We start from the raw sequence: 60948 nt of genomic DNA, 5'->3' as shown, positions 1-60948 counted from the left end.
GCACCTCCTGATTCCAGCTTCCTGCTAAGGTGCAGGCTGAGAGGCAGCAGAGGGGCTCCGGTACTGATCCCTGCTTCCCACTGGGAGACCCAGATTGAGTTCAGGGCTCCTGGCCTATCAGGGCCCCGTCCCAGCTGTGGTGGGCATTTGGAGAGGGAACCAGCACCAGGACATCTCTGTCTCTCTGTGTGTGTCTCTGTCTCTGTTTCAAATGAATAAAAAAAAATTAACAAGGTGTCTGGTCCCACTTGCTTCCTCATCACTTGTGTGAGATCCTTGTCTGTGGGCACATCCTTACAGCTTCCTGCTGATGCGTGCCTGGATCGTGCTGATTCATTGGTAGAAACTCTTTACTGATCCATGGCCTTTCCCCATTCGGTGACTTCGTCACCTCCTCCCTGGCTGGTCCCCAGGTCAGGCTGTGCTTTTCCCATCCTGGGCACAGTCTCCTCCCTCCTGCATTCATGGCATCAATGCCATCTCTTTTAGAGAGCATGCTTTGTTTTGCTTTTTAAAAAAATGTTTTATATTAGACAATGATGTGAAAATGTTTTTTATTGTCTTTAAGATTTCTTATTTATCGGAAATGCTGAGTTCCAGACAGAAAGGGAAAACAGATCTTCCATCCTCTGATTCCCTCCACATGTGTGCATAACAGTCAGGGCTGGGCCAATCCAAACCAGGAGCCATCCAGGTCCTCCAGGAGGGTGCAGGGCCCAGGCGCTGGGGGATTCTACTACGTCCCCAACCCATTAGCAGGGAGCTGGATCCAGGTGAGGCAGCCAGGATGGACCTGTGTAGGGGATGCTGGCCATGCAGGCTGTGGGTGCACCCGAGCGCCACTACACCGCCCCCTAGAGGACGCTTCCTTTCTTCCCTTCTTGTGGCCTGGAGCATGAGCCTCCTAGCAGGGGAGCCTGGTCAGTCTGGTGCTCACAGCTCTACCTCCTGTGACCGAGGGCAGTCAGCAGAAAGGACGCTCTCCTCGCCCCCAGGGCTGTCACCTGCGCTGACTCCTAGTGCTCAGGGAGGGTGCTAGGTCCCAGGAGCCTCGGGAGCTGTGGGATGTCCTGGGCTGGGCCCAGGGACAGCACTGCTGGCTGGGAGATGGGGGAGAGTTTCTCATGCAGGACGTTGGTCAGGTCAGTGTTTGTAGGTCCGAGGCCTTGGCAAGGCTGGGTGCTGATGCCAAGGAGAGGCCACAGCAGCAGTGTGGGCGGGTAGCTCATGGGGAGCCCCCACCTGACACCTCTCTGCCCACAGGCCAGGACTCTGCCAGCCCCATCCGGAACACGCACACGGGGCAGGTGCGTGGGAGCCTGGTCCACGTGGGAGGCACCGATGCGGGCGTCCACACCTTCCTGGGAATTCCCTTTGCCAAGCCACCTGTGGGGCCGCTGCGCTTTGCACCTCCTGAACCTGCTGAAGCTTGGAGTGGAGTGAGGGACGGGACCTCCCACCCAGCCATGTAAGTCCTCCCAGGGCACAGGGGAGCTCCGGCCCTGGGGTGGGGTCGGGGGCCCTCTAGACCCTAGGCATGGCACAGTTGTCTGTTCACCCACATCCCAGTCTGTTTTCCTGCCGTGTTCAGCAGATTCCCATGAGCCTTTTTCCCATGAATCATCTATGGCTCCGGGGGGAGGTGCAGTGGCTTTGCCAGGCTCCTGGCTCTGGCTTGGCATTCAGAGGGCCTCGGCTCCAGGGTTGAAGAACGAGCAGAGACTCTTCAGTTGGGGCGCTGTCCCCAGGACGGGTTCAGGGGGCTCCGCGAGGCAGGCAGCAGCCCCTGACTCCAGCAGCAGATCCTGCAGGTCCCTGAGGAGGGCAGCGGTGGTGGCTGCCTGGGGACAATGTCCAGAGTCACTGAGCCAGGTGCCTGTGGCCAAGGGATTTGTTTTTTTTAAAGATTTATTTATTTATTTGAAAGGCAGAGTTACACACAGAGAGAAGGAGAGGCAGAGAGAGAGAGAAAGAGAGAGAGAGAGAGAGAGAGAGAGAGAGAGGTCTTCCAATCTTTGGTTCACTCCTCAATTAGCCGCAACTGCCAGAGCTGCACTGTTCCAAAGCCTGGAGCCAGGAGCTCTTCAGGGGTTCCCACATGGGCACAAGGGCCCTCATGCTTGGGCCATCTTCTACTGCTTTCCCAGGCCATAGCAGAGAGCTGGATTGGAGGGGGAGCAGCTGAGTCTCGAACCGGCGCCCATATAGGAAGCCAGCTCTGCAGGCGGCAGCTTTATCTGCTCATGCCACAGTGCTGGCCCCGGGATTGGTTTAGTCCTTAGGACTGGAGCCTGTGTTGGAGTGAGGAGGCTCCCGAGAGTGTGTGTGTAGGATGGGGAACGTCCCACTGCCCTTCCAGGAGCAGTTCCATGTTCCGTTCCTGCAGCCCCTGTGTGTGGGCTGTGCCCTGTTCCAGGCCTGAGTGGGGACTGGGATACAGCAGTGAATGTCATCACACGTCGTCAGCGGGTTTCCCCAGAGTCCCCTAAAATCAAGGCTTCCCAGCTCCGAGGCAGTGGGCTCCAGAGCCCTCGACAATACTGAGACCTCCCCGGAAACCCACAGCAGCTTCCCAGAGCCTGTGGACTACAACTTGATGGGAAGAGACACGGAGAAAGGTTGTGTGTGAACAGGGCATCGGGGAGGGAGGACCGAGGTTGCAGGGAGAAAGTCCAGACCCAGGTCCGGTTTGGCCCCGGCCGGCCCCTGGACTGACTTTCTCACGTGGGCGGTCACCAGGTGTCTGCAGGACATTGCTGCCATGAATACACAGGCTCTGAAACTGGTGAATCTGACCCTGCCGTCCATCCCCGTGTCCGAGGACTGCCTGTACCTCAACATCTACTCGCCTGCCCATGCCCGTGAGGGCTCTGACCTGCCTGTGAGTGTGGGGCAGGGTCGGCCGGGGTGGGGGGCATTGCCTTCTGCTACAAGATGAGAAAGCATAGGATGGGAGGGGCCACACGGCATGTGATCTGCTGAGGAGACTCTCAACATCAGCCAAGAAATGCTTCTTACCCAGGTGGGCACCTGACCCTGAGAGAACGAGTCTCAGAGCCTAGGGGCTCCCGGAAGTCAGAGGCTGTGGCCCTGGGACAGACCTAGGACCCACCCAGCCGGCTTGTGCCCAGGAAGACCACTCAGGGGCCCAAGGCCTGCACTTGGAGGTCATCAAAGACCCAGCCATGGACTATCTGAGGGTCAATGCTAATAGTAAAGTAATTGAATCCAAGTGCACTCATGGGACACTTTTGATTAATGTCATGTGGGACAACCAGGGGGACACCGTTTCCATGACACCTCACAAGGAGTTCTGGGAGTAATGGAACCAGGCTTTAATGCACAAAGTGGAGCAAAAAGTATGGAAGGCCAGTTCCTCCTGCTGAGACAGGGCCCAGGTCCTGCCCCCTGCTGGAGCTCTGTCTCCATGAGCAGGTGCACAGAGCCAAGTGCTTGGTAGTCCAGGTGGCAGCCCAGGTGAGGTTTAGGCTGGGTGGGAACCTTGTGGTATTGGCCTTGACTTTCCCCAGGTGATGGTGTGGATCCATGGGGGTTCACTGGTTATAGGCTTGGCTTCCATGTATGACGGTTCTGCGCTGGCGGCATTTGAGGACGTGGTGGTGGTCACCATCCAGTACCGCCTGGGAGTCCTGGGCTTCTTCAGGTGAGACCGGGGCTGGGGTGGGCCCTGCAGGAAGAGTGGCACCAGGACAGCCCTGTGACCCCCTGTCCCTGCCACTTCTCAGCACTGGAGACCAGCACGCAGCCAGCAACTGGGGCTACCTGGACCAAGTGGCCGCGCTGCGCTGGGTCCAGCAGAATATCGCCCACTTTGGAGGCAACCCTGGCCGGGTCACCATTTTTGGCGAGTCTGCACGTGGCCTGAGTGTTCCATGCATGTGCTGTCACCCATGTCCCAGGGTCTCTTCCACGGAGCCATCCTGCAGAGTGGGGTGGCCCCCCGCTTCATCACGAACTCGTCTGATGTGATCTCCACAGTGAGTCCCCTGCACTGCAGAAGCCCCAGCAGCTTCTCCAGGACCTGTGGCCTGTGACTTGATGGGAGAGACATGGGAGAAAGGTCTTGTGTGAGCAGGGCATCGGGGAGGGAGGACTGAGGTTGGCAGGGAGAACCTGGAGAACCGACCTGCTGCCTCGCCTCTTGTCTCTTAGCGCCTCTCTTACTCTGTCTAATCAGTGAGCCTAGCAAGGACCACTGGGAGCCTCAGAGCTGGTGCCTGCCCAGAATTGTGAAGGGTGGGGGGGGGTCAGCTCACACAGCTCTGCAACTGCGGTGATGGAGTTTGCTTGTGCCCTGCCACGCTGTCACCCTGGGGACCTCCAGGGTGGGCACAACCATCTAAGCAGCTGAGTTGGTCACCCTGACTGGTACCTGCGAATTTAGGGGAAGTTGGGGCAACATCAAAACTGCACAATCAGGGCCAGCGCTGGGGCTCAGTGGCTTAAAGCTGTATGCTGCAGCCTCAGCTCCAATACGGGTGCAAGTTGGAGTCCTGGCTGTTCCACTTGCTATCCAGCTCCCTGCTCATACGCCTGGAAAGCAGCAAGGGCCCAAGTCCTTGGGTCCCTGCATCCATGTAGGAGACCCAGAAGAAGCTCCTGGCCCAGTCCTGGCTATTAGAGCCGTTTGTGGAATAAACCAGCAGATGGACGATCTCTCTCTCTTTCTCTCGCATGTGTGTGTGTGTTGTGTGTGTCCTCTCTCTCTAACTCTGCCTTTCAAATAAATAAATAAATACTTATAAAACATTCATGGAATTATATGATATGTTTATTTTTAAAAAACTAGACAAAGAGCATACAATTTCCTGTGACATCTGGGGTGTACCTGTGCGTCCCCTCCAGGGCCTTGGGTAAATTCCACTCCCTCCCTGCAAAGTTGAGTGAGCCCCTGCTTGGTCCCTGTACAGATGGTGGCCAACCTGTCTGCCTGTAACCACGAGAACTCCAAGGCCTTCGTGGACTGCCTGCGGGGCAAGAGTGCAGAGGAGATGCTGGCCATCACCAAGGTCAGGCTGTGTTCACAGGGGATGGCGGGAAGGGGGCAGAGGGTCCGAGTGCCCATCATACTTCCTGGGCCAGGCACCTCATTTCCATGCCTCACTGTCCTCATGGTCCTGGGTGGGAAGTGGAGGTGAGGACATCCCGGCCTCTTGAGGGTGGGTGTGAGCGCACTGGGCTGAGCCAGGGAGGGGTGGAAGGCATCAGAGAAGGTCTGGGACCTGACCCTGTGCCCTGACTTGAGTGTCCCCTCAGGCCCTCAAGATCATCCCTGCTGTGGTGGACGGGGCCTTCCTGCCCAGGCACCCCCAGGAGCTGCTGTCCTCAGCCGACTTCCGACCTGTCCCCTGCATCATTGGTGTCAACAACGATGAGTATGGCTGGATCATCCCCTCGGTGAGGCCCGATTCCAGGCCACTGTGTGTCCAGCATGGATAGTGGACCACCAGCTCCAGAACCATCCAACCCAACCTGAGACTCTCCTCTCACTCCCAGAGCATGGGCATCTATGACCAACAGAATGGAATAGACAGAGGGACCATGCAAGCTGTTGTACAGAGATCTTCGAAACCGATGGTGGGGCTCCTGGCTTCCTGCTCCAAAGGAGAGGGCAGCTCCAAGATACTGCCCGTGCAACGACCCCATGAGCTAAGGCTGGGCTTGTGGGGGGTCACCGTGGCCCTTTCCCCCTTTTCTTTCCCATCCCACGACCTGACTCCTCCACCCTGAACCTGTCGCCCCTCTGCCCCAGAGTCTAACCCACATGTTCTCCATCACCTGCGCCAGATGCTGCCTCCTGAGTTTGGGGACCTGTTGATGGAGGAGTATCTGGGGAGCAGTGAGGACCCCCAGACCCTCAAGACCCGGTTCCTGGAGATGATGGGGGACTTGATCTTCGCGATGCCTGCCCTCCAAGTGGCACATTTTCAGCGTGAGTTCATCTGTGACCAAGGCCAATCTGGCAAGAAAGCAGCTCAGAACTATGGGTCCCTGGTGAGGTCTGTCCTGTCCTGGTCCCTGTCCACGTCTTTATTGTGCCCCCGAGTTCAGCTTCTTGATGCCCCTCCTCTCAGTTCCTCCTCATGGCTACTCCAGGAGGCAGAAAACCCCCATTTCACAGATGAGGAAGCTGAGGGGAGGTGAACAGGCTTCAGGGACGTTCCCGTGACCACAGAGCTAGGAAGTCCAAGGCCGTGAATCCACCTAGGCTGGTCCCACTGCTCCTGCTCCACTTTGTGCTGTTCCATCACTTAGTCCACCGGGAACAAGATAGCCCGTCATCAAGGGTGAGGCAGGAAAGCTTCAGGTAACTGGTCTGCAGACAGTGGTTTGTCCACCCTGCCACCCCGGTGCCCCAGGTTGCCACGCCCCTGTCTACTTCTATGAGTTCCAGCATCGGCCCAGCTTCTTCAAGGACACCAAGCCGCCACATGTGAAGGCTGACCATGGTGACGAGGTTCTGCTTCTCTTCAGATCCTTCTTCGGGGGCACTCAAGGTGAGTCTTCCTCCTTCCTCTGGAGATGGGGCACAAGCATGGCCTGGTCCCTACAGCAGCATTGCCTGTGCTATACAGATGGAGAAGAGAGGCTCTGACAGAGGGCGGGCTCAGGTGTACAACGTCTCACAACTCAGAAAGCTGACCAGGGTTGGAATCCCAGAGCCCTCCGTCGGCAACCTGGGCCCGACCTCCTCTGCCCACCCTCGGGGTCCAGCGGGGGAGCAGAGGCAGGTATTTTGAAAGCGTATTTGTCTCCTAAATGAGTTCCCTGAGTCAGAAGAAGAAAGGAATTTTCTGGACCAGGAATGAGCAGGTGTCCAGTGACCTAGAGGCTGAGCTGAGGAAGAGAGTGTTGGGCATTCCCAGGCCCCCAGGGAATGAAGGAAGGAGGCAGACAGCCAGTCCTGGGACACTCAGAGTCAAGTTCCACCTGGGCTGGGAGCGTGGTGCATGATGGGGCAGCAGGACTGGGGTGGCCGAGCTGACCCTGCCCCTCCCCCATGCAGTGCCCCTCACTGAGGAGGAGGAGCTGCTGAGCAGGAGGGTGATGAAGTACTGGGCCAACTTTGCTCGCAACGGGTGAGACGACCCCCCCCCCAATCCCCAGGGACCTGGGACCCTCTGCCCTCCCTCCTCTGTGGGGACCTCAAAGCATCCAGGGTCCTAAGTCATGTGAAATTGCCCTCGGCAGCTGCAGGACCCACTGGCACTCACAGGGGCCCTGGCCCCAGGCATACTCATGCCATCTCCCAGTGACCTGGGGTGGCCATGAGCTGCTCTGCCTAGAGACTCCCTGTGAGGGAGGGACAGGCCAGGTCAGGACACTGGGTCCACACGTGGGCCTGACACTAGGGGGAGGTGTTGCTCTCCTGCTTCTGGAAACCCATTCCCCACCCCTCCTGGCCTGAAAGTGGCCTGGCCAGACCCCAGATAGGTGCTCAGGGCTGGGCTGGGCAGGGCTCAGAGTGACCGTGGTGCACCCTTCCTGACATCTTGTCTGCAGGAACCCCAACGGCGAGGGCCTGCCGCACTGGCCCGTGTTCGACCAGGACGAGCGATACCTGCAGCTGAACGTGCAGCCTGCAGTGGGCCAGGCCCTGAAGGCCCACAGGCGCAAATTCTGGACCAAATATCTGCCCCAGAGGGTCCAGGAGCTGATGGGGCCTGAGCAGAAGCACAAAGAACTGTAGCCGCCTGTGTTAGGCAGGAGGAAGGGCTCAGGAGAAAGTGCCCGCACCACCCGCAGTGACTGCAGGCTGAATCCTCCATCCACGGCCATCCACTCAGCCGGCCCATTCAGCATTCATGCCGCAAACGTGCATGCAGCTACAAAGGTCAAATCAGATACTTAGCACTCTTTGCTTTAAGGATCCTTGAACTCTGTCTTCTAGTTCTGTTGACATACACGATAAGGAGTAAACTTCAGTCACCCTACCGTGACCTAGAGCTCTACACCCTCTTGCTTCCAGCTGTATTCTGGTAACTGTTACCCAACCTCTGCAGAGGCTTCTTCTCCTGCCTCTCCTACCCGCTGGTGACCACTGTTGTTCTCTCTACTGCTACGGGGTCAACTTGTTTAGCTTCTACAAGTGAGTGCAGGGGCCAGTGCTGTGGCACAACCAGTTATGCCACAACCTGGGATGCTGGCATCCCATATGGGTGCAGGTTTGAGTCCTGGCTGCTCCATTTCCAATCGAGCTCCCTGCTAATGGCCTGGGAAGCCAGTGGAGGATGGTCCAGTACCTGGGCCCCTGCACCTGCATAAAGACCTGGAGGAAGCTCCTGGCTCCTGGCTTTGGATCAGCTCAGCTCTGGCCGTTGCAGGCATTTCGGGAGTAAACCAGCGGATGGAAGACCTTTCTCTCTCTCGGGCACTACCTCTCTCTGTAACTCTTTCAAATAAATAAACATAAGTATTAAAAAAAAAAAGTGAGTGTAAGCATGGTGCTTGTCTCTCTGCGGCTGGCTTATTTCACTTAACACAGTGTCCTCCGTGCAAACACATTGCACAAGTGAGAGGATTTCACTCTCCTTTATGGGTGAGTCACACCGCATTGTGTATGTACCACAGCTTTACATCTTCATCTGCCCATCAACACGCAGTGCTTCCACAGCTCGGCTATTGCCCACAGTACCGCAGCGAACCCCGGAGTGCAGGTGTCTCCTTGACATGCTGCTTTCACTTCCTTCAGATATTGGCCCAGGATCAGGAATTCACCTGGTAGGTGTGTGTCTAGCTTTTTGAAGACCTCCCTAGATTCCAGCTAACCGTGTAGAGGAGTTCCCCCTCCTCCTCCTCGTCACCAGCATTTATCATTTTTGTCCTTTTGATGGTAGCCCTTCTAAGCAGGGTGAGCTGGTTTCTCGTTGTGGTTTTGACTTGTATTTCCTTGATAACCAGTGATGTTGGCTGCTTTCAGAGTTTTTAGATTTTGTGTAGCATCTTTAGGAAACTTACGCATTCAGACCATTTTCCTTTCTAAAAGGCAAATGTTTGAGTTCCTTATATATTCTGGACATCAATCCCTTCTCAGATAAATCATTTGAAACTATTTCCTCCCCTTCTGCTGGTGTTTCTTCACTCTGTTGATGGATTCCTGTGACTGCAGGGGCAGGGGCAGCACCCAGAAGCCATGGCTGGTTCTCAGCGGGTACCAAAGGCCACTCGAGGCTGGTCCCGACACTATTTCTCCCTCTGCTGAGGCTGGATCCTGTGCCACGCTGGTTTCCCTGTAGCCTGAAGGGACACAGACTTTGGAAGCTGCCACTCAAGTGCGTGCCTCTCCAGGGGCTCGGGAGTGCCTCGCTGGGTTCAGATCCACAGGTTCCTATGAAATGTGCAGAACACACCTCTCTGGGGGAGCTGGGGACATGGAAAGTCACAAGTGATCAGGGGGATAGACCTTAAGAAGTGCCACCGACAGAGTTATCCTTGGCCTAGCCGTTAAGGCACCATGTGGGACACCCACAATGATATATTGAAGCACCTGGGTTTGAGTCCCAGATCTGCCTCTTTTTTTTAAGCTTTATTATCTTATTTGGAAAGCAGAGTTAGAAAGAGTGAGAGAGAGCACTTATATCGACTGCCTCTCTTCCCAGATGGCTGCCATGGCCAGATCTGGGCCAATCTGAAGCCAGGAGCCTCTTCTGGGTATCCCATGTGAATTCAGAGGCCCAAGGACTTGAGCCATCTTCTTCTGCTTTCCCAGGTGCAATAGCAGGGAGCTGGATTGGAAGTGGAGCAGCCATGACTCGAACCAACGTCCATATGGGAAGCGGGTTCCACAAGGGATACCCCCCCCCCCGGATTTGTTCTTGATTCCAGCATCCCAGGCACACACACCAAGGCCGGCAGCAGGTGAGAGCTCACCTACTTGGATCCCTGACACCATGCAAGAGACCGGGACTGAGTTCCTGACTCCTGGATTTGGCCTGGCACAGGCCCAACCACCGCAGGCCTTTGGGGAATATCTCTCCCTCCAGACACTAAGTAAGTCAATGATTAAACAAAGGGAAAAAAAGGACCAGGGTCATGTGTGTCTTTCAAAATAGCTATGACTGAGTAGGGAGGGGCTTGTGGAGACAGCTGAACAGGTAAACTGAGTCCTGACCCGGGGAGGAGCTGGCAGCGCTGGGGGCAGTCACCAGGCAGTGCAGGCGCCAGACCAGTCCCGCGTCCCCGCAGGTCATCCCACTTCTCTCTAGGAGGGGTCCTGATCTTGCCCCAGAATCTCCTGGTGTTTGCAGTCACAGCCCATTGCTCCATGCTCTCCACCTCCTGGGCCACAGCTGCCAGAACAGTGAGCAAAGGAACCCCAGGACAGAGGGGAGGGTCCCGGCACACCACGCAGGGGCCTGATAGAGGGGAGGAGGCCATTCCTTATCTGTGTGTTGGCTTCTGCCTGCTCAGTCCCACTTTAGCCTGGCCACCAAGCCCCGCCCCCGGGCTCGCCCTGCCTGCTCCCCGCCCAGGCCAAACTCCCCTTTGGACAGGTTGGATGAGGCCCTGATCCACCCCTGGAGCGCCCAGCACAGCCTGGTGGCCACAGCAGTGCACTCGTGGACCTGCCTAGGACCATGGGGACGCACCGAAGGGACGTGCGGCTCAGTGCCCTGGTCTGCGGGCTCCTGCTGCTCCTCCTTGTCCCAGCCCATGGTGAGGCTCCCGTGGTGGGCGACAAGGACCCGGGTCAGATCTGCCCAATCCCACAGTTAGAGCCTGCGGCCCTGGGAGGACAACACCAGGGCTGATGGAGCAGGCAGAGGTGACAGCACGGGGACTCGCGCACCCAGGGTGGGCCCCTGAGGCTTAGAGAGGGTCAGGGCTGCCCGAGGCCCCAGACACCTAGGAGTGCGCCTAACAGGAGGGGATCTAAGAGGGCAGCTTGGGTTGAGGGGTCCGGGCGTTCCCTTCCTGTGTGTGTGGCACCGCCGCCCGCAGTCCTGAGAACAGTTAGCGACATCTTCCTGTTGCCAGGGACTCTCTGGGGTGCTCTTGGCCAGAGGCACCTGGTCCCCTCTGAAGGTTAATAGCAGGGAGCATGGGGGCCCGGGCTGATCTCAGAGGCCACAGGGCCCCTCAGCCTACGCGGCTGCCCTGGGGCCAGAGGCTTCCGTTTGAAGGCAAAGACCGGGGTCTCTGTGCCTGCCCGGGCCCTCCCTGACCTTCCCAGAGCTCACCCAGGTGAGATGGGGCCTGGGTGTCCGACCCTGGATGCTCTAGGTTGACAGGTCTTCTCCCCAACCGTGTCCCAATCTACCCTGCCCAGGGGCTCCACACTCACCCTCCCCTGTGCCCAGCCCAGCTGGAATTCCACCATTCCCCGCCCTTTGCCCAGACTCTCAAGGATGTCTGAGCCTGGCAGGAAGCTCAGCCTAGTCATGAAGTTGCCATTTTTATTCATTTATCGATTTTTAAATATTTACTTATTTGAAAATTGACAGAGAGAGGGAGACCAGAGAGCGAGTGCGCTTCCATCTGCCGGTTCACTCCCTAGATGGCTGCAACACTTGGGGATGGGCCCTGTGGACACCAGGAATCAGGCCCGAGGACCTGGCCAGCTTCCACTGCCTTCTCAGGCTCGTGAGCAGGGAGCTGGATCAGAAGCAGAACAGCTGGGATCCAACAGGCACTCTGATGCGGGATGCTGGTGTGACCGGCGGCAGGTTAAGCTGCGGGGCCGGAACTCCAGCCCCAGTGGCTCAAACAGTATTTCCTGTTGCTCTCATGCTCGGAAAGAATCCAGTTGTCTCTTGGTGTTGTCACAGAGTCTCCCAAAGATAAAAAAGGCCCAGTTTCTCCCTGGAGGAGCCCCATGTCCACTCCCCCGCCAATAACACAAAAATAAATCCCTTGGCCATATTCTAATGAGTAAGTTGTTTTTTATTCCTGCAAAAGTCTTATTCCTTAAAGAAAGAATCGAGGGGGCAGCGTGGAAGCCCAGAGGGTTAAGCTGCCACCTGTGAAGCTGGCATCCCACGTGAGCACAGGTTTGAGTCCTGACTGTTCCACTTCTGACCCTGCTCCCTGCTGACGCCCCTGGGAAAGCTGAGGGACATGGTCCAAGTGCTTGGGAGACCTGGATGGAGTTGCAGGCTCCTGGCTTTGGTCTGGCCCAGCCCCAGCCATTGTGGCCCTTTGGGGAGTAAACCTGTGGGTGCAAGATCTCTGTCTCTCTCTTCCTTCCTCCCTCTCTCTGTAAGTAGCTCTGCCTTTCACACAAACAAATAAATAAATCTTAGGGCAAACAATGTAGATGACCACTCAGGACGGAACAGTCACCAGGTTGACACTGAAAGGACACAGGGTGTGTGCGTGTCTGAAATCCAGGTACAAATCGGCCCATAGAGAGCCACAGCTCAGGGAGATGAATGCTAAGGACACTACCTAGAGCTCAGACTCCCCCCCCCCCCCCACATTTCCCAGCTTATGCTCTGTGTGTGTGTATAAAAGCCCCTTCCGTGAGCCAGAGGAAGGGGAGTTTGAAGCAAAGACTCTTAACTCCCTGGCCCAGCCACACCAATAATAAAGTCTGATTTGGCCACAGGTGAGTGTGTCTGAGATGGGCCACAGCGCGCATCAGATGAGGGGTGCGTTCTGCTGGTCCTCCAGCAGGCTGCAGGCCATTCCTAACCTGGGAGTCTATTCCTAAACTGGGAGTCTGTTCCTGAACTGGGAGTCTATTCCTAAATTCCAGAGCGCCTATTCCAAAACTGGGACGCTCGAGTTCTTTGCGGAAAGCCGCATCGTGTGTGCGTGTATGTGCCACAGTTCTCTGGCACACGTTAAATCACCCCCAGATGAGTTCTACCACACAACGCAAGTGCTGGGTGAGTAACTGTTCTATCAGTGCCAGGACGAGTGAGAGAAAAGGCTGTAATACTGAGCACAGACACACAATATATTTCCTGAATATTTTCGGTCTGAAAAGTTCGTTGCTTCTTGGTTCCTGAGCCCACATAGAGGAAGAATGTAATTAAAAACCATGAGTGGAAAAGGTGACTGGCATTGTGGGCTTCTGTCCACCCAGCCTAGGGCTTCCTGCTCAAGGGCCAGCAAGGTTCCCAGCGCCTTGCACAATGTCCACTGTGCACTTCCATGGCTGTTTATTCCATTCACAGAGATCACTCTGTCAGTTCTTCCACTCGGGGCGATCCCGGCCTCAGCATCAGAAACACACGGCTCTGCTTCCTATCACTATGGAAACGCTATTTCTGGCCGCTCATTTGAGTGGAATCATAAGGCACTTGCAGGAAATCTGTTTGTAGGTCCGAGGCCTTGGCAAGGCTGAGGTGCTGATGCGAAGGAGAGGGCACAGCAGCAGTGTGGGAGGGCAGCTCATGGGGAGCCCCACCTGATGCGCCTCTCTGCCCACAGGCCAGGACTCTGCCAGCCCCATCCGGAACACGCGCACTGGGCAGGTGCGTGGGAGCCTGGTCCACGTGGAAGGCACCGATGCGGGCGTCCACACCTTCCTGGGAATTCCCTTTGCCAAGCCACCTGTGGGGCCGCTGCGCTTTGCACCTCCTGAACCTGCTGAAGCTTGGAGTGGAGTGAGGGACGGGACCTCCCACCCAGCCATGTAAGCGCTCCCAGCACACAGGGAAGCTCTGGACCTGGGGTGAGGGGAGGAGATCCTTTGAGCAGTGGGCCAGGCCCAGCTGTCCTTTAACTCACACCTGAAAGCCACGATCCTCCTGTGTGCAGGATTGCCATGTGCAGGTTTCCAGCAAGCCTGCGAAGGCTCAGGAGGCTCCTGGCTGCTGCCAGGCTCCTGCCCAGGACTTGACACTCAGAGGGCGTGAGCTCCAGGTGCTGCAGAGTGTGCAGAGACCCACCTCCCCTCGTTCACTTTCGCCACAGGTTCTGTGCAGCCAGGGGCGCTGGCTCTGGGTGAGGGCCAGCTTGGCTCCATGACATCTGTAGGAGTCCCTGCTCTCCCTGACTTCCAGCAGCAAACCCTGCAGGTCCCTGAGAAGGGGACATTGGTGGCTGCCATGGTCACTGAGCCAAAGGACACTGGCCAAGGGACATTTGTCTGTCCTTGCGACTGAGAGTGTGGGAGCGATGAGGTTCCCAGAGAGTCTAGAATTAAGGCCACAGAAGTCAACTTGCCCTTCCTGGAGAAACGCCATCCGTCCAACCAGGCGGCGTGTGGGAGGCTGGCCTGTTCTGGGTATGGCTGGGTCTGGCCATCCAGCACTGATGTCACCTCCACTGAGTGTCACTGCAGTCCCAATCTACCACAAGTCTCCTGAGAGTCAGGAAGTGGTGCCCAATCCCTCACACACCTGAGGCTCCCTGGATGTCGGCGCCATCCCGACTTGCCCAGAGTCTAAGAGGTGTATCATGGTGGGAAGGGCGTAGAGTAGGACCATGAGTGAGCAGCGTTGCAGGAGGCAGGGGATGGGGAGGGTCTGGTGTGGGCCACAGCAGAGCCCTGGACTAACATCTTGCCTTGTGTGGCTCCAGGTGTCTGCAGGACTTGGTTATGATGGGTCAAGATGTTCTGCAGGTGAACATCACCCCACCTTCCATCCCCATGTCCGAGGACTGCCTGTACCTCAACATCTACTCGCCTGCACATGCCCGTGAGGGCTCTGACCTGCCTGTAAGTGTGGGGCAGGGTCGGCCAGGGTGGGAGGGCATTGCCTTCTGCTAGAAGATGAGAAAGGAGAAACCCTGCACGGGACTTCTTGTGAGCACACCCTGTCCAAATCCTCTCACTCTCAGAGCCAAAAAGAGCTGCTCCCCCACGGTGGGCAGCTGAGGCCTGGGCGTGGGGTCCCAGAGGCCTGGCTTCTGTCAGAGGTCAGAATGAGTGGGTCCTGGATGGCACCAGGACACTGCCATCATCCTCATGCCCAGGAGACTCACTCAGCTGTGTGGTGAGGGCTGACCTTGGAGGTCACACAGGACATCAGCCATGGGTGCTTGGCAGCCCATGGGGAGGGAGGGCACTTTGAATGACATCCATGTGGAAGGACCAAGACTCAGCCCTTAGCTTTCCACCTCACTGCAGGTTCTGGAATTGAGGCAGCCAAGCTCTGAAACAAGGGCTAGAACTCCAAGGATGGGAGGCCTGGCCTTCCTGCTGGCACTGGGACCCTGGCTCATGGCCCAGATCCTGCTGTCTGGGTAGAATTCAGTGTGCTGGGCACCTGCACGGATAACAGGCACTGGTTAGACCAAGTGGGGGATGAGCAGGCTTTAGGCTGGGGGAGCCACAAGGTCCATCCTTGACCCCCAGGTGATGGTGTGGATTCACGGTGGCGGGCTGACTATGGGCATGGCTTCCATGTATGACGGTTCTGCGCTGGCGGCATTTGAGGACGTGGTGGTGGTCACCATCCAGTACCGCCTGGGAGTCCTGGGCTTCTTCAGGTGAGACCTGGGCTGGGGTGGGCCCTGCGGGAAGAGTGGCACCAGGACAGCCCAGTGATCCCTGTCCCTGCACTTCTCAGCACTGGAGACCAGCACGCCACCGGAAACTGGGGCTACCTGGACCAAGTGGCCGCACTGCGCTGGGTCCAGCAGAATATCGCCCACTTTGGAGGCAACCCTGGCCGGGTCACCATTTTCGGCGGGTCTGCAGGAGGCATAAGTGTGTCATCCCATGTGCTATCACCCATGTCCCAAGGTCTCTTCCACGGAGCCATCATGGAGAGTGGGGTGGCCCTGATGCCCGGCCTCACCACCAGCTCATCTGAGGTGGTCTCCACAGTGAGTGTCCTCACTGCCCAGCCAGCACAGCTGCTCCTGCCTCTCTTAGTCTTGCTGAAGTGGTCACTATGAGGACCACTGGGTACACAGGCACTGAGCCTATCTGCGAACTGCTGAGGAGTTCTGGGGTCAGAATGTGCCATCTGAGCCCCAGTGGTAACAGAGGTGATTCTTGGCTCTGCCACTCTGCCCGCCTGAGCCTCAGGTTGTCAGCAACCAGCTCAGCAGGTGCTGCCCACTGTGTCTGGGCAGTGCCAAGTCATGGGGCAGGAGCAACAATCAGCTTCCACTGCAGCCGTGCGCACACCACACCCTGTGTGATTTGGGGTACATCTGCCTACAGTGGGGCCGTGGGCAACCCCCAGTCTCCAGCATGGCTGTGCCAGCCCCTGTGTGGTCCCGTTACAGGTGGTGGCCAACCTGTCTGGCTGTGGCCAGGTGGACTCTGAGACCCTGGTGCACTGCTTGCGGGCCAAGAGTGAAGAGGAGATGCTGGCCATCACCAAGGTAGGGCCCCGTGCACGTGGGCGAGGGGGTGATGGGCTTGTGTGCACCTCATAGTCCCTGGGGATGCTACCTCCCATCCATGCCCTCCTGACATCCCAGCCCTGGATGGGAACAGGAGGTGCAGTCCTGGATGCCAGGCTGGGGACCCCATGGTGGGAGGAAGCAACATGCGCTCAGCCTGGGCTGAATCAAAATTGGGGGATTTACAAGGAGGGCAGCATAAAATACCTGCAACAAAACTTTCTCCCTGACCCGTGTGATCCCACAGGCCTTCATGCTCATCCCAGGGGTGGTGGACAGAGTCTTCCTGCCCAGACACCCCGAGGAGCTGCTGACCTCGGCTGACTTTCAACCCGTCCCCAGCATCATTGGTGTCAACAATGATGAGTACGGCTGGGTCATCCCCAAGGTGAGTGCCCACATTGCCCATGTGGTGGGCAGGTTTCTGGGCTTCAAAACTCTAGGCACAGCCATGCCAACATGGGACTCTCGCCTCTCTATCAGCTCCTACTTGCCATTGACCCTCAAGAGGAGAGAGACAGACAGGCGATGCGGGAGATTACCCATCAAGCAACAAAACACCTGGTGAGGCCCCCAGGCTCCTGCCACAAAAGAGCGCATCCCAGACACCTGCCCACACAGGGACTCCCAGAACCAAGGCTCTGGCGTGTGTTGGGGAGGGGTCTCCCGGAGCCTGGTTCTTCCCCCAGTTTCTGACTATACAGGACCTCCGTCCCCCAGCCTGAGGCTGCTGCCTCCCTCCAAGAAGCTGCTCCCCTCACTCCTTCCCTTTCATCTGGGCCAGATGCTGCCTCCCACTTTGGGGGACCTGTTGATGGACGAGTACATGGGGAGCAATGAGGACCCCAAGACCCTCATGGCCCAGTTCCAGGAGATGATGGCAGACGCCATGTTCGTGATGCCTGCACTCCGAGTAGCACATTTCCAGCGTGAGTTCATCTGGGACTGAGGCCTCACTCGCTAGGGGCAGCTCAGAGCTGGGTCCTTTCCTGAGGGTGACGCCTGTCCTGTCCTGGTCCTGATCCTTGTCTTAAGTGGGCCCCAGAGTGCCGGGGACTTGGTGTCACTCCTCTCACTAAACCCCCATGACTGAACCTGGGGATGGATATGTCCTCTATTGAACTAGGAGGAGACAGCTGAGTGAGATCCACTCACTGTTCCCAAACCTCATAGCCACGAAGCACAAGGCCAGATCTAATCCAGGCCATGCCCACTGCACCTGCTCCACCCGGGATTCTGCTATACTGCCAGGACCCAGCCTAGTGTGGCAGTGATGTGTGGTCCCCATGGTCACACATCTCCTTGTTCATCCCCAGGTGCCCATGCCCCTGTCTACTTCTACGAGTTCCAGCATCGACCCAGCTTCACAAAGGACCTCAGGCCGCCCCACGTGAGGGCAGACCACGGCGATGAGCTGCTCTTTGTGTTCAGATCACATTTCTTTGGCAGCAAAGGTGGATCTTCCTCCATTACCAGGATGGGATGAGGTCCAGGGATTAAGGCACCCAGGGGTGGCTCTGCACCCCCACTGCGATGAAAGCTGGAGCCTAGATGGGATCCAGGGTCCGAAGTCTTACAGCTCAGAAGGTGGAGCCAGGTTTGGGTCTGAGAGTCCTGAGGGTGCAGCCTCTGCTCCCTCCTCCTCAGCCCTCCCAGGGATGAGTGTCCAGCCTAGGTGCACATGGGTTCAAAGTCAGGTCTGATTCCTGACAAATGTCCCAGGGACAGAGGGAAGCAACCATCCGGTCCAGGAAGAAGCCAGTGTCAATGACTTAGGGGATGACTGGGGACTTGGAGTGTGACAAAGCAGGTCCCACTGGTGAGGGAATGACATAGAGGTTGGCGGGTAGCCGAGGGTCAGCTCCACCTGGGCTGGGAGCGTGGTGCATGATGGGCAGCAGGACTGGGGTGGCCGAGCTGACCCTGCCCCTCCCCTCTGCAGTGCCCCTCACTGAGGAGGAGGAGCTGCTGAGCAGGAGGGTGATGAAGTACTGGGCCAACTTTGCTCGCAACGGGTGAGACGACCCCAGAAATCCCAGGGACCTGGGACCCTCTGCCCTCCCTCCTGTGGGGGGACCTCACCAGCATCCAGGGTCCAAGTCACATGACAGTGCCCTCCCCAGCTGCATTACCCACGGCACTCACAGGGGCCCTGGGACCAGGCACACTCTTCCCATCTCCCAGTGACCCTGGGGTGGGCCTCGAGCTGCTCACTTCTGCTTCCTGACGTCTTGTCTGCAGGAACCCCAACAGCGAGGGCCTGCCGCACTGGCCCATGTTCGACCAGGACGAGCGATACCTGCAGCTGAACATGCAGCCTGCAGTGGGCCAGGCCCTGAAGGCCCGCAGGCTCCAGTTCTGGACCCACACCCTGCCCCAGAGGGTCCAGGAGCTAAGGGGCGCTGAGCAGCACACGGAGCTGTAGCTGCCTTTTTTTGGGTGGGGTCAGGGGCTCCAGTGCAGGTGGGGCCCCGATGCACTCACACACATCCACAGAGAGATGCATTAGGCACTCTAATGTAGCCACTCAATCCTCCCTGCCTCTGTCAACTCAGCTGACCGTTGTGGAGAACCCACAGCTTGAGGTTCATTGCCAAGCCTGCCCTGGGTCCCTCGTGTGAGACACATTGCATGCACCCTCCTTGGAGCTGTGTTGGGCAACACCAGTGCCCGCCAAGCTTCCTCAACACCCACTGGGCCCTGGGCTCTCCAGCTTCATGCCCCCTCCACCTTCTCCACACCCTCCCTCTCCTCCCCTCCCAGCCCCAGGCCCTCCCCACAAGAAGGGAACTGCGTTGGGCATTGTTGCCCACCCCTGGGTGCCTTAAACCCTACCCCCTCTTCCTCTTCCCAGCATGCCTGTGATCTCATATCTCTTAAAGGCCACAGAGGACCCGGACTCCAGGAGTCACCGTGGCTTCCTTCCTTACGCTGCCATGAGTGGTGTCCTCAATCCCATCCATGCAGCACAAATAAAGGGTTCTAGTCCTTTCACACTGAGTCACATTCACCTGAGTGAACCTGCCACGTTTTCTTAGGCCCTCAGCTCTCAAGAGACACCTGCTTACCTCCACAGCTGGGGTACTGTGAATCATTAATGCAGTAAACCTGGAGTATAAGGCTGTTGCTTTGCACAAGGGGTTAAGCCTCTACCAATTTGCTGACATCTCATATGAGGACAGTTCAGGTCCCAGCTGCTCCACTCCTGATCCAGCTCTCCTCTAAGGCACCTGGGAAAGCAGCAGAGGAGGGTCCCAGTGCTTGTGCCACTGACTCCGTCATGGGGTACACAGATAATGTTTCTCCCTCTGGACTTTGCCCTGGGCTAGCCCTGGCCATAGTGGCTGAGAGAGCCCTGGGCTGAGCAGAGGTCAAGGCCAGTTCTCAGGAGCCACAAAGTCAGCCTTCATGAGCCAGGGTCCACTTCCCCTGGGGGCTCCCGTGCCCAGGCTGCTCCTCCTTCCTGCAGGGAGCCTGATGTTTCCTACACTCAGGCTGACTCCCGGCACCCCCACTGCTGTCACAGGACCACACGTACCCTGCTGGGGGCCCGGTGGGGAACTGTGGGCCCTGGGTCTTACATTTTAATCAAGCTTCTTGTCCCCATGGAGATGAGGATTCACAGCAGCAGCAGCCACAGGCAGTGCACAAAAGCAGCTTTGATTTCAAGGAGAGAGAGCGTGCCCACACCTGCAAGCCTACTGAGGGCCGCCACACACGGAGAGACCCTCAGCAGGAATGGGCCAGGGTTGCCAGGAGGAAGAGAGGAAGAGGCAGCCCAAGGAGGATTCCCAAGCACAGCCAGGGGCAGAGAGGGCCCTCCCCTTTCTCATCATGGGGGGCGGTGCCCTAAATGCATAACCCAGTGGGGTGGGATCTCACCTGTGGGAATAGTGAAGGGATTGTTATGGCCCCTCCATCCAGAATTTCACTTCCCTGTTTCCATCATGGCTTCTCCTTCCTGGTCCCAGCTGAGACACAGGTGCATCCTGGCAAAGTGGTAAAAGATTGAATAGCGGGGGCGGGCAGTGTGGCTCATGGTTTAATGTCCTGGACTGTAGTGCCGGCATCCCAAATGGGCACAGGTTCGAGACCTGGCTGCTCCATTCTGATCCAGCTCTCTGCTGTAGCCTGGGAAAGCAGTGGAGGATGGGCCAGGTCCTTGGGCCCCTGCAGCCGCATGGGAGTCTTGGAGGAAGCTCCTGGCTCCTGGCTTCAGATCGGCGCTGCCTGGACGTTGTAGCCATGTGAGGAGTGAACCAGCAGAAAGAAGACCTCTCTCTCTCTCTCTCTCTCTCTCTCTCTCTCTCTGTCTCTCTCTCTCTCTCTGCTTTGGCTCTCTCTGTGTATCTGTGACTTTCAAGTAAAATAAGCAAATCTTAAAAAAAAAATCACTCCCTTATCTCTTTGACTCTCTGGAACTCTGCCTTTCAAATAAATATATACATCTTTTTTAAAAATAGATTCTCAGAGAAGGCCTCCAGGGTGTCCAGTCACAGCCCAGTGCTGCTTGCTGTCCATCCCTACACTATCCTGGAGTCAGCCGGCGAGGACAGTAAACTTGGTGACTCCAGGACTGAGGAGAGGGATTGGACACCCAGAGGAGCCAGGAGCCAGCGAGGCAGGAGCCAGGAGAGGAGCCAAGAGCCAGGGGAGGCAGCCCACCAGGTCCTGTCCTCTCAGTCCTGCTCTCCTGTAAGGCCCCCAAGCACCGCCCCTGGGGCGTGCCCCACCTGTTTCCTTCAGGTCACAGGCTGGGCCGGGAACTACCCTTGGAGGGCCCTGGTCAGCCTCTGGGCTCAGAGCCACACACGGGGACCTGCCCCAATCCATGGGGACGCATCATGGGGATGCATGAGGATCCCGCAGGCGGCGACAAGGACCAGGGTCAGATCTGCCCAATCACGCATTGAGAGTCTGCAGCCTCAGGAGGACAACACCCGGGCGTCTGTAGTGGGTAGAAGTGACAGCGCTGCCCCTGAGGCTCCGGGAGAGTCAGGGCTGCCCAAGGCCCCAGACGCAAGGGACTGAGCCCAACATAAGGGCTCTGAGCAGCGCAGCCTTTGGTCAGCAGCACGGGAGGCAGGGGCGGCGTGGGAACCGGGGACGTTTTCGGGGCTCCAGGCTGCTGGAGCAAGTGACCAAGACAGTGAGGAACCTGCCCTGGCACCATTTCTCTCCAGGGCTGCAGACCGTTGGCAGAGCGGCTCCCTGCCCAACCAGGTGGCCCCAATCAAGTAACTGGACCTGCAAATACAGAGCCCCTGATGCCGATCCAGAAGCCCATCTGTAAGCCAGGGTCTCCTCTGACCCCATGCACCTGGCAGATATTTGCAGGCTAAGGTTCCAGGGCGAAGGTGACTCTACCCTAGAACCTGGCATGTGTTTTATCGTGAATCAGCCCGCGTGGGTATTACCCATGGGGTGTGTGCTTGATCCTTTGTCTCCTCATTCAAAAAGCCAGGTGTCTAACCCCACCCTCTCCCTATCTAATCCCCAGCACAGTCCCCACTCCTCCTCCTCCATGCTCACCCACGGGCTCCCCGCCTGCCCTGCAATGCACAGACTCTCCCGGCGACCAGGACCTTCCAGGCAGATCGTCTCCCCCACATCACTGTGGCTCCCAATAAAATAGAATTTGGGGCTGGGTCCCCACTCAGAGAGGGGGCAGTTGTTCCCCAAGGACCCTGGGAGTCGCTGTGCGTGTCTGGGGCAGGAAACATGGCAGCGTCTGCACGGAAGCCGCCCCTGTCCTCCGTGGACTCTGCTGAGCTCAGCTCACTGTCAGCCTCACAGCCGGAACTGCTGCTGCAGGCAACGCTGTCCTCCATGGGTGGGGCGAATGACAAGGACAAGGTCGGGACCAGCTCAGGACAGGGGCGCTGTTTGCTCACCCGCTCCGGGGCCAGGCTCTCCTCTCCCTGACCCAGGGGCCCAGAGCACCCTTGTGGCCGGCATCGCCTACTGTGACATGGGAGGTTCCTCCCGAGGAGGAGTCAGCTTCCATGGGCTGGGGATGATTGATTTCTGCTGGTTTGAAGGCAGAGAGACAGGGAAAGTGGGAGAGACAGAGTGAGAAAGAGCTCTCCCCTCCATGGTCTCCCTCAGACGCCCGCTGTGTTAGGAGGGGAGCATCCCAGCGGCCTTGCTACTGCTGCTCCAAGTGTCTGCCCAATAGTTCTGGGCAAGGCCAGCTGTCCTGGGACAGAGCTCCCATAACCAGCTCTCCCTGTGGGTGATGGCTCCCTCGTGTGTTATTCAGTGAGTTGCTTAGGCTTTCTGGATTCAGTGACCATGAAATGCTTTGGGGCCAGAATGTGGCACTCAGAGCACATTAAATCCAAGTACAGAGAGAAAAGCAGACGCTCTCCCCATGTCCAGGAGAGGCCACAGGCTCTCTGTCTGCAGGGGGCGCTGTGTCTGGGTGAGGTTCACCTGGCTCCACATGCTTGTAGGAGGCCCCGACTCCATCAGCAGATCCTGCAGCTCCCTGAGTTGGGCACCAGAGGGGGTCATCATGGTCACTGAGCCAACAACAGGGCAAGGACATTGGCCAGGGACCCGTGTATGCCCTCAGGACTGGAGACTGTGGGAACGGGGAGGTTCCTGAGTCTAGAGTGAAGGTGAGGGTCGTCCACTGCCCTTCCTGGGGAAACGCCATCCGTCCTTCCAGGCTCGTGTGCGGCAGGCTGGCCTGCTCCGGCGTGGCTGGGTCTGGGCATCCAGCACTGAGTGTCCCCTCCTGTAGTCACGACTTCCCACATAGTCCCCTGTCAGTCAAGAGTGGTCCCCAGACTCTCAGACACCTGAGGTTCCCTGATGTTGGACCATCCCATGTCGCTCCCCCTCTTCGCGGAGGAACGACACAGGACCCTGCGTTGTTCTTTTGTCTGCTCGGCCCTTCCCGGGTTTGCTGCTGGTTCTTCCCGGGTTGGCTGCCGATCCTTCCACCTCCGTGGAAGGGCGGTTCCCCTGCCACTTTCCCCACTTCCGCGGGGGAGCGGCACACCGCTGGCCGGCTCTCTCGGGGGCTGCTCAGATGTTATCCGGATGTTCCCCTTAGATGTTCCTGGTGCATGGTGTCTCTCTCCTCCTTTATAGTCCTCTTCCACCAATCCCAACTCTGCTACCCACACGCCGAGTATGCTGCTCTCCTCCAATCAGGAGCAGGATCAGCTCCTGCAGGTTATTGGTTGAACTGGAGGCAGCTGTGTAAAAGTTGTTTACTCCTCTCCCAGCGCCATATTGTGGGAGAGCAGATGCATACAATAAGTCTTAATTCCAGTAACTTAGTCTAGTCCGAGTTGCTCCCACAATCCCAGCTCACCCAGAGTCTAGGACCTGGAATCTGGTGGGAAGTGTCTTAGGGAGGCCCATGAGTGAGCAGGGCTGTAGGAGGAGGCCCGGGAGGGTCGGGCACACTAGACCTAGGCTCTAGACTAATGGCTGCCTTGGGTGGCTCCAGGTGTCCACAGAACTTTGCTATGATGGGTCAAGATGTTCTGCAGCTGAACCTCACCCTGCCTTCCATCCCCATGTCCGAGGACTGCCTGTACCTCAACATCTACTCGCCTGCACGTGCCCGTGAGGGCTCTGACCTTCCTGTGAGTGTGGGGCAGGGTGGGCCAGCGTGGGAGGGCATTGCCTTCTGCTAGAAGATGAGAAAGGAGAAGCTGAGCACGGGCCCTCCTGTGAGCGCACATTGTCCAGAAGCCTCTCATTATCGGAGCCCAGAAGTGCTGCTCACCCTCAATGGGCAGCTGAGGCCTGGGCAGGAGGTCCCGGGGCCTGGCTGCTGTCAGAGGTCAGAATGAGTGGGTCCTGGATGGCCCCAGGACACTGCCATCATCCTCACACCCAGGAGACTCACTCTGCTGTGTGGTGAGGGCTGACCTTGGAGGACACACAGGACATCAGCCTTGGACACTTGGGCAGCCCCTGGGGAGGGAGGGCACTTTGAATGACATCCATGTGGAAGGACCAAGACTCAGCCCTTAGCTTTCCACCTCACTGCAGGTTCTGGAATTGACGCAGCCAAGCTCTGAAACAAGGGCTAGAACTCCAAGGATGGGAGGCCTGGCCTTCCTGCTGGCACTGGGACCCTGGCTCATGGCCCAGATCCTGCTGTCTGGGTGGAGTTCAGTGTGCAGGGCACCTGTACAGACCCCAGGCCCTGGTTAGACCAAGAGGGGGATGAATAGGCTTTAACCTGGGGGAAGCCACAAGGTCCACCCTTGACTCCCTAGGTGATGGTGTGGATCCATGGTGGCGGGCTGACTATGGGCATGGCTTCCATGTATGACGGTTCTGCCCTGGCGGCATTTGAGGACGTGGTGGTGGTCACCATCCAGTACCGCCTGGGAGTCCTGGGCTTCTTCAGGTAAAACCGGGGCTGGGGTGGGCCCTGCGGGAAGAGTGGCACCAGGACAGCCCTGTGACCCCTGTCCCTGCCACTTCTTAGCACTGGAGACCAGCACGCCACCGGCAACTGGGGCTACCTGGACCAAGTGGCCGCGCTGCGCTGGGTCCAGCAGAATATCACCCACTTTTAGGCAACCCTGGCCAGGTCACCATTTTCGGCGAGTCTGCAGGTGGCACAAGTGTGTCATCCCATGTGCTGTCACCCATATCCCAAGGTCTCTTCCACGGAGCCATCATGGAGAGTGGGGTGGCCCTGATGCCCGGCCTCATCACCAGCTCGTCTGAGGTGGTCTCCACAGTGAGTGTCCTCCCTGCCCAGCCAGCACAGCTGCTCCTGCCTCTATTACAGTCTCAGGGAAATGAGCACAGCGTGGACCATTGGGAGTGTGGGCTCTGCTGTCTACTGGTGACTGCTGAGCTCTCCGTGGTCAGAATCCACACACCTGAGCCACAGCAGAGGAAGAACTGGTTCTCGGCTCCACCAAGCTGCCCACCTTGACCCCAGGTTGTAGCAGCCAGGTGCTGCCATTGTGGCTGGGCGGTACCAAGTCATGGGGAAGAAGGAATAATCAGCTTCCAACTGCAACCATGTCCACACCACACCCTGAGCGAGCTTGGGTACACCTGCCTCCAGTGGGGCCATGGGAAACCCCGTGTCTCCCGCATGGCTGTGCCAACCCCTGTGTGGTCCCATTACAGGTGGTGGCCAACCTGTCTGGCTGTGGCCAGGTGGACTCTGAGACCCTGGTGCGCTGCTTGCAGGCCAAGAGTGAAGAGGACATGCTGGCCATCACCCAGGTCGGGCCCCGTGCACGTGGGTGAGGGGGTGATGGGCTTGTGTGCACCTCATAGTCCCTGGGGCTGCTACCTCCCATCCATGCCCTCCTGACATCTTAGCCCTGGATGGAACAGGGACCCAGTCTTGTATGCCAGGCTTGGGAACTCCCAGGTGGGAGTGAGCACCCAGAGCTGCGCCCGGCATGGGGGATGTACACAGAGCAAACTCAAGCTTTCTCCCTGTCCCTGTGTGACATCAGGTCTTCAAGGTGTTCGCAGGGGTGATAGACGGAGTCTTCCTGCCCAGACACCCTGAGGAGCTGCTGGATCTCCTGACTTTATTTTTTTTAAGCATCTATTTTTTTTTTTTTTGAGAGGCAGAGTGGACAGTGAGAGAGAGAGACAGAGAGAAAGGTCTTCCTTTCACCCCACAATGGCCGCTGTGGCTGGTGTGCTGCGGCCAGCGCACTGCACTAATCCGAAGCCCGGAGCCAGGTGCTTCTCCTGGTCTCCCATGGGGTGCAGGGCCCTTCGCCAGGATGGAATGAGCTCCAGTCTCTCCCGGATAGGGCTCTTGGCCCAACGTATGGATGAAAGCAGGAGGCTCAGATGGGATCCAGTGTACATTCAAGGAGCAGAGCCAGGGATGGAATCTGAACCGCTCAGGGTGCAGCCTGTACCCGCTCCTCCTCTGTCCCCCCAGGCATGAGTGTCCATCTTGGGTGCAAGGGTTCAAGTCATGTCTGTTTCCTGAACAATGTTCCAGGTCAGAGGGAAGGAAATATCTAGGCAAGGAAGGTGGCAGTGTCAAGGACTTAGGGGCTGACTGGGGACGTGGGGCTTGATAAGGCTGGGTACAGCTGGTGAGGGGATGATGACAGAGGTTGGCGGGTAGCCGAGGGTCAGCTCCACCTGAGCTGGTGAGCGTGGTACATGATGGGCAGCAGGACTGGGGTGGCCGAGCTGACCCTGCCCCTCCCCCATGCAGTGCCCCTCACTGAGGAGGAGGAGCTGCTGAGCAGGAGGGTGATGAAGTACTGGGCCAACTTTGCTCGCAACGGGTGAGACGACCCCCCCCCCCAAATCCCCAGGGACCTGGGACCCTCTGCCCTCCCTCCTCTGGGGGGAACTCACCAACATCCAGGGACCTAAATCAGGTGACAGCGCCCTCCCCAGCTGCAGGACCCACTGGCACTCACAGGGGGCCTGGGACCAGGCACATCTTCCCATCTCGCAGTGATCTGGGGTGCGCCATGAGCTGCTCTGCCCAGAGGCTCCCTGTCGGGGAGGGACAGGCCAGGTCAGGATACTGGGTCCCACATGGGATTGACACCAGGGGGAGGTCGTTCTGCTGCTGCTTCTGGAAACCCATTCCATAGCCATCCTGCCTGCAAGGTGGCCAGGCCGGACCCCAGATCGGTGCTCAGGACTGCACTGGGCAGGGCTCAGAGTGACCGCGGTGCCCCCTTCCTGACGTCTTGTCTGCAGGAACCCCAACGGCGAGGGCCTGCCGCACTGGCCCGTGTTCGACCAGGACGAGCGATACCTGCAGCTGAACGTGCAGCCTGCAGTGGGCCAGGCCCTGAAGGCCCGCAGGCTCCAGTTCTGGACCCACACCCTGCCCCAGAGGGTCCAGGAGCTAAGGGGCACTGAGCAGAAGCACACAGAACTATAGCTGCCTAAGTGGGGGTGGGGTCAGGGGCTCCAGTGCAGGTGGGGCCCGATGGACTCGCACACATCCCCAGAAGAGCCACGCATTCAGCACTCTCACACGGCCACTCAGTCCTCTTGGCCTCTGTCCACTCAGCAGACCGTTTAGAGAACTCACGGTTTGAAGTTCACTGACAAACCTGCCCTGGGGCCCCTTGTGTGAGACACACCCAGTGCACTCTCATGGAGCTGTGTTGGGCAACACCAGTGCCAGCCCTGCTTTCTCAACACCCACTGGGCCCTGGGTCCCTCCTGCTTCTTGCCCCCTCCACGTTCTCCACACCCTCCCTCTCTTCTCAGCCAGCCCCAGGCCCTTCCCATGCAGAGGGAACTTCGTTGAGCATTGTTGCCCACCCCTGGGTGCCTTAAGACCAATCCTCCTCCTCCCAGCATGCCTGTGATCTCACATTTCTTAGAGGCCACAGAAGACCCAGACACCAGGAGTCACTGTCGCTTCGTCCCTGCTGGCTGCCATGAGTGGCACCCTCAATCCCATCCATGAAGCACAAATAAAGGGTTCTAGTCCTTTCACGGCTGAGTCACGTCCACCTGAGTGAACCTGACACATTTTCTTAGACCCTCAGCTCTCAAGAGACACCTGGTTACCTGCATAGCGGGGATACCATGAATCATTAGTTCAGTAAACCTGGAGTATAGGGCTGTAGCTTTGCACAAGGGGTTAAGCCTCTACCCATGTCGCTGGCATCTCATATGAGGACAGTTGAGGTCCCAGCTGCTCCACTCCTGATCCAGATCTCTGCTAAGGCACCTGGGAAAGCAGCAGAGGAGGGCCCAAGTGCTTCGGCCCCTGCCACCCACGTGGGGTACACAGATAATATTTCTCCCTCTGGAATTTGCCCTGGGCTAGCCCTGGCCATGGTGGCTGAGAGAGCCCTGGGCTGAGCAGAGGTCAAGGCCAGTTCTCAGGGAGCATAGTCAGCCTTCATGAGCCAGGGTCCACTTCCCCTGGGGGCTCCCGTGCCCAGGCTGCTCCTCCTTCCTGCAGGGAGCCTGATGTTTCCTACACTCAGGCTGACTCCCGGCCCCCCACTGCTGTCACAGGACCACACGTACCCTGCTGGGTGCCTGGTGGGGAAGGTGTGGGCCCTGGGTCTTACATTTCACTCAAGGTTCTTGTCCCCATGGAGATGAGGATTCACAGCAGCAGCAGCCACAGGCAGTGCACAAAAGCAGCTTTGATTTCAAGGAGAGAGAGCGTGCCCACACCTGCACGCCTACTGAGGGCGCCACCCACGGAGAGACACTCAGCAGGAATGGGCCAGGGTTGCCAGGAGGAAGAGAGGAAGAGGCAGCCCAAGGAGGATTCCAAGCACAGCCAGGGGCAGAGAGGGCCCTCCCCTTTCTCATCATGGGGGGCGGTGCCCTAAATGCATAACCCAGTGGGGTGGGATCTCACCTGTGGGAATAGTGAAGGGATTGTTATGGCCCCTCCATCCAGAATTTCACTTCCCTGTTTCCATCATGACTTCTCCTTCCTGGTGCCAGCTGAGACACGGGTGCATCCTCGGAAAGTGGTGTAAAAGATTTACAAGCAGGCCAGAGCCGCGGCTCAATAGGCTAATTCTCCGCCTTTGGCTCCAGCACACCGGGTTCTAGTTCCAGTCGCAGCGCTGGCTTCTGTAGCATCTGCTCCTCTTCCAGTCCAGCTCTCTGCTGTGGCCCAGGAGTGCAGAGGAGGATGGCCCAAGTCCTTCGGCCCTGCACCTGCATGGGAAAGCAGGAGAAGCACCTGGCTCCTGGCTTCGGATAAGCACGATGCGCCGGCCGCAGTGCACTGGCCGTGGCGGCCATTGGAGGGTGAGCCAATGGCGTTGTTCTTCCTGCCTGGTTGCCAGGTATCAGGACCAGCAGGTTTTCACTGTCAAGGAGAGGACAGAACTGTGTCTCAGAAGAAGCTGGGGACACAGCACACATTGGGTTCAGCCCTTAGTTAGTGCCATGGTCACTGCCTCTCAAAACCTGGACCCTGAGTGAGCAGGGAGGGGATGGGCAGAGTCGGGAAAGGATGGAGGAGGGGCCTGGACCCAGTGGGCACCCAGCCTGGAAACCAAGGAGGAGCTTCCAGGATCCGGGGCAGTGACACCTGCCAGCCTTGGTTCAGGTGACCCCTGGGGCAGGGGCTGTGGCACAGAGCAATAAGCCACCATCTGCAGTGCCTTCATCCCATGTAGGCACAGAGCCGAGCCCCGGCGGCTTCACTTCAGATCCAGCTTTCTGCTAATGTGCCTAGAAAAGCAGCAGAAGGCCCCTGTGCTTGGGCCCCTGCACTCACCTGGGAGAAGCAGAAGAAGCTCCTGGCTCCTGGCTTTGGCCTGGTCCAGCCCCAACAGTTTGGGGAGTGAACCAGATGATACAAGATCTCTCCCTTGGAGCCAGAGCTGTGACATAGTGGGTAAGGTGCTGCCTGCAGTGCCAGCATCCCCTATGGGCACCGGTTCAAGACCTGACTGCTCCATTTCAGATTTAGCTCTTTGCTGTAGCCTGGGAAAGCAGTGGAGGATGGCCCAGGTCCTTGGGCCCCTGCACCCGCATATGAGACCTGGAGGAAGCTCTTGATTCCTGGCTTCAGATCGGCGCAGCCTGGCCGTTGTAGCCATGTGGGGAGTGAACCAGCAGAAAGAAGACCTCTCTGTCTCTCTCTCTGTGTCTCTCTCTCTCTGCTTTTCCCTCTCTCTCTCTGTATCTATGACTTTCAAGTAAAATAAGCAAATCTTAAAAAAAAATCACTACTTTATCTCTTTTTTTTTTTTTTTTGATAGGCAGAGTGGACAGTGAGAGAGAGAGACAGAGAGAAAGGTCTTCCTTTGCCGTTGGTTCACCCTCCAATGGCTGCCGCGGCCGGCGCGCTGCGGCCGGCGCACCGCGCTGATCCGATGGCAGGAGCCAGGAGCCAGGTGCTTTTCCTGGTCTCCCATGGGGTGCAGGGCCCAAGCACCTGGGCCATCCTCCACTACACTCCCTGGCCACAGCAGAGGGCTGGCCAGGAAGAGGGGCAACCGGGACAGAATCCGGCGCCCCGACCGGGACTAGAACCCGGTGTGCCGGCGCCGCTAGGCGGAGGATTAGCCTATTGAGCCGCGGCGCCGGCCTACTTTATCTCTTTTTAAAAAATAGATTCTCAGAGAAGTCCTCCAGGGTGTCCAGTCACAGCCCATTGCTGCTTGCTGTCCATCCCTACACTATCCTGGAGTCAGCCAGCGAGGACAGTAAACTTGGTGACTCCAGGACTGAGGAGAGGGATTGGACACCCAGAGGAGCCAGGAGCCAGGGAGGCAGCCCCGCCGGGGACCCCACCAGGCTCCTTCCTCTCAGTCCTGCTCTTCTGCAAGGCCCCCAAGCCCCGCCCCCGGGGCTCGCCCGGCCTGTTCCCTGCCTGTCCTGGGCTGGGCCAGGATCCGCCCCTGGAGCAATCCAGACAGCCTCTGGGCACAGAGCCCCACCTGTGGACCTGCTTCAGACCATGTGGACACAGCAACAGGCTTAGGGCGCCGTGACCTGCAGGCTCCTGCTACTCCTCCTCGTCCTGGTACCCAGTGAGGATCCCGCGGGCAGTAACAGGAACCAGGATCAGTACTGCCCAATCCCGCAATTAGAGCCTGCGGCCGCAGAAAAACAACACCTGGGTGGCTGAAGCCAGTGGAAGTGACAGGGCTGGCACCTGAGGCTGGGGAGGGTCAGGGCTGCCCGAGGATACAAACACAGAGGACTGAGCCCAACATAAGGATTCTGAGCAGCGCAGCTCTTAGTCGGCAGCCCGGGAGGCAGGCAGCAGCGTGGGAGCTGGGAGGTTCCCCGGGCTCCAGGCTGCTGGAGCAAGTGACTCCGACAGTGAGGAACCGGCCCTGGGACCATTTGTCTCTGGGGCTGCATTCCCTTGGCAGAGCAGCACCCTGCCCAACCAGGTGGCCCCAATCGGGTAACTGGACCTGCAAATACAGAGCCCCTGATGCCAATCCAGAAGCCCATCTGTAACCCAGGGTCTCCTCTGACCCCGTGCGCCTGGCAGATGTTTGCATGCTAAGGTGCCAGGGCGAAGGTGACCCCACCCTAGAACCTGGCATGTGTTTTATCATGAATCAGCCCGTGTGGGTATTACTCAGGGCGTGAGTGCTTGATCCTTTGTCTCCTTATTCAAAAAGCCAGGTCTCTAACCCCACCCTCTCCCTATCTAATCCCCAGCACAGGCCCCACTCCTCCTCCTCCATGCTCACCCAAGAGCTCCCCACCTGCCCTGCAATGCACAGGCTCTCCCGGCGACCAGGACCTTCCAGGCAGATCGTCTCCCCCACATCACTGTGGTTCCTAATAAAGTAATATCTGGGGCTGGGTCCCCACTCAGAGAGGGAGCAGTTGTTCCCCAAGGTCCCTGGGAGTCGCTGTGCGTGTCCGGGGCAGGAACCGCGGCAGCGTCTGCACGGAAGCCGCCCCTGTCCTCCGTGGACTCTGCTGAGCTCAGCTCACTGTCAGCCTCACAGCCAGAACTGCTGCTGCAGGCAGCGCTGTCCTCCATGGTTGGGGCGAACGACAAGGACAAGGTCGGGACCAGCTCAGGACAGATGCGCTGTTTGCTCACTCGCTCCGGGGCCAGGCTCTCCTCTCCCTGACCCAGGGGCCCAGAGCGCCCTTGTGGCTGGCATCACCTACTGTGACATGGGAGGTTCCTCCCGAGGAGGAGTCAGCTTCCATGGGCTGGGGATGATTGATTTCTGCTGGTTTGAAGGCAGAGACACAGGGAGAGGGAGAGACAGAGTGAGAAAGAGCTCTCCCCTCCACGGTCTCCCTCAGACGCCCGCTGTGTTAGGAGGGGAGCATCCCAGCGGCCTTGCTACTGCTGCTCCAAGTGTCTGCCCAACAGTTGGCACTTCCCTTGGGCTTCTACCGAGGGTGGGACCTGCAGGGCGGGTGGAGCTCCAGGTTAAGTGTTGCAGGACTGCCCGTCGGGTTCCCAGAGCACGTGTCCCGTTTCCCTACCCCAGCAATGCACAGAGGTCCCCTCCCCACCCCCGCGCCCGCGCTCTGCACCCCTGTGCGGTTGCCGTGTGTTGCTAAGTCTCCCTCACGCTTCAGCTCCCCCTCTGCCTCGCTGTGCTCTTCCTCCTGATTCCTGTGTTGAGAAACCAGTTTACCCCTGGCTCTCTCTGGAGGGGGAGGCACCGTCCCTGTAGTGCCTTCTGGCCATTCCTCTGTCCCCTCACCCTGTGTACACAGGAATTGTACCTAGAGGCTCCATCAGGTTCAGCTGTTAGGGTTCTGCTGCTGTTTTTTCTTGTTTAGGGAAGACCAGCATGTGGTGCTGTGTTCTCACCATAGAACATCTCGACCTTTTCATATCTGATTCGTGGCACAACATAGGTCATGAGGGGCCGCATTGCGAGCAGCTGTGGAGCCAACACTGAGCACGCCCCAGCCCTGAGCCCTGTGCCTGGGTCACCCCTTGGCACCTCCTGAGTCCAGCTTCCTGCTAACGTGCAGGCTGAGAGGCAGCAGGGGGGCTCCGGTACTGATTCCTGCCTCCCACATGGGAGACCCCAATTGAGTTCATGGCTCCTGGCCTATCAGGGCCCTGTCCCAGCTGTGGTGGGTATTTGGAGAGGGAACCAGCACCAGGACATCTCTGTCTCTCTGTGCGTGTCTCTGTCTACTTTCAATAAATGAATAAATATTACAAACAAGATCCACTGAGGTGTCAGGTCCCACTTGCTTCCTCATCACTTGTGTGAGATCCTTGTCTGTGGGCACATCCTTACAGCTTCCTGCTGATGCGTGCCTGGCTCGTGCTGATTCATTGGTAGAAACTCTTTACTGATCCATGGCTTCCCCATTCGGTGACTTCGTCACCTCCTCCCTCGCTGTTCCCCAGGTCAGGTTGAGCTTGTCCTGTCCTGGGCACAGTCACCTCTCTCCTGCATTCATTGCACCAATGCCATCTCTTTTAGAGAGCATGCTTTGTTTTGTTTTAAAAAAATGATTTATATTAGACAATGATGTAAAAATGTTTCATATTGTCTTTAAGATTTCTTATTTATCAGAAATGCTGAGTTGCAGAGAGAAAGGGAAAAGAGATCTTCCACCCTCTGATTCCCTCCCCATGTGTGCATAACAGTCAGGGCTGGGCCAGTCCAAACCAGGAGCCATCCAGGTCCTCCAGGAGGGTGCAGGGCCCAGGCGCTGGGGGAGTCTACTACGTCCCCAACCCATTAGCAGGGAGCTGGATCCAGGTGAAGCAGCCAGGATGGAACTATGTAGGGGATGCTGGCCATGCAGGCTGTGGGTGCACCCGAGCGCCACTACACCGCCCCCTAGAGGATGCTTCCTTTCTTCCCTTCTTGCAGCCTGGAGCATGAGCCTCCTAGCAGGGGAGCCTGGTCAGTCTGGTGCTCACAGCTCTACCTCCTGTGACCGAGGGCAGTCAGCAGAAAGGACGCTCTCCTCGCCCCCAGGGCTGTCACCTGCGCTGACTCCTAGTGCTCAGGGAGGGTGCTAGGTCCCAGGAGCCTCGGGAGCTGTGGGATGTCCTGGGCTGGGCAGGGACAGCACTGCTGGCTGGGAGATGGGGGAGAGTTTCTCATGCAGGACGTTGGTCAGGTCAGTGTTTGTAGGTCCGAGGCCTGGCAAGGCTGAGGTGCGGATGCCAAGGAGAGGCCACAGCAGCAGTGTGGGAGGGCAGCTCATGGGGAGCCCCCACCTGATACGCCTCTCTGCCCACAGGCCAGGACTCTGCCAGCCCCATCCGGAACACGCGCACGGGGCAGGTGCTCGGGAGCCTGGTCCACGTGGAAGGCACCGATGCGGGCGTCCACACCTTCCTGGGAATTCCCTTTGCCAAGCCACCTCTGGGGCCGCTGCGCTTTGCACCTCCTGAACCTGCTGAAGCTTGGAGTGGAGTGAGGGACGGGACCTCCCACCCAGCCATGTAAACGCTCCCAGGGCGCAGGGAATCTCCAGCCCTGGGGTGGGGTCGGGGGCCCTCTAGACCCTGGGTCAGGCACAGTTGTCTGTTCACCCACACCCCAGTCTGTTTTCGCTCCGTGTTCAGCAGATTCCCATAGCATTTTTCCATGAGTCATCTATGGCTCCGCGGGGGTGGGGGTGGAGGGGTGCAGTGGCTTTGCCAGGCTCCTGGCTCTGGTTTAGCATTCAGAGGGCCTCGGCTCTAGGGCTGAAGAACGAGCAGAGACTCTTCAGTCGGGGCGCTGTCCCCAGGACGGGTTCAGGGGGCTCCGCGAGGCAGGCAGCAGCCCCTGACTCCAGCAGCAGATCCTGCAGGTCCCTGAGGAGGGCAGCGGTGGTGGCTGCCTGGGGACAATGTCCAGAGTCACTGAGCCAGGTGCCTGTGGCCAAGGGATTTCTTTTTCTAAAGATTTATTTATTTGAATGTCAGAGTTACACACAGAGAGGAGAGGCAGAGAGAGAGAGAGAGAAAGAGAAAGAGAGAGAGGTCTTCCATCACCTGGTTCACTCCTCAATTGGCTGCAATGGCCAGATCTGCTCCAATCTGAAGCCAGGAGCCAGGAGCTTCTTCTGGGTCTCCCATGTGGGTGCAAGGGCCCAAGGACTTGAGCCATTTTCTTCTGCTTTCCCAGGTGCATTAGCAGGGCGCTGGATCGGAAGTGGAGTAGCCGAGACTCGAACCAGCGTCCATATTGGATGCTGTGGCCCCAGGCGGTGCCCCCCCAGGTCTGCTCTTGATTCCAGCTTCATGGGTAGGCAAACCCTGGGCGGCAGCAGGTGAGAGCTCACCTACTTGGATCCCTGACACCATGCAAGAGACCGGCACTGAGTTCCTGACTCCTGGATTTGGCCTGGCACAGGCCCAACCACCGCAGGCCTTTGGGGAATATCTCTCCCTCCAGACACTAAGTCAGTCAATGATTAAACAAAGGGAAAAAAAAGACCAGGGTCATGTGTACCTTTCAAAAGAGCCATGACTGAGTAGGGAGGGGCCTGTGGAGACAGCTGAATGGGTAAACTGAGTCCTGAAACCGGGGAGGAGCTGGCAGCGCTGGGGGAAGTCACCATGCAGCGCAGGCGCCAGGCCAATCCCGCATCCCCGCAGGTCATCCCACTTCTCTCTAGGAGGGGTCCTGATCTTGCCCCAGACTCTCCCGGTGTTTGCAGTCACAGCCCATTGCTCCCTGCTCTCCACCTCCTGGGCCACAGCTGCCAGAACAGTGAGCACAGGAACCCCAGGACAGAGGGGAGGGTCCCGGCACACCACGCAGGGGCCTGATAGAGGGGAGGAGGCCATTCCTTACCTGTGTGCTGGCCTCTGCCTTCTCAGTCCCACTTTAGCCTGGCCCCCAAGCCCCACCCCGGGCTCGCCCCGCCTGTTCCCCGCCCAGGCCAAACTCCCCTTTGGGCGGGTTGGGTGAGGCCCTGATCCACCCCTGGAGCACCTGGTACAGCCTGGGGGCCACAGCAGTGCACACCCGTACCTGCCTCTGACCATGGGGACACACCGACGGGATGCCCTGCTCAGAGCCCTGGTCTGCGGGCTCCTGCTGCACCTCCTTGTCCCAGCCCATGGTGAGGCTCCCACAGGCGGCAATGGGGACCCGGGTCAGATCTGCCCAATCCCGCAGTTAGAGCCTGCGGCCACGGGAGGGCAACCTCTGGGCTGGTGGAGCCAGTGGGGGTGACAGCTGGGGACCTATGCGCCCAGGGTGGGCCCCTGAGGCTTGGAGAGGGTCAGTGCTGCCAGAGGCCCCAGACACCGAGGAGTGTGCCTAACAGGAGGGGCTCTAAGAGGGCAGCTTGGGTTGAGGGATCTGGGCGTTCCCTTCCTGTGTGTGTGTGGCTGTTGGCAACCCCGCCCGCGGTCCTGAGAACAATTATCAACATCTTCGCCTTGCCAGGGACACTCTGGGGTGCTCTTGGCCAGAGGCACCCGGTCCCCTCTGAAGGTTAATAGCAGGGAGCATGGGGGCCCGGGCTGATCTCAGAGGCCACAGGGCCCCTCAGCCCACGCAGCTGCCCTGGGGCCAGAGGCTTACACTGAAGGAAAAGACCAGGGGTTCAGTGCCTGCCGAGGCCCTCCCTGACCTTCCCAGAGCTCACCCAGGTGAGATGGGGCCTGGGTGTCCGACCCAGAATGCTCTAGGTTGACAGGTCTTCTCCCCAACCCTGTCCCTATCTACTCTGCCCAGGGGCTCCACACTCACCCTCCCCTGTGCCCAGCCCAGCTGGAATTCCACCATTCCCCGCCCTTTGCCCAGACTCTCAAGGATGTCTGAGCCTGGCAGGAAGCTCAGCCTGGCCTTGTAGATGCCTCTTTTATTCATTTATCGATTTTTAAATATTTACTTATTTGAAAATTGACAGAGAGAGGGAGACCAGAGAGCGAGTGTGCTTCCATCTGCCGGTTCACTCCCTAGATGGCTGCTATACTTGGGGATGGGCCCTGTGGGAACCAGGAATCAGGCCCGAGGACCTGGCCAGCTTCCACTGCCTTCTCAGGCTCGTGAGCAGGGAGCTGGATCAGAAGCAGAACAGCTGGGATCCAACAGGCACTCTGATGCGGGATGCTGGTGTGACCGGCGGCAGGTTAGCTGCGGGGCTGGAACTCCAGCCCCAGTGGCTCAAACAGTATTTCCTGTTGGTCTCACGCTCGGAAAGAATCCAGTTGTCTCTTGGTGTTGTCACAGAGTCTCCCAAAGATAAAAAAAAAAAAAGGCCCAGTTTCTCCCTGGAGGAGCCCCATGTCCACTCCCCCGCTAAGAACACAAAAATAAATCCCTTGTCCGTATTCTAATGAGTAAGTTGCTTTTTATTCCTGCAAAAGTCTTATTCCTTAAAGAAAGAATCGAGGGGGCAGCGTGGAAGCCCAGAGGGTTAAGCTGCCACCTGCGAAGCTGGCATCCCACGTGAGCGCAGGTTTGAGTCCTGACTGTTCCACTTCTGACCCTGCTCCCTGCTGACGCCCCTGGGAAAGCTGAGGGACATGGTCCAAGTGCTTGGGAGACCTGGATGGAGTTGCAGGCTCCTGGCTTTGGTCTGGCCCAGCCCCAGCCATTGTGGCCCTTTTGGGAGTAATCCTGTGGGTGCAAGATCTCTGTCTCTCTCTTCCTTCCTCGCTCTCTCTGTAAGTAGCTCTGCCTTTCACACAAACAAATAAATAAATCTTAGGGCAAACAAAGTAGATGACCACTCAGGACGGAACAGTCACCAGGTTGACACTGAAAGGACACAGGGTATGTGCGTGTCTGAAATCCAGGTACAAATCGGCCCATAGAGAGCCACAGCTCAGGGAGATGAATGCTAAGGACACTACCTAGAGCTCAGACTCCCCCCCCCCCCACATTTCCCAGCTTATGCTCTGTGTGTGTGTATAAAAGCCCCTTCCGTGAGCCAGAGGAAGGGGAGTTTGAAGCAAAGACTCTTAACTCCCTGGCCCAGCCACACCAATAATAAAGTCTGATTTGGCCACAGGTGGGTGTGTCTGAGATCGGCCACAGGGTGCATCAGATGAGGGGTGCGTTCTGCTGGTCCTCCAGCAGGCTGCAGGCCATTCCTGAACTGGGAGTCTATTCCTAAACTGGGAGTCTATTCCTGAACTGGGAGTCTATTCCTAAACTGGGAGTCTATTCCTGAACTGGGAGTCTGTTCCTAAATTCCAGAGCGCCTATTCCAAAATTGGGACGCTCGAGTTCTGTACGGAAAGCCGCATCGTGTGTGCGTGTATGTGCCACAGTTCTCTGGCACACGTTAAATCACCCCCAGATGAGTTCTACCACACAACGCAAGTGCTGGGTGAGTAACTGTTCTATCAGTGTCAGGACGAGTGAGAGAAAAGGCTGTAATACTGAGCACAGACACACAATATATTTCCTGAATATTTTCGGTCTGAAAAGTTCGTTGCTTCTATGGTTCCTGAGCCCACATAGAGGAAGAATGTAATTAAAAACCATGAGTGGAAAAAGGTGACTGGTATCGTGGGCTTCTGTCCACCCAGCCTAGGGCCTCCTGCTCAGGGGCCAGCAAGGTTCCCAGGGCCTTGCACAATGTCCACTGTGCACTTCCATGGCTGTTTATTCCATTCACAGAGATCACTCTGTCAGTTCTTCCACTCGGGGCGATCCCGGCCTCAGCATCAGAAACACACTGCTCTGCTTCCTATCACTATGGAAACGCTATTTCTGGCCGCTCATTTGAGTGGAATCATAAGGCACTTGCAGGAAATCTGTTTGTAGGTCCGAGGCCTTGGCAAGGCTGAGGTGCTGATGCCAAGGAGAGGCCACAGCAGCAGTGTGGGAGGGCAGCTCATGGGGAGCCCCACCTGATGTGCCTCTCTGCCCACAGGCCAGGACTCTGCCAGCCCCATCCGGAACACGCGCACGGGGCAGGTGCGCGGGAGCCTGGTCCACGTGGAAGGCACCGATGCGGGCGTCCACACCTTCCTGGGAATTCCCTTTGCCAAGCCACCTGTGGGGCCGCTGCGCTTTGCACCTCCTGAACCTGCTGAAGCTTGGAGTGGAGTGAGGGACGGGACCTCCCACCCAGCCATGTAAGCGCTCCCAGGGCACAGGGAAGCTCTGGACCTGGGGTGGGGGGAGGAGATCCTTTGAGCAGTGGGCCAGGCCCAGCTGTCCTTTAACTCACACCTGAAAGCCACGATCCTCCTGTGTGCAGGATTGCCATGTGCAGGTTTCCAGCAAGCCTGCGAAGGCTCAGGAGGCTCCTGGCTGCTGCCAGGCTCCTGCCCAGGACTTGACACTCAGAGGGCGTGAGCTCCAGGTGCTGCAGAGAGAAGCAGAGACCCACCTCCCCTCGTTCACTTTCGCCACAGGTTCTGTGCAGCCAGGGGCGCTGGCTCTGGGTGAGGGCCATGCTCCATGACATCTGTAGGAGTCCCTGCTCTCCCTGACTTCCAGCAGCAAACCCTGCAGGTCCCTGAGAAGGGAACATTGGTGGCTGCCATGGTCACTGAGCCAAAGGACACTGGCCAAGGGACATTTGTCTGTCCTTACGACTGAGAGTGTGGGAGCAATGAGGTTCCCAGAGAGTCTAGAATTAAGGCCACAGAAGCCCACCTGGCCTTCCTGGAGAAACGCCATCCGTCCACCCAGGCAGCGTGTATGGGAGGCTGGCCTGCTCTGGGCATGGCAGGGTCTGGCCATGCAGCACTGATGTCACCTCCACTGAGTGTCACTGCAGTCACGACCTCCCACAAGTCTCCTGAGAGTCAGGAAGTGGTGCCCAATCCCTCACACACCTGAGGCTCCCTGGATGTCGGCGCCATCCCGACTTGCCCAGAGTCTAAGAGGTGTATCATGGTGGGAAGGGCATAGAGTAGGACCATGAGTGAGCAGCGTTGCAGGAGGCAGGGGATGGGGAGGGTCTGGTGTGGGCCACTGCAGGGCCCTGGACTAGCATCTTGCCTTGTGTGGCTCCAGGTGTCTGCAGAACTTGGCTATGATGGGTCAAGATGTTCTGCAGGTGAACATCACCCCACCTTCCATCCCCATGTCTGAGGACTGCCTGTACCTCAACATCTACTCGCCTGCACATGCCCGTGAGGGCTCTGACCTGCCTGTGAGTGTGGGGCAGGGTCAGCCGGGGTGGGAGGGCATTGCCTTCTGCTAGAAGATGAGAAAGGAGAAGCTGAGCACGGGCCCTCCTGTGAGCACACCCTGTCCAGAAGCCTCTCACTAGGGGAGCCAAGAAGTGCTGCTCCCCCACGGTGGCCAGCTGAGGCCTGGGTGTGGGGTCCCAGCGGCCTGGCTTCTGTCAGAGGTCAGAATGAGTGGGTCCTGGATGGCCCCAGGACACTGCCATCATCCTGACACCCAGGAGACTAACTCTGCTCTGGTGAGGGCTGACCTTGGAGGTCACACAGGACATCAGCCATGGACGCTTGGGCAGCCCCTGGGGAGGGAGGGCACTTTGAATGACATCCATGTGGAAGGACCAAGACTCAGCCCTTAGCTTTCCACCTCACTGCAGGTTCTGGAATTGATGCAGCCAAGCTCTGAAACAAGGGCTAGAACTCCAAGGATGGGAGGCCTGGCCTTCCTGCTGGCACTGGGACCCTGGCTCATGGCCCAGATCCTGCTGTCTGGGTGGAGTTCAGTGTGCTGGGCACCTGTACAGTCCCCAGGCCCTGGTTAGACCAAGAGGGGGATGAATAGGCTTTAGGCTGGGGGAGCCACAAGGTTCATCCTTGACCCCCAGGTGATCGTGTGGATCCACGGTGGCGGGCTGACTATGGGCATGGCTTCCATGTATGATGGTTCTGCGCTGGCGGCATTTGAGGACGTGGTGGTGGTCACCATCCAGTACCGCCTGGGAGTCCTGGGCTTCTTCAGGTGAGACCGGGGCTGGGGTGGGCCCTGCAGGAAGAGTGGCACCAGGACAGCCCTGTGACCCCTGTCCCTGCCACTTCTCAGCACTGGAGACCAGCACGCCACCGGAAACTGGGGCTACCTGGACCAAGTGGCCGCACTGCGCTGGGTCCAGCAGAATATCGCCCACTTTGGAGGCAACCCTGGCCGGGTCACCATTTTCGGCGAGTCTGCAGGTGGCATAAGTGTGTCATCCCATGTGCTATCACCCATGTCCCAAGGTCTCTTCCACGGAGCCATCATGGAGAGTGGGGTGGCCCTGATGCCCGGCCTCATCACCAGCTCATCTGAGGAGGTCTCCACAGTGAGTGTCCTCACTGCCCAGACAGCACTGCTGCTCCTGCCTCTCTTACTCTTGGTGAAGTGGTCACTATGAGGACCATTGGGTACACAGGCACTGCTGCATATCTGCGAACTGCTGAGGAGTTCTGGGGTCAGAATGTGCCATCTGAGCCCCAGTGGTAACAGAGGTGATTCTTGGCTCTGCCACTCTGCCCGCCTGAGCCCCATGTTGTCAGCAACCAGCACAGCAGGTGCTGCCCACTGCGGCTGGGCGGTGCCAAGTCATGGGACAGGAGCAACAATCAGCTTCCACTGCAGCCGTGCACACACCACACCCTGTGTGATTTGGGGTACACCTGCCTTCAATGGGGCCGTGGGCAACCCCAGTCTCCAGCATGGCTGTGCCAGCCCCTGTGTGGTCCCGTTACAGGTGGTGGCCAACTTGTCTGGCTGTGGCCAGGTGGACTCTGAGACACTGGTGCGCTGCTTGCGGGCCAAGAGTGAAGAGGAGATGCTGGCCATCACCCAGGTCGGGCCCCGTGCACGTGGGTGAGGGGGTGATGGGCTTGTGTGCACCTCATAGTCCCTGGGGATGCTACCTCCCATCCATGCCCTCCTGACATCCCAGCCCTGGATGGGAACAGGAGGTGCAGTCCTGGATGCCAGGCTGGGGACCCCATGGTGGGAGGGAGCAAACTGGGCTCAGCCTGGGCTCAGACAGGCTTGGGGGATTTACAAGGAGGGCAGCATAAAATACCTGTAACAAAATTTTCTCCCTGACCCGTGTGACCCCACAGGCCTTCATGCTCATCACAGCAGTGGTGGACGGAGTCTTCCTGCCCAGACACCCCGAGGAGCTGCTGGCCTCGGCTGACTTTCAACCCATCCCCAGCATCATTGGTGTCAACAATGATGAGTATGGCTGGGTCCTCCCCAAGGTGAGTGCCCACATTGCCCATGTGGTGGGCAGGTTTCTGGGCTTCAAAACTCTAGGCACAGCCATGCCAACATGGGACTCTTGCCTCTCCATCAGGTCCTGTTTGCCACTGACCCTCAAGAGGAGAGAGACAGACAGGCGATGCGGGAGATTACACATCAAGCAACAAAACACCTGGTGAGGCCCCCAGGCTCCTGCCACAAAAGAGCGCATCCCAGACACCTGCCCACACAGGGACTCCCAGAACCAAGGCTCAGCTGTGTGTTTGGGTGGGGTCTCCCGGAGCCTGGTTCTTCCCCCAGTTTCTGACTATGCAGGACCTCCGTCCCCCAGCCTGAGGCTGCTGCCTCTCTCCCAGGAGCTGCTCCCCTCACTCCTTCCCCTTCCCCTGGGCCAGATGCTGCCTCCCACTTTGGGGGACCTGTTGATGGACGAGTACATGGGGAGCAATGAGGACCCCAAGACCCTCATGGCCCAGTTCCAGGAGATGATGGCAGACGCCATGTTCGTGATGCCTGCACTCCGAGTAGCACATTTCCAGCGTGAGTTCATCTGGGACTGAGGCCTCACTCGCTAGGGGCAGCTCAGACCTGGGTCTTTTCCTGAGGGTGACGCCTGTCCTGTCCTGGTCCTGATCCATGTCTTAAGAGGGTCCCGGGGTGCCTCCTCTCACTAAACCCCCATGTCTTAACCTGGAGATGGATATGTCCTCTATTGAACTAGGAGGTTATGGCTGAGTGAGCTCCACTCACTGTTCCCAAACCTCATAGCCACGAAGCGCAAGGCCAGACCTAATCCAGGCCATGCCCACTGCACCTGCTCCACCCGGGATTCTGCTATACTGCCAGGACCCAACCTAGTGTGGCAGTGATGTGTGGTCCCCATGGTCACACATCTCCTTGTTCATCCCCAGGTTCCCACGCCCCTGTCTACTTCTACGAGTTCCAGCATCGACCCAGCTTCACAAAGGACCTCAGGCCGCCCCACGTGCGGGCCGACCACGGCGATGAGCTGCTCTTTGTGTTCAGATCACATTTCTTTGGCAGCAAAGGTGAATCTTCCTCCTTCACCAGGATGGGATGAGGTCCAGGCTCTCTCTGAGGGGCTCTGCACCCCCACTGGGATGAACGCAGGAGGCTCAGATGGGATCCAGGGTCCAAAGTCTTACAGCTCAGAGGGCAGAGCAGGTTTGGGTCTGAGAGCCCTGAGGGTGCAGCCTCTGCTCCCTCCTCCTCAGCCCTCCCAGGGATGAGTGTCCAGCCTGGGTGCACATGGGTTCAAAGTCAGATCTGATTCCTGACAAATGTCCCAGGGACAGAGGGAAGCAACCATCCGGTCCAGGAAGAAGCCAGTGTCGATGATTTACGGGATGACTGGGAACATGGAGTGTGACAAAGCAGGTCCCACTCGTGAGGGAGACACAGAGGTTGGCGGGTAGCTGAGGGTCAGCTCCACCTGGGCTGGGAGCGTGGTGCATGATGGGCAGCAGGACTGGGGTGCTCTGAGCTGACCCTGACCCTTCCCTCTGCAGTGCCCCTCACTGAGGAGGAGGAGCTGCTGAGCAGGAGGGTGATGAAGTACTGGGCCAACTTTGCTCGCAACGGGTGAGACGACCCCCCCCCCCCAAATCCCCAGGGACCTGGGACCCTCTGCCCTCCCTCTTCTGTGGAGACCTCACCAGCATCCAGGGTCATAAGTCACGTGACAGCGCCCTCCCCAGCTAAATTACCCACGGCACTCACAGGGGCCCTGGGACCAGGCACACTCTTCCCATCTCCCAGTGACCTGGGGTGGGCCACGAGCTGCTCATGTCTGCTTCCTGACGTCTTGTCTGCAGGAACCCCAATGGCGAGGGCCTGCCGCACTGGCCGGTGTTTGACCAGGACGAGCGATACCTGCAGCTGAACGTGCAGCCTGCAGTGGGCCAGGCCCTGAAGGCCCGCAGGCTCCAGTTCTGGACCCACACCCTGCCCCAGAGGGTCCAGGAGCTAAGGGGCACTGAGCAGAAGCACACAGAACTATAGCTGCCTGTGTGGGGTTGGGGGACAGGGGCTCCAGTGCAGGTGGGGCCCCGATGCACTCATACACATCCACAGAGAGATGCATTAGGCACTCTAACGTGGCCACTCAATCCTCCCTGCCTCTGTCAACTCAGCTGACCGTGGTGGAGAACCCACGGCTTGAGGTTCATTGTCAAGCCTGCCCTGGGTCCCCTCGTGTGAGACACATTCCATGCACCCTCCTTGGAGCTGTGTTGGGCAACACCAGTGCCCGCCCAGCTTCCTCAACACCCACTGTGCCCTGGGCCCTCATGCTTCTTGCCCCCTCCACCTTCTCCACACCCTGCCTCTCTTCTCAACCAGCCCCAGGCCCTCCCCAGGTGGAGGGAGCTGCGTTGGGCATTGTTGCCCACCCCTGGGTGCGTTAAACCCTATCCCCTCTTCCTCTTCCCAGCATGCCTGTGATCTCATATATCTTAAAGGCCACAGTGGACCCCGACTCCAGGAGTCACCGTGGCTTCGTCCCTTACGCTGCCATGAGTGGTGCCCTCAATCCCATCCATGCATTACAAATAAAGGGTTCTAGTCCTTTCACACTGAGTCACATTCACCTGAGTGAACCTGCCACGTTTTCTTAGGCCCTCAGCTCTCAAGAGACACCTGCTTACCTCCACAGCTGGGGTACTGTGAATCATTAATGCAGTAAACCTGGAGTATAAGGCTGTTGCTTGCATAGGGGGTTAAGCCTCTACCTATTTGCTGACATCTCATATGAGGACAGTTCAGGTCCCAGCTGCTCCACTCCTGATCCAGATCTCTGCTAAGGCACCTGGGAAAGCAGCCACCCACGTGGGGTACACAGATAATGTTTCTCCCTCTGGACTTTGCCCTGGGATAGCCCTGGCCATGGTGGCTGAGAGAGCCCTGGGCTGAGCAGAGGTCAAGGCCAGCTCTCCGGAGCCACAAAGTCAGCCTTCATGAGCCAGGGTCCACTTCCCCTGGGGGCTCCCGTGCCCAGGCTGCTCCTCCTTCCTGCAGGGAGCCTGATGTTGTTTCCTACACTCAGGCTGACTCCCGCCCCACCCCCCACTGCTGTCACAGGACCACACGTACCCTGCTGGGTGCCTGGTGGGGAAGGTGTGGGCCCTGGGTCTTACATTTCACTCAAGGTTCTTGTCCCCATGGAGATGAGGATTCACAGCAGCAGCAGCCACAGGCAGTGCACAAAAGCAGCTTTGATTTCAAGGAGAGAGAGCGTGACCACACCTGCACGCCTACTGAGGGCGCCACACACGGAGAGACCCTCAGCAGGAATGGGCCAGGGTTGCCAGGAGGAAGAGAGGAAGAGGCAGCCCAAGGAGGATTCCAAGCACAGCCAGGGGCAGAGAGGGCCCTCCCCTTTCTCATCTCAGGGGGCAGTGCCCTAAATGCATAACCCAGTGGGGTGGGATCTCACCTGTGGGAATATTGAAGGGATTGCTATGGCCCCTCCATCCAGAATTTCTCTTCCCTGTTTCCATCATGGCTTCTCCTTCCTGGTCCCAGCTGAGACACAGGTGCATCCTGGGAAAGTGGTGTAAAATATTGAATAGCGGGGGCTGGCAGTGTGGCTCATGGTTAATGTCCTGGACTCTAGTGCTGGCATCCCAAATGGGCACCGGTTCGAGACCTGGCTGCTACATTCTGATCCAGCTCTCTGCTGTAGCCTGGGAAAGCAGTGGAGGATGGGCCAGGTCCTTGGGCCCCTGCAGCCGCATAGGAGTCCTGGAGGAAGCTCCTGGCTTCAGATCGGCGCTGCCTGGCTGTGGTAGCCATGTGGGGAGTGAACCAGCAGAAAGATGACCTCTCTGTCTCTCTCTCTCTTTCTCTCTGCTTTTGCCTCTCTCTGTGTATCTGTGACTTTCACGTAAAATAAGCAAATCTTAAAAAAAAAAATAACTCCCTTATCTCTTTGACTCTCTGGAACTCTGCCTTTCAAATAAATAAATACATCTTTTTAAAAAATAGATTCATAGAGAAGGCCTCCAGGGTGTCCAGTCACAGCCCAGTGCTGCTTGCTGTCCATCCCTACACTATCCTGGAGTCAGCCGGCGAGGACAGTAAACTTGGTGACTCCAGGACTGAGGAGAGGGATTGGACACCCAGAGGAGCCAGGAGCCAGGGGAGGCAGGAGCCAGGGGAGGAGCCAGGAGCCAGGGGAGGCACCCACCAGGCCCTGTCCTCTCAGTCCTGCTCTCCTGTAAGGCCCCCAAGCCCTGCCCCCGGGGCTCGCCCCACCTGTTCCCTTCAGGTCATGGGCTGGGCCAGCGACTGCCCCTGGAGGGCCTGGTCAGCCTCTGGGCTCAGAGCCACACACGGGGACCTGCCCCAGACCATGGGGACGCATCATGGGGATGCATGAGGATCCCGCAGGCAGCGACAGGGACCCGGGTCAGATCTGCCCAATCACACACTTAGAGTCTGCAGCCTCAGTAGGACAATACCCAGGTGTCGGTAGTAGGTAGAAGTGACAGCGCTGCCCCTGAGGCTCCGAGAAAGTCGGGGCTGCCCGAGGCCCCAGACGCAAGGGACTGAGCCCAACATAAGGGCTCTGAGCAGCGCAGCCTTTGGTCATCAGCCCAGGAGGCAGGGGCGGCGTGGGAGCTGGGAGGTTCGCTGGGCTCCAGGTTGCTGGAGCAAGTGACCAAAACAGTGAGGAACATGCCCTGGGACCATTTGTCTCCAGGGCTGCAGACCATTGGCAGAGCGGCTCCCTGCCCCACCAGGTGGCCCCAATCGCGTAACATGACCTGCAAATACAAAGCCCCTGATGCCTATCCAGAAGCCCATCCCTAACCCAGGGTCTCCTCTGACCCCGTGCACCTGGCAGATGTTTGCATGCTAAGGTGCCAGGGCGAAGGTGACCCCACCCTAGAACCTGGCATTAGTTTTATCGTGAATCAGCCCGCGTGGGATTTACCCATGGGGTGTGTGCTTGATTCTTTGTCTCCTCATTCTAAAGGCCCAGGTCTCTAACCCCACCCTCTCCCTATCTAATCCCCAGCACAGGCCCCACTCCTCCTCCTCCATGCTCACCCACGGGCTCCCCGCCTGCCCTGCAATGCACAGACTCTCCCGGCGACCAGGACCTTCCAGGCAGATCGTCTCCCCCACATCACTGTGGTTCCTAATAAAGTAATATCTGGGGCTGGGTCCCCACTCAGAGAGGGGGCAGTTGTTCCCCAAGGACCCTGGGAGTCGCTGTGCGTGTCCGGGGCAGGAACCGCGGCAGCGTCTGCACAGAAGCCGCCCCTGTCCTCCGTGGACTCTGCTGAGCTCAGCTCACTGTCAGCCTCACAGCCGGAACTGCCGCTGCAGGCAGCGCTGTCCTCCATGGTTGGGGCGAATGACAAGGACAAGGTCGGGACCAGCTCAGGACAGAGGTGATGTTTACTCACCGCTCCGGGGCCAGGCTCTTCTCTCCCTGACCCAGGGGCCCAGAGCACCCTTGTGGCCGGGCATCGCCTACTCTGACATGGGAGGTTCCTCCCGAGGAGGAGTCAGCTTCCATGGGCTGGGGATGATTGATTTCTGCTGGTTTGAAGACAGAGAGACAGGGAAAGTGGGAGAGACAGAGTGAGAAAGAGCTCTCCCCTCCATGGTCACCCTCAGATGCCCGCTGTGTTAGGAGGGGAGCATCCCAGAGGCCTTGCTACTGCTGCTCCAAGTGTCTGCCCAATAGTTCTGGGCCAGGCCAGCTGTCTGGGACAGAGCTCCCATAACCAGCTTTCCCTGTGGGTGATGGCTCCCTCGTGCGTTATTCAGTGAGTCTGCTTAGGCTTTCTGGATTCAGTGACCATGAAATGCTTTGGGGCCAGAATGTGGCACTCAGAGCACATTAAATCCAGGTACAGAGAGAAAAGCAGACGCTCTCCCCATGTCCAGGAGAGGCCACAGGCTCTCTGTCTGCAGGGGGCGCTGTGTCTGGGTGAGGTTCACTTGGCTCCACATGCTTGTAGGAGGCCCCGACTCCATCAGCAGATCCTGCAGCTCCCTGAGATGGGCACCAGAGGGGGTCGTCATGGTCACTGAGCCAACAACAGGGCAAGGACATTGGCCAGGAACCCGTGTATGCCCTTAGGACTGGAGACTGTGGGAACGGGGAGGTTCCTGAGTCTAGAGTGAGGTGAGGGTCGTCCACTGCCCTTCCTGGGGAAACGCCATCCGTCCATCCAGGCTCGTATGCGGAAGGCTGGCCTGCTCTGGCATGGCTGTGTCTGGGCATCCAGCACTGAGTGTCCCCTCCTGCAGTCACGACTTCCCACAGAGTCCCCTGTCAGTCAAGAGTGGTCCCCAGACTCTCAGACACCTGAGGTTCCCTGATGTTGGACCATCCCATGTCGCTCCCCCTCTTCGCGGAGGAACGACACAGGACCCTGCGTTGTTCTTTTGTCTGCTCGGCCCTTTTTGGGTTTGCTGCTGGTTCTTCCCGGGTTGGATACTGTCCTTCCACCTCCGTGGAAGGGCGGCTCCCCCTGCCACTTTCCCCACTTCTGCGGGGGAGCGGCACACCGCCGGCCGGCTCTCTCGGGGGCTGCTCAGATGTTATCCGGATGTTCCCCTTAGATGTTCCTGGTGCATGGTGTCTCTCTCCTCCTTTATAGTCCTCTTCCACCAATCCCAACTCTGCTACCCACACGCCGAGTACGCTGCTCTCCTCCAATCAGGAGCAGGATCAGCTCCTGCAGGTTATTGGTTGAACTGGAGGCAGCTGTGTAAAAGTTGTTTACTCCTCTCCCAGCGCCATATTGTGGGAGAGCAGATGCATAGAATAAGTCTTAATTCCAGTAACTTAGTCTAGTCCGAGTTGCTCCCCACAATCCCAGCTCACCCAGAGTCTAGGACCTGGAGCCTGGTGGGAAGTGTCTTATGGAGGCCCATGAGTGAGCAGGGCTGTAGGAGGAGGCCCCGGGAGGGTCGGGCACACTAGACCCAGGCTCTAGACTAATGGCTGCCTTGGGTGGCTCCAGGTGTCTGCAGAACTTGGCCATGATGGGTCAAGATTTTCTGCAGCTGAACCTCACCCCACCGTCGATCCCCATGTCCGAGGACTGCCTGTACCTCAACATCTACTCGCCTGCACGTGCCCGTGAGGGCTCTGACCTGCCTGTGAGTGTGGGGCAGGGTCGGCCAGGGTGTGAGGGCATTGCCTTCTGCTACAAGTAGAAAAAGGAGAAGCTGAGCACGGGCCCTCCTGTGAGCGCACATTGTCCAGAAGCCTCTCATTATCGGAGCCCAGAAGTGCTGCTCACCCTCAATGGGCAGCTGAGGCCTGAGCAGGAGGTCCCGGGGCCTGGCTGCTGTCAGAGGTCAGAATGAGTGGGTCCTGGATGGCCCCAGGACATTGCCATCATCCTCATGCCCAGGAGACTCACTCTGCTGTGTGGTGAGGGCTGACCTTGGAGGTCACACAGGAAATCAGCCATGGACGCTTGGGCAGCCCCTGGGGAGGGAGGGCACTTTGAATGACATCCATGTGGAAGGACCAAGACTCAGCCCTTAGCTTTCCACCTCACTGCAGGTTCTGGAATTGACGCAGCCAAGCTCTGAAACAAGGGCTAGAACTCCAAGGATGGGAGGCCTGGCCTTCCTGCTGGCACTGGGACCCTGGCTCATGACCCAGATCCTGCTGTCTGGGTGGAGTTCAGTGTGCTGGGCACCTGCACAGTCCCCAGGCCCTGGTTAGACCAAGAGGGGGATGAGCAGGCTTTACACTGGGGGGAGCCACAAGGTCCATCCTTGACTCCCCAGGTGATGGTGTGGATCCATGGTGGCGGGCTGACTATGGGCATGGCTTCCATGTATGACGGTTCTGCCCTGGCGGCATTTGAGGACGTGGTGGTGGTCACCATCCAGTACCGCCTGGGAGTCCTGGGCTTCTTCAGGTGAGATCGGGGCTGGGGTGGGCCCTGCAGGAAGAGTGGCACCAGGACAACCCAGTGACCCCTGTCCCTGCCACTTCTTAGCACTGGAGACCAGCACGCCACCGGCAACTGGGGCTACCTGGACCAAGTGGCCGCGCTATGCTGGGTCCAGCACAATATTGGAGGCAACCCTGGCCGGGTCACCATTTTCGGCGAGTCTTCTGGTGGCACGAGTGTGTCTACGCATGTGCTGTCACCCATGTCCCAAGGTCTCTTCCACGGAGCCATCATGGAGAGTGGGGTGGCCCTGCTGCCCGGCCTCATCACCAGCTCGTCTGAGGAGGTCTCCACAGTGAGTGTCCTCACTGCCCAGCCAGCACAGCTGCTCCTGCCTCTATTACAGTCTCAGGGAAATGAGCACAGCGTGGACCATTGGGTGTGTGGGCTCTGCTGTCTACTGGTGACTGCTGAGCTCTCCGTGGTCAGAATCCACACACCTGAGCCACAGCAGAGGAAGAACTGGTTCTCGGCTCCACCAAGCTGCCCACCTTGACCCCAGGTTGTAGCAGCCAGGTGCTGCCATTGTGGCTGGGCGGTACCAAGTCATGGGGAAGAAGGAATAATCAGCTTCCAACTGCAACCATGTCCACACCACACCCTGAGCTAGATTGGGTTCACCTGCCTCCAGTGGGGCCATGGGAAACCCCATGTCTCCCACATGGCTGTGCCAGCCCCTGTGTGGTCCCATTACAGGTGGTGGCCAACCTGTCTGGCTGCGGCCAGGTGGATTCTGAGACACTGGTGTGCTGCTTGCGGGCCAAGAGTGAAGAGGACATGCTGGCCATCACCCAGGTCGGGCCCCGTGCACGTGGGTGAGGGGGTGATGGGCTTGTGTGCACCTCATAGTCCCTGGGGCTGCTACCTCCCATCCATGCCCTCCTGACATCTTAGCCCTGGATGGAACAGGGACCCAGTCTTGTATGCCAGGCTTGGGAACTCCCAGGTGGGAGTGAGCACCCAGAGCTGCGCCCGGCATGGGGGATGTACACAGAGCAAACTCAAGCTTTCTCCCTGTCCCTGTGTGACATCAGGTCTTCAAGGTGTTCGCAGGGGTGATAGACGGAGTCTTCCTGCCCAGACACCCTGAGGAGCTGCTGGATCTCCTGACTTTCTTTTTTTTTTTTTAAGCATCTTTTTTTTTTTTTTTGAGATGCACAGTGGACAGTGAGAGAGAGAGACAGAGAGAAAGGTCTTCCTTTACCATTGGTTCACCCCCCAATGGCCGCTGTGGCCGGTGCGCTGCGGCCGGTGCACTGCACTGATCCGAAGCCCGGAGCCAGGTGCTTCTCCTGGTCTCCCATGGGGTGCAGGGCCCTTCGCCAGGATGGAATGAGCTCCAGTCTCTCCCGGATAGGGCTCTTGGCCCAACGTATGGATGAAAGCAGGAGGCTCAGATGGGATCCAGTGTACATTCAAGGAGCAGAGCCAGGAATGGAATCTGAACTGCTCAGGGTGCAGCCTATACCCGCTCTTCCTCTGTCCCCCCAGGCATGAGTGTCCATCTTGGGTGCAAGGGTTCAAGTCATGTCTGTTTCCTGAACAATGTCCCAGGTCAGAGGGAAGAAAATATCTAGGCAAGGAAGGTGGCAGTGTCAAGGACTTAGGGGCTGACTGGGGACGTGGGGCTGGATAAGGCTGGGTACAGCTGGTGAGGGGATGACGACAGAGGTTGGCGGGTAGCCGAGGGTCTGCTCCACCTGAGCTGGTGAGCGTGGTACATGATGGGCAGCAGGACTGGGGTGGCCGAGCTGACCCTGCCCCTCCCCCATGCAGTGGCCCTCACTGAGGAGGAGGAGCTGCTGAGCAGGAGGGTGATGAAGTACTGGGCCAACTTTGCTCGCAACGGGTGAGACAACCCCCCCCCCCAAATCCCCAAGGGACCTGGGACACTCTGCCCTCCCTCCTCTTGGGGGACCTCACCAACATCCAGGGACCTAAGTCAGGTGACAGCGCCCCCCCAGCTGCAGGACCCACTGGCACTCACAGGGGCCTTGGGACCAGGCACATCTTCCCATCTCCCAGTGACCTGGGGTGGCCATGAGCTGCTCTGCCCAGAGGATCCCTGTCGGGGAGGGACAGGCCAGGTCAGGATGCTGGGTCCCCACGTGGGGCTGACACCAGGGTAGGTCATACTGCTGCTGCTTCTGGAAACCCATTCCTCACCCCTCCTGCCTGCAAGGTGGCTTGGCTGGACCCCAGATAGGTGCCCATGGCTGGGCTGGGCAGGGCCCAGAGTGACCACGGTGCCCCCTTCCTGATGTCTTGTCTGCGGGAACCCCAACGGCGAGGGCCTGCCGCACTGGCCCGTGTTCGACCAGGACGAGCGATACCTGCAGCTGAACGTGCAGCCTGTAGTGGGCCAGGCCCTGAAGGCCCGCAGGCTCCAGTTCTGGACCCACACCCTGCCCCAGAGGGTCCAGGAGCTAAGGGGCACTGAGCAGAAGCACACAGAACTATAGCTGCCTGTGGGGTGGTTGAGGACAGGGGCTCCAGTGAAGGTGGGGCCCGATGCACTCACACACATCCCTGGAGCAGCCACGCATTCAGCACTCTCACACGGCCACTAATTCCTCTTGGCCTCCATCCACTCAATAGACCGTTGTGGAGAACTCACGGTTTGAGGTTCATTGCCAAGCCTGCCCTGGGGCCCCTCGTGTGAGACACACCCAGTGCACCCGCCATGGAGCTGTGTTGGGCAACACCAGTGCCAGCCCTGCTTCCTCAACACCCACTGGGCCCTGGGCCCTCATGCTTCTTGCCCCCTCCACCTTCTCCACACCCTCCCTCTCTTCTCAGCCAGCCCCAGGCCCTCCCCACAAGGAGGGAGCTGCATTGGGCATTGTTGCCCACCCCTGGGTGCCTTAAGACCAATCCTCCTCCTCCCGGCATGCCTGTGATCTCACATCTCTTAGAGGCCACAGAAGACCCAGACACCGGGAGTCACCATGGCTTCGTCCCTTACGCTGCCATGAGTGGTGCCCACAATCCCATCCATGCAGCACAAATAAAGGGTTCCAGTCCTTTCACGGCTGAGTCACGTCCACCTGAGTGAACCTGACACATTTTCTTAGACCCTCAACTCTCAAGAGACACCTGGTTACCTGCATAGCTGGGATACCATGAATCATTAATGCAGTAACCTGGAGTATAGGGCTGTTGCTTTGCACAAGGGGTTAAGCCTCTAACCATGTCGCTGACATCTCATATGAGGACAGTTGAGGTCCCAGCTGCTACACTCCTGATCCAGATCTCTGCTAAGGCACCTGGGAAAGCAGCAGAGGAGGGCCCAAGGGCTTGGGCCCCTGCCACCCACGTGGGGTACACAGTAATGTTTCTCCCTCTGGACTTTGCCCTGGGATAGCCCTGGCCATAGTGGCTGAGAGAGCCCTGGGCTGAGCAGAGGTCAAGGCCAGTTCTCAGGGAGCACAAAGTCAGCCTTCATGAGCCAGGGTCCACTTCCCCTGGGGGCTCCCGTGCCCAGGCTGCTCCTCCTTCCTGCAGGGAGCCTGATGTTGTTTCCTACACTCAGGCTGACTCCCGCCCGACCCCCCCACTGCTGTCACAGGACCACACGTACCCTGCTGGGTGCCTGGTGGGGAACTGTGGGCCCTGGGTCTTACATTTTACTCAAGCTTCTTGTCCCCATGGAGATGAGGATTCACAGCAGCAGCAGCCACAGGCAGTGCACAAAAGCAGCTTTGATTTCAAGGAGAGAGAGCGTGACCACACCTGCACGCCTACTGAGGGCGCCACACACGGAGAGACCCTCAGCAGGAATGGGCCAGGGTTGCCAGGAGGAAGAGAGGAAGAGGCAGCCCAAGGAGGATTCCCAAGCACAGCCAGGGGCAGAGAGGGCCCTCCCCTTTCTCATCCCAGGGGCGGTGCCCTAATGCATAACCCAGTGGGGTGGGATCTCACCTGTGGGAATATTGAAGGGATTGTTATGGCCCCTCCATCCAGAATTTCACTTCCCTGTTTCCATCATGACTTCTCCTTCCTGGTGCCAGCTGAGACACGGGTGCATCCTGGGAAAGTGGTGTAAAAGATTTACAAGCAGGCCAGAGCCCCGGCTCAATAGGCTAATCCTCCGCCTTTGGCTCCAGCACACCGGGTTCTAGTTCCAGTCGCAGCGCTGGCTTCTGTAGCATCTGCTCCTCTTCCAGTCCAGCTCTCTGCTGTGGCCCAGGAGTGCAGAGGAGGATGGCCCAAGTCCTTCGGCCCTGCACCTGCATGGGAAAGCAGGAGAAGCACCTGGCTCCTGGCTTCGGATAAGCACGATGCGCCGGCCGCAGTGCACTGGCCGTGGCGGCCATTGGAGGGTGAGCCAATGGCGTTGTTCTTCCTGCCTGGTTGCCAGGTATCAGGACCAGCAGGTTTTCACTGTCAAGGAGAGGACAGAACTGTGTCTCAGAAGAAGCTGGGGACACAGCACACATTGGGTTCAGCCCTTAGTTAGTGCCATGGTCACTGCCTCTCAAAACCTGGACCCTGAGTGAGCAGGGAGGGGATGGGCAGAGTCGGGAAAGGATGGAGGAGGGGCCTGGACCCAGTGGGCACCCAGCCTGGAAACCAAGGAGGAGCTTCCAGGATCTGGGACAGTGACACCTGCCAGCCTTGGCTCATGTGACCCCTGGGGCAGGGGCTGTGGCACAGAGCAGTAAGCCACCATCTGCAGTGCCTTCATCCCATGTAGGCACAGAGCCGAGCCCTGGCGGCTTCACTTCAAATCCAGCTTTCTGCTAATGTGCCTAGGAAAGCAGCAGAAGGCCCACGTGCTTTGGCCCCTGCACTCACCTGGGAGAAGCAGAAGAAGCTCCTGGCTCCTGGCTTTGGCCTGGTCCAGCCCCAGCAGTTTGGGGAGTGAACCAGATGATACAAGATCTCTCCCTTGGAGCCAGAGCTGTGACATAGTGGGTAGGGTCACTGCCTGCAGTGCCAGCACCCCCTATGGGCACCGGTTCAAGACCTGACTGCTCCATTTCAGATTTAGCTCTTTGCTGTAGCCTGGGAAAGCAGTGGAGGATGGGCCAGGTCCTTGGGCCCCTGCAGCCGCATATGAGACCTGGAGGAAGCTCTTGGCTCCAGGCTTCAGATCGGCGCAGCCTGGCCGTTGTAGCCATGTGGGGAGTGAACCACCAGAAAGAAGACCTCTCTGTCTCTCTCTCTGTGTCTCTCTCTCTTTCTCTCTGCTTTTCCCTCTCTCTGTGTGTATCTGTGACTTTCAAGTAAAATAAGCAAATCTTAAAAAATAAAATCACTTCCTTATCTCTTTGACTCTCTGTAACTTGCCTTTCAAATAAATAAATACATCTTTTTAAAAAATAGATTCTCAGAGAAGGCCTCCAGGGTGTCCAGTCACAGCCCAGTGCTGCTTGCTGTCCATCCCTACACTATCCTGGAGTCAGCCGGCGAGGACAGTAAACTTGGTGACTCCAGGACTGAGGAGAGGGATTGGACACCCAGAGGAGCCAGGAGCCAGGGGAGGCAGGAGCCAGGGGAGGCAGCCCCGCCGGGGACCCCACCAGGCCCTGTCCTCTCAGTCCTGCTCTCCTGCAAGACCCCCAAGCCCCACCCCCGGGACACCCTGCCTGTTCCCTGCCTGTCCTGGGCTGGGCCAGGATCCGCCTCTGGAGCAATCCAGAGAGCCTCTGGGCACAGAGCCCCACCTGCAGACCTGCGTCAGACCATGTGGACGCAGCGACAGGCTTAGGGCGCCGTGACCTGCAGGCTCCTGCTGCTCCTCCTCATCCCGGTACCCAGTGAGGATCCCACGGGCAGTAACAGGAACCAGGGTCAGATCTGCCCAATCCCGCAATTAGAGCCTGCGGCCGCAGAGAAACAACACCTGGGTGGCTGAAGCCAGTGGAAGTGACAGGGCTGGCACCTGAGGCTGGGGAGGGTCGGGGCTGCCCGAGGATACAAACACAGAGGACTGAGCCCACAATAAGGGCTCTGAGCAGCGCAGCTCTTAGTCAGCAGCCCGGGAGGCAGGGGCGGTGTGGGAACTGGGGAGGTTCCCCGGGCTCCAGGCTGCTGGAGCAAGTGACTCCGACAGTGAGGAACCCGCCCTGGGACAAGTTGTCTCCAGGGCTGCAGACCGTTGGCAGAGCGGCTTCCTGCCCAACCAGGTGGCCCCAGTCGAGGTAACTGGACCTGCAAACTACAAAGCCCCTGATGCCAATCCAGAAGCCCATCTGTAACCCAGGGTCTCCTCTGACCCCATGCACCTGGCAGAAGTTTGCAGGCTAAGGTTCCAGGGGGAAGGTGACTCCACCCTAGAACCTGGCATTTGTTTTATCATGAATCAGCCCACGTGGGTATTACTCAGGGCGTGTGTGCTTAATCCTTTGTCTCCTCATTCAATAAGCCAGGTCTCTAACCCCACCCTCTCCCTATCTAATCCCCAGCACAGGCCCCACTCCTCCTCCTCCATGCTCACCCACGGGCTCCCCGCCTGCCCTGCAATGCACAGACTCTCCCGGCGACCAGGACCTTCCAGGCAGATCGTCTCCCCCACATCACTGTGGTTCCTAATAAAGTAATATCTGGGGCTGGGTCCCCACTCAGAGAGGGGGCAGTTGTTCCCCAAGGTCCCTGGGAGTCGCTGTGCATGTCCGGGGCAGGAACCGCGGCAGCGTCTGCACAGAAGCCGCCCAAGTCCTCCGTGGACTCTGCTGAGCTCAGCTCACTGTCAGCCTCACAGCCGGAACTGCTGCTGCAGGCAGCGCTCTCCTCCATGGTTGGGGCGAACGACAAGGACAAGGTCAGGACCAGCTCAGGACAGAGGCGCTGTTTACTCACTGCTCCGGGGCCAGGCTCTCCTCTCCCTGACCCAGGGGCCCAGAGCACCCTTGTAGCCGGGCATCGCCTACTGTGACATGGGAGGTTCCTCCTGAGGATGAGTCAGCTTCCATGGGCTGGGGATGATTGATTTCTGCTGCTTTGAAGGCAGAGACACAGGGAGAGGGAGAGACAGAGTGAGAAAGAGCTCTCCCCTCCACGGTCTCCCTCAGACGCCCGCTGTGTTAGGAGGAGAGCATCCCAGCGGCCTTGCTACTGCTGCTCCAAGTGTCTGCCCAACAGTTGGCACTTCCCTTGGGCTTCTACCGAGGGTGGGACCTGCAGGGCGGTGGAGCTCCAGGTTAAGTGTTGCAGGACTGCCAGTCGGGTTCCCAGAGCAGGTGTCCTGTTTCCCTACCCCAGCGATGCGCAGAGGTCCCCTCCCCACCCCCGCGACCGCGCTCTGCACCCCTGTGCGGGTGCCCTGTGTGCTGAGTCTCCCTCACGCTTCAGCTCCCCCTCTGCCTCGCTGTGCTCTTCCTCCTGATTCCTGTGTTGAGAAACCGGTGTACCCCTGGCTCTCTCTGGAGGGGGAGGCACCCTCCCTGTGGTGCCTTCTGGCCGTTCCTCTGTCCCCTCACCCTGTGTACACAGCAATTGTAGCCTAGAGGCTCCGTCAGGTTCAGCTGTTAGGGTTCAGCTGCTGTTTTTTCTTGTTTTCCGAAGAAAAGCATGTGGTGCTGAGTCCTCACCATAGAACATCTCGACCTTTTCATATCTGATTCGTGGCACAACACAGGTTATGAGGGGCTGCATTGGAGCAGCAGTGGTGCCACCAATGGGGACGCCCCAGCCCTGAGCCCTGTGCTCGGGTCCCGCCTCGGCACCTCCTGATTCCAGCATCCTGCCTAGGTTCAGTCTGAGAGGCAGCAGGGGGGCTCCGGTACTGATCCCTGCCTCCCACTGGGAGACCCGGATTGAGTTCAGGGCTCCTGGCCTATCAGGACCCCGTCCAAGCTCTGGTGGGCATTTGGAGAGGGAACCAGCACCAGGACATCTCTGTCTCTCTGTGTGTGTCTCTGTCTTTCAAATAAATAAAAAAAAGTTAAACAAGGTGTCAGGTCCCACTTGCTTCCTCATCACTTGTGTGAGATCCTTGTCTGTGGGCACATCCTTATAGCTTCCTGGTGATGAGTGCCTGGCACATGCTGATTCGTTGGTAGAAACTCTTTACTGATCCATGGCCTTCCCCATTCAGTGACTTGTCACCTCCTCCCTCGCTGGTCCCCAGGTCAGGCTGTGCTTGTCCCGTCCTGGGCACAGTCACCTCCCTCCTGCATTCATGGCACCAATGCCATCTCTTTTAGAGAGCATGCTTTGTTTTGCTTTTTAAAAAAATGTTTTATATTAGACAATTATGTGAAAATGTTTTGTATTGTCTTTAAGATTTCTTATTTATCGGAAATGCTGAGTTCCAGACAGAAAGGGAAAACAGATCTTCCATCCTCTGATCCCCTCCACATGTGTGCATAACAGTCAGGGCTGGGCCAGTCCAAACCAGGAGCCATCCAGGTCCTCCAGGAGGGTGCAGGGCCCAGGCGCTGGGGGAGTCTACTACGTCCCCAACCCATTAGCAGGGAGCTGGATCCAGGTGAAGCAGCCAGGATGGAACTGTGTAGGGGATGCTGGCCATGCAGGCTGTGGGTGCACCCGAGCGCCACTACACCGCCCCCTAGAGGACGCTTCCTTTCTTCCCTTCTTGTGGCCTGGAGCATGAGCCTCCTAGCAGGGGAGCCTGGTCAGTCTGGTGCTCACAGCTCTACCTCCTGTGACCGAGGGCAGTCAGCAGAAAGGACGCTCTCCTCGCCCCAGGGCTGTCACCTGCGCTGACTCCTAGTGCTCAGGGAGGGTGCTAGGTCCCAGGAGCCTCGGGAGCTGTGGGATGTCCTGGGCTGGGCAGGGACAGCACTGCTGGCTGGGAGATGGGGGAGAGTTTCTCATGCAGGACGTTGGTCAGGTCAGTGTTTGTAGGTCCGAGGCCTTGGCAAGGCTGAGGTGCGATGCCAAGGAGAGGCCACAGCAGCAGTGTGGGCGGGCAGCTCATGGGGAGCCCCCACCTGACACCTCTCTGCCCACAGGCCAGGACTCTGCCAGCCCCATCCGGAACACGCACACGGGGCAGGTGCGTGGGAGCCTGGTCCACGTGGGAGGCACCAATGCGGGCGTCCACACCTTCCTGGGAATTCCCTTTGCCAAGCCACCTCTGGGGCCGCTGCGCTTTGCACCTCCTGAACCTGCTGAAGCTTGGAGTGGAGTGAGGGACGGGACCTCCCACCCAGCCATGTAAGTCCTCCCAGGGCACAGGGGAGCTCCGGCCCTGGGGTGGGGTCGGGGGCCCTCTAGACCCTGGGCATGGCACAGTTGTCTGTTCACCCACATCCCAGTCTGTTTTCCTGCCGTGTTCAGCAGATTCCCATGAGCCTTTTTCCCATGAATCATCTATGGCTCCGGGGGGAGGTGCAGTGGCTTTGCCAGGCTCCTGGCTCTGGCTTGGCATTCAGAGGGCCTCGGCTCCAGGGTTGAAGAACGAGCAGAGACTCTTCAGTTGGGGCGCTGTCCCCAGGACGGGTTCAGGGGGCTCCGCGAGGCAGGCAGCAGCCCCTGACTCCAGCAGCAGATCCTGCAGGTCCCTGAGGAGGGCAGCGGTGGTGGCTGCCTGGGGACAATGTCCAGAGTCACTGAGCCAGGTGCCTGTGGCCAAGGGATTTGTTTTTTTTAAAGATTTATTTATTTATTTGAAAGGCAGAGTTACACACAGAGAGAAGGAGAGGCAGAGAGAGAGAGAAAGAGAGAGAGAGAGAGAGAGAGAGAGAGAGAGAGAGAGAGAGAGAGAGGTCTTCCAATCTTTGGTTCACTCCTCAATTAGCCGCAACTGCCAGAGCTGCACTGGTCCAAAGCCTGGAGCCAGGAGCTCTTCAGGGGTTCCCACATGGGCACAAGGGCCCTCATGCTTGGGCCATCTTCTACTGCTTTCCCAGGCAATAGCAGAGAGCTGGATTGGAGGGGGAGCAGCTGAGTCTCGAACCGGCGCCCATATAGGAAGCCAGCTCTGCAGGCGGCAGCTTTATCTGCTCATGCCACAGTGCTGGCCCCGGGATTGGTTTAGTCCTTAGGACTGGAGCCTGTGTTGGAGTGAGGAGGCTCCCGAGAGTGTGTGTGTAGGATGGGGAACGTCCCACTGCCCTTCCAGGAGCAGTTCCATGTTCCGTTCCTGCAGCCCCTGTGTGTGGGCTGTGCCCTGTTCCAGGCCTGAGTGGGGACTGGGATACAGCAGTGAATGTCATCACACGTCGTCAGCGGGTTTCCCCAGAGTCCCCTAAAATCAAGGCTTCCCAGCTCCGAGGCAGTGGGCTCCAGAACCCTCGACAACACTGAGACCTCCCCAGAAACCCACAGCAGCTTCCCAGAGCCTGTGGACTACAACTTGATGGGAAGAGACACGGAGAAAGGTTGTGTGTGAACAGGGCATCGGGGAGGGAGGACCGAGGTTGCAGGGAGAAAGTCCAGACCCAGGTCCGGTTTGGCCCTGGCTGGCCCCTGGACTGACTTTCTCACGTGGGCGGTCACCAGGTGTCTGCAGGACATTGCTGCCATGAATACACAGGCTCTGAAACTGGGGAATCTGACCCTGCCGTCCATCCCCGTGTCCGAGGACTGCCTGTACCTCAACATCTACTCGCCTGCCCGTGCCCGTGAGGGCTCTGACCTGCCTGTGAGTGCGGGGCAGGGTCGGCCGGGGTGGGGGGCATTGCCTTCTGCTAGAAGATGAGAAAGCATAGGATGGGAGGGGCCACACGGCATGTGATCTGCTGAGGAGCCTCTCAACATCAGCCAAGAAATGCTTCTTACCCAGGTGGGCACCTGACCCTGAGAGAACGAGTCTCAGAGCCTAGGGGCTCCCGGAAGTCAGAGGCTGTGGCCCTGGGACAGACCTAGGACCCACCCAGCCAGCTTGTGCCCAGGAAGACCACTCAGGGGCCCAAGGCCTGCACTTAGAGGTCATCAAAACCCAGCCATGGACTATCTGAGGGTCAATGCTAATAGTAAAGTAATTGAATCCAAGTGCACTCACGGGACACTTTTGATTAATGTCATGTGGGACAACCAGGGGAACACCGTTTCCATGACACCTCACAAGGAGTTCTGGGAGTAATGGAACCAGGCTTTAATGCACAAAGTGGAGCAAAAAGTATGGAAGGCCAGTTTCTCCTGCTGAGACAGGGCCCAGGTCCTGCCCCCTGCTGGAGCTCTGTCTCCATGAGCAGGTGCACAGAGCCAAGTGCTTGGTAGTCCAGGTGGCAGCCCAGGTGAGGTTTAGGCTGGGTGGGAACCTTGTGGTACTGGCCTTGACTTTCCCCAGGTGATGGTGTGGATCCATGGGGGTT

General features: G+C 58.3%; 2 protein-coding genes and 1 pseudogene across 4 annotated transcripts; all 3 read left to right on the top strand.

The window, feature by feature from the left end:
• Positions 1-895: 895 nt before the first annotated feature.
• LOC127486290 (cocaine esterase-like) lies at positions 896-8431 on the top strand (annotated as a pseudogene).
• Positions 8432-10507: 2076 nt separating this feature from the next.
• On the top strand, positions 10508-27148 carry LOC127486289 (cocaine esterase-like). Of its 2 annotated transcripts, none has more exons than XM_070062572.1 (12): positions 10508-10677; positions 13399-13603; positions 14494-14632; positions 15272-15405; positions 15486-15744; positions 16153-16251; positions 16520-16660; positions 16756-16836; positions 17057-17201; positions 17589-17726; positions 18215-18287; positions 26959-27148. In XM_070062572.1, the coding sequence occupies exons 1-12, from the start codon at positions 10599-10601 to the stop codon at positions 27143-27145; spliced, it is 1680 nt and encodes a 559-aa protein (XP_069918673.1). In that variant the 5' UTR covers positions 10508-10598; the 3' UTR covers positions 27146-27148. The 2 variants fall into 2 exon arrangements, with proteins under 2 accessions (XP_069918673.1, XP_051686076.1); XM_051830116.1 differs by lacking the exon at positions 26959-27148 and adding an exon at positions 18514-19266.
• A 6879-nt stretch (positions 27149-34027) lies between these two features.
• Positions 34028-44324, top strand: LOC100343300 (cocaine esterase). Of its 2 annotated transcripts, XM_002711595.5 has the most exons (12): positions 35542-35727; positions 38500-38704; positions 39594-39732; positions 40372-40505; positions 40587-40845; positions 41254-41352; positions 41621-41761; positions 41857-41937; positions 42158-42302; positions 42674-42811; positions 43292-43364; positions 43598-44322. In XM_002711595.5, exons 1-12 carry the CDS (start codon positions 35649-35651, stop codon positions 43782-43784), a joined length of 1680 nt encoding a protein of 559 aa, XP_002711641.2. In that variant the 5' UTR covers positions 35542-35648; the 3' UTR covers positions 43785-44322. The 2 variants fall into 2 exon arrangements, with proteins under 2 accessions (XP_069918674.1, XP_002711641.2); XM_070062573.1 differs by lacking the exons at positions 35542-35727; positions 38500-38704 and adding an exon at positions 34028-34114 and having other exon boundaries at positions 43598-44324.
• The last annotated feature ends 16624 nt before the right edge of the window (positions 44325-60948 follow it).

This window comes from Oryctolagus cuniculus, chromosome 18 (genome assembly GCF_964237555.1).
Source record: "Oryctolagus cuniculus chromosome 18, mOryCun1.1, whole genome shotgun sequence".
Lineage (NCBI taxonomy): Eukaryota > Metazoa > Chordata > Mammalia > Lagomorpha > Leporidae > Oryctolagus > Oryctolagus cuniculus.
The sequence above is the reverse complement of the archived record's forward strand: the minus strand, read 5'-3'. Positions and strand labels throughout refer to the sequence as shown.

Coding starts and splice junctions, on each gene's coding strand:
- LOC127486289 (XM_070062572.1), top strand. CDS start 10,599: ATGGGGACGCACCGAAGGGACGTGCGGCTCAGTGCCCTGGTCTGCGGG. Junction 16,252..16,519: donor AGATGCTGGCCATCACCAAG/GTAGGGCCCCGT, acceptor GTGATCCCACAG/GCCTTCATGCTCATCCCAGG. Junction 18,288..26,958: donor GCCAACTTTGCTCGCAACGG/GTGAGACGACCC, acceptor TCTTGTCTGCAG/GAACCCCAACGGCGAGGGCC.
- LOC100343300 (XM_002711595.5), top strand. CDS start 35,649: ATGGGGACACACCGACGGGATGCCCTGCTCAGAGCCCTGGTCTGCGGG. Junction 40,506..40,586: donor GGAGTCCTGGGCTTCTTCAG/GTGAGACCGGGG, acceptor GCCACTTCTCAG/CACTGGAGACCAGCACGCCA. Junction 41,353..41,620: donor AGATGCTGGCCATCACCCAG/GTCGGGCCCCGT, acceptor GTGACCCCACAG/GCCTTCATGCTCATCACAGC.